At 46.6% G+C, this 69809-nt stretch overlaps 5 protein-coding genes across 5 annotated transcripts; 1 reads left to right on the top strand and 4 right to left on the bottom strand.

Annotated features, from left to right (window-relative positions):
- Positions 1–3780: 3780 nt before the first annotated feature.
- On the bottom strand, positions 3781–7976 carry LOC134497409 (perforin-1-like). Its single transcript, XM_063303066.1, has 2 exons — positions 7400–7976; positions 3781–5120 (listed from the first exon to the last, which is right to left on the bottom strand). Exons 1-2 carry the CDS (start codon positions 7954–7956, stop codon positions 3998–4000), a joined length of 1680 nt encoding a protein of 559 aa, XP_063159136.1. The 5' UTR covers positions 7957–7976; the 3' UTR covers positions 3781–3997.
- Positions 7977–15984: 8008 nt separating this feature from the next.
- LOC134497408 (perforin-1-like) lies at positions 15985–19103 on the bottom strand. The gene is made up of 2 exons (XM_063303065.1): positions 18481–19103; positions 15985–17214 (listed from the first exon to the last, which is right to left on the bottom strand). The coding sequence occupies exons 1-2, from the start codon at positions 19074–19076 to the stop codon at positions 16050–16052; spliced, it is 1761 nt and encodes a 586-aa protein (XP_063159135.1). The 5' UTR covers positions 19077–19103; the 3' UTR covers positions 15985–16049.
- A 6093-nt stretch (positions 19104–25196) lies between these two features.
- ZNF668 (zinc finger protein 668) lies at positions 25197–33189 on the bottom strand. Its single transcript, XM_063301425.1, has 2 exons — positions 32725–33189; positions 25197–27273 (listed from the first exon to the last, which is right to left on the bottom strand). Exons 1-2 carry the CDS (start codon positions 32770–32772, stop codon positions 25483–25485), a joined length of 1839 nt encoding a protein of 612 aa, XP_063157495.1. The 5' UTR covers positions 32773–33189; the 3' UTR covers positions 25197–25482.
- A 777-nt stretch (positions 33190–33966) lies between these two features.
- Positions 33967–44662, top strand: ZNF646 (zinc finger protein 646). The gene is made up of 2 exons (XM_063301404.1): positions 33967–35214; positions 38991–44662. The coding sequence occupies exon 2, from the start codon at positions 39119–39121 to the stop codon at positions 44009–44011; it is 4893 nt and encodes a 1630-aa protein (XP_063157474.1). The 5' UTR covers positions 33967–35214; positions 38991–39118; the 3' UTR covers positions 44012–44662.
- Positions 44663–50206: 5544 nt separating this feature from the next.
- Positions 50207–69589, bottom strand: LOC134496790 (serine protease 53-like). Its single transcript, XM_063302501.1, has 9 exons — positions 69580–69589; positions 62526–62694; positions 61436–61716; positions 60702–60868; positions 59423–59639; positions 58342–58474; positions 57656–57915; positions 56105–56268; positions 50207–50879 (listed from the first exon to the last, which is right to left on the bottom strand). Exons 1-9 carry the CDS (start codon positions 69587–69589, stop codon positions 50661–50663), a joined length of 1620 nt encoding a protein of 539 aa, XP_063158571.1. The 3' UTR covers positions 50207–50660.
- Positions 69590–69809: the final 220 nt, after the last annotated feature.

The following is a 69809-nucleotide window of genomic DNA, read 5'->3' as shown; positions in this document are numbered from 1 at the left end:
CTGTTCCAGCCTCGCCGCTGCATAGCAACCTCCCCGCCTGAGCTGCTAGAGGCCATTGCTGGGCTGGCAGTGGAGTTCCCCGGACGTACAGTCCTGGGGACTTCAACCTGCTTCTCTAGGAGTGGGTCAGAGGCAGCTCAGCAGTTCATGGCCACCATGACAGCCGTGCATTTCTGACAACTGGCCAGAGATGATGCCAGGAGCTACAGAAGAAGTCTTGGGATTGTGCACAGCACTGCACCCATAAATGATTTTTTTAAATTGGTTTAACAAGCTTCCTCTTCCTCCTTTCACTTACCAAGAATCACAACTGCAAGATTTGTTCTACAATTTTCTGTAAAGTTGATGTGGCATTCAACATAATTCAACACTGTGATGATCAGTGTACATATTTTTACCCCCGTTTTCCCATGATGGTTAGAGATGAACAGAGCTGCCTTCTTAAATATCCATCAGCCTGCAAAATGGCATTTTGGTACAATATGGGAAAAAGCAGTAACAAGCTCCTCTTAAAATTAACATCTAGCTTTTTCCTCTGCTGGATCTACAGTAGTAGAGTAGCAATTGGATTAAGCTGGAGATGAGAAACAGGCTTTTGTCAAATACGTTTTCTTCCGCACTTTAAGGTGAAAAACAGTTCTGCCACCAGTGGGTCTAATGTGTCACATTTACATTTCTTTCCACTTCCTGACTTGGTCTCATACAGGATATACAGGGCAGTGAAATAAACTGTGATGTGGGCTTTTTGGTTTTCATCTGATGCTTGTAAGAGAAGCTCTGATAACAGTAATTTCAAATAAATCGTAATTTACCTTGGTTTTAATTCAATGTTCCCTCATGCTTAGCTTCCTGAATGTGTGTAATCATCCTGCAACTGTGGTGGTGTTCTAGAGGTCTTGACTGTTGTCATCCAAGCCAGTTGTGTGAAATGGTTAGTCTGGTTTATTAATGGAGACTTACGTCAAACAAAGAAGCAGATTGCTAGAGAATCACCATCTTCTTGTCATTTGTCTGACTCCCACCACCGGACCAATTTTGTGCAGGAAACTTTGAGTAAGTTCAGCTCAATATTAACAGTTTTGTTTTTCTGACTTTCAGCCTGGCTGTATTAATGTTAAATTCTGACGTGCGAAAAGTGGGTTGCTACAAATTTTCCTTCCCCATTCACAAAAGCCAAATGATTTGATACGATGATTCATGTTCTCATTTTGCACAATCTCTTTCTTCGTATAAACAGCAAGTCATTACATTCCTGGCTATATTTGGTCTTTAGTTAGCTTATTGTGAGCCATGCTTTTAAAAGTAATGGGGGAAGCCAGGGGGAAAAAAATCTAAATTTGATTATAATTAAATTTCATTAAAATTGAATACAGTTACTCTGATTATTTAACAATTCTCATTTTTCTGTCATATTAAAAACAGCAGTTGGGTAACAACATTTAGAGGGGTCTTGGGACCACACCTAAATGTCTGTAAAAAGACAAGAAATAGAAGTTTAAGACCCTCTGAGCTAGACTAACATAGCCTTAAGTGCTGTATTTAGTACACTGCATAACCGCTCTGCTGAAGCAGAATTGTAGGAATCAACAAAGGCCCGAGGATTTTTAAAATAAACTTTATTAAAATTCTACACATAAAATAAACATTAAAAAAAAACATAATGCAGAAACATATCCTGAAATATAAACCTGCAAATACAAAATTAAACATCTAACATATATAGTCCACTTCCACTTTTCACTTTCCTCATGGATCCATTAACCATCTCTTATTCTTTTATACCACTGTAATCACTATTAAATTCTTCTGTATTCTCCCCTTATTTAATCTATAAAAGCCATTTGTCATCAAGCTGTTTTTCTTTACTTTTGTGATACAATCCATAAACAGACCCCAGTCTTTAATGAAGGCTTCTGTAGATTTCTCTCTTATTAGACATGTCAGTTTTGCTATCTCTGCCAAGTCCATAACTTTAAATATCCAATCTTCAATATCTGGAGCTTCTTTATTTTTCCTTTTCTGCACATATAATAATCCTGCCTCAGTGATCATATACAACAATAAGACGCTGTGCTTTTTACTCAGTTCTTCTTCCATAAACCTTAATAAGTACAGCTCTGGTTTCATCAGAAAAGAGATTACTATTATTTTCATCAGCGTCCTGTGGATCACCGTTCAAAATTTTTCGGCCACTTCACAAGTCGACTACATGTGGTAATAGATTCCATCCTCTTTTCCACATTTCCAACATTTACTTGAAATGTTCTTACACATTTGTTAGAGTTTCACAGGTGTCAAATGCCATCTATACATTTTATTAAAAAATTCTCTTAAATTATTGCACAGGGTAAATATATTTTAGGCCACATTTTCCCCCAAATAACCATGCCAATACTTTGCCCAGAATTTAGCTTCCATCTAATATTGCATTCTTTAACTTGTTCAGCTTCTGTATTATATTTTAAAAGCAATTTATAAATACTTGCGATTACATGTTTCTCATCTTTGCATAATTCTATTTCAAATTCATTCTTACTCCCTCCTATACCTCCTTGTTTCACATCTTTTTCAAATCGTGTCAAAAAAGGACAAAGGTTTTGATGGAAAATAAATTAGAACTTTTTTTCTCTTCTCTCGGCTGTATCTAAGGCAGTGTTTCTTAACCATGGCAATTTTAAGATGCGCAGACTTCAACTCCTAGAATTCCCCAGCCAGCATGGCTGGCTGGAGAATTCTGGCAATTGAAGTCCGGGCATCTTAAAATTGCCAAGGTTGAGAAACACTGATCTAAGGTTTTTAAAACTTCATGTTTTGCTGTAATACATCCTTGATGTGGCATTTTTTGAAAATTCTTAAACTATATTTGCAGGGATTTAATGCATTATTTTGGAGGTTCACTTGGGAAAACCATTTCCCTTGGCCTTCTTTTTTTTAATTGCAGAAGCTGCAATTGTTTGTTAGGTGATTTTAATTTTCCAGGTTTCTGACATAAAGTGAATCAAATACAAGTATTGCCTGCTGAAAATTAGTTTTCGTGGGCTATCTTGGAATCAATGTATGTTCCATCCTTTATAAGTTGTAGAATGCGAGGGTCCGAATACATTGGGAAGTGTGAATTTTCCCCTCCTGCAATGGGAGCTTTAGAAAGGGCTGGATGCAACTCCAAACTGGTCTTTATGATCATGCTGAATTAACATCAGGGGAGGATCTAAGCTTGAAATGAGCAAGGCAGCATTTTGGCTGCAAACCTGGGTAGAGTATATTTTCTAGATGGGTTAATTGGATCAAGTTACAAATTATTTTTGTTTGAGGACTTGCAATCCAAGTAGTATTTTGTTTCCCCAAAAGTACAAGGACACAGTAAAAATACCTTTTAACATCTAGTTATGTGCAGCCTGTGCATATTCTCTTTATCAATAAAATATCAAATATACGTATAATAGTTACACAGATGTCTGAGAGGATAGGGAGACAACAGATGTCGAATTTGAGTGTCTGGTACCTGAACGTCAGTGGAAGGCCATCGTTAAAAAAGAAATTGGTAGGTTCAGCTAACTGCTGGTGAAATGGTGCTACGAGCACAGAAAATATCCATTCTCCATCATTTATACAGGACAATCTGAAAGCTAACCTCTCTTTCTATATATGAAAAATCATTCTATACTATATATCTAGGATGGGTTTTGTTTGGTACGTAAGCAATGTGTTCTCTTTTGGGTTCTCTTTCAGCTTTTCTAGATAGATTTACCGTAACTAAAGAAGAGCTTATAGCAATGTTTCTCAACCTTGGCAACTTTAAGATGTGTGGACTTGCTGGCTGTGGTATTCTGGGAGTTGAAGTCCACATATCTTAAAGTTGCCAAGGTTGAGAAACACTGGCTTACAGGAAGAAACCCAGGGCATGCTTTAAAAATAAGCAGTACCATGAATATCCAAAAGCTTGTTTGAACAAACCCTGTATTTTATCCCCTCAGGCAGCCTGTTTATATCATGGATTTCACTTTGCACCACGCTGTAACAAGGCACCCTCGTTGGGCTGCTGAGGGACATAATCCAAGCAGTAGGGGCCCCCCAGGAAGGGGCCACATTCCAAATGATACTGAAAATCAAGGCGCCCGTGATCAAAGTAGCAGACCTCGCTATGAGGTTTCCCAGACCTGGGAGTTCGGTCACATGACCCCAGAAGATCATCATCATAACGGTTGTCTTCATCCCAGACTTGAATTCGGAGCTGGCTGGTCTCTCCCAAGCCCTGGATGTGCCCCAGATCCAAGTGGGTCATCCATACTGGGTTGTTATTATTCCACACCGTGGATGTCTGGCTCTTAATCTCTTGGAAAGACACCGTGACGTAGGCATCCGTCTGTGTGGAATAGTCTCCCCAGAGATCATAGGCACGTTGTATCGTCACCGTCAGCTTGCTCTGGCCTCGCTCCCGGGAGCAGCACATGGTGTTAGTGGTGCTGTCGCTGGGGCACACGCAGGAGCAGGGGTCCCGAGCACTGCGTTGAGTGCCAGGAGGACACGGCTGGGTGCAGTTCCTCCAAAGGGCCCTTTCTCTGATGTACTCGCTCACTGCCTGCCGCAACCCTTCCCGCTTTGGGTCGCCCTTGGGCACCAAGGTGTGGATGGGCTGCAGGGAGTAAGAGAGGAGGGCTGGCATAGACCTGAGGCCTTCCAACCACTCCCTGTAAGCTTCGGTGTTCTGATCGTTGGAAAAAAGCAAGTCGGTGTGTTTGTCCCCTCCCACAACCTCAGTGTAACGCTCATTGTAGGTCTGGTGGAAGCTCCCTTTAAAAGTCTTTTTCTTCTTCAGCTCTTCACATGCACTGTAGGCTGCACTGAGACTTCCTCTGCCACCTCCAATGTTGGCTGTGGCCTCAAGGCTTAGACAGTCCTTGACTTCATCCGCTGTCACCCCATCCAACACTGTCTCACAGACCCGCAGTGCTGTCACGTCCCTCATGCGTCCCCCCAAGCGAAGATGGTTGATGAAATGGGTCCCATAGATTCCGATGAGCTGGCGATATTCCAGCTGGGACTCGGGTTGGTACTTGGCAGGGAGACGCTTCAGGGCATGCTTGAAATGCTTGGTGAGTATATGTTGGCTGATACGGAAGCTACAAAGGAAGCAGAAGACCACAAGGATAGTGTGACAGAACTAGGCAGGCTTCTAAACAAATTATAAAGGACTTTGATTCTGGATAAGCCCATAAGGGCAGCAATCTTGCAGGATTGGTGACTAGTTAGCTACTGAGATGTTCCCATAACTGTCACCAAGAGTTAAACTGCCCAGAAAGAAGGTGGTTCCATTCCTAGGGAATTTTTCTAACAACCAGAGAAGGATAAGTCCTCCATGAGTTCGCCAAGTCCTTAAAAGAATTGACGTTCACTTCTTCTACCTTTCAATTCCATACATCAGCTCTGCTCAGCCTGAGCAGGCAAATATTTTCTGTTTGTGTTTAATCATAGATTACTCAGATAGATTACTCAGATAGATGAATCATTTATTACACCTTCACATGATCCATCGTTCATTGATCCTTTGTGATGTATCTCTTCTGGGGTTTTGATTGGTTTGGGATCACCTAAGAAAATTGATTCCAGTTGGGCAGAATTAGAATTGGTTGGCAAGCTGGCACAGAAGGGATAGTGTAGTGGTGAAGGTGTTGGACTAGCAGCAGGAAGACCCATGTTCTAATCCAACTTCAGCCATGGAAGCTCACTGGATGACCTTGAACCAGTCCCCCTCTCTCAGCCCTACCAACTGCACAGGGTTGCTGTTGTGGGGGGAGGGAAATAGGTCTTGTGCCATCTTAAATATCAGCACATATCAAATAAAAATACCAGTGCTAACTGCTACCAGGGGATAGTGAGAGATCTGAACTCAGATGGATCTCAAACAAGATCCTTCAAGAAACCTATTTTAACCAATGCATGAGTTTGCCTTTCTTCTGCTTCATTTTATAGCCTTTTCACCTTTTGTACTGAAGGTGTATTACTAACTTTTTAAAGCTGTTCTGTGAATCTATGCTGTACAAAGAGCGGCATAAAAATGATTTCAGTAAATAAATGGAATCCAGCACTACAGTGGCATTCCGCAGTGGAGAGAAAGGAAAATACTGTTGACTCAGTTTTACACTTCGGATGGAAATTATGACTCATCTCATTTGACTACTGGTAGGGCAAATTATGATATTAATCGTTACTAATTACTATCCAGGCCTTAGCAGGTGGAAACATTTAGCTGAGTCAAGCTTAGTCAATATTTGGATAGGAATTCCAGAGCTGCTGGTTAGATTAAGGCAGGGTTTCTCAACCAGGGTCCCACGGGAGATCACAATTTATTTTAAAAATTATTTCAAATTCGGGCAACTTCACATTAAGAGAGGTAAGTTCCATTCTTCATTTTTAGTTTAAGAACACCGTTAGTGCATTATACAGGCTTACCTATGAAACAATTATAATAATTTTTTAACTTCTGGCTTATATTTGAGCCTGAATGTGCAGGGGTCGCCCAAGGCCTGAAAAATACTTCGACGGTTCCTGCAGGGCCAAAAAGTTGAGAAAGGCTGGACTAAGGAGTTGAAAAACCATCTTGGGAGGCAGCAGTGACAAAATGGAAATACTGCCCCCCAAAATTGCATGGATGCAGTCACCAGGCGTCAGTCTTGACTCAGAGATATTTTTAGCTTTACCAACTATCATCCCCCTCATTGTCATCTTCCTACTCCACACGTTGCATCTGTATTACATGAATTCGGTTTCCAACACTTCTCTAAGGAAGGGTGCTGTCGTTATTAATCATATCTCATCAGTGAGGCATGCCTGAATCTGAGTGAGCACTGGATACCTGTCAGGCAAGAAATCTGGACTTGGACACTCATTCCTTTGCCCTTCCCCACAAGATGCCCTCAAAGCAACTACCACGCGAAAGGACGATTGTACTAAAGCCCCATAGGATTTCCCGGCCCTTATACAGGTAGTCCTCGCTTAACAACCATTCGTTTAGTGACAGTTCGGACTTGCGATGGTGCTGGGAAAAATGACTTGTGACCAGTCCTCACACGACCGTTGCAGCATCCCCACAGTCACCTGATCTCAATTTGGGCACTTGGCAACCGCGTTGCATTTATGACCATTTTGCAGCGTCCTGTGGTCACGTGATTGCCACTTTCGACCTTCCTGGCTGGCTTCTAGCAAGCAAAATCAACAGGGGACTGGCTGATTCACTTAACAAACACGTCGTTTGCTCAATGCCCTCAGTGATTCACTTAACAACCGCGGCAAAAAAGGTTGGGTCACATTCACTTAATGGCCACTTCACTTAGCAACTGAAATTCTGGTCCCAGTTGTCATTAAGCGAGGACTACCTGTACCTCCCCCATGCCTCCCTCACCTGTAGTAAGAGCAGGAGACCTCGTGGCTTGCAAAACTGTACTTGTCTTGGTTACTCTTCTCCATGGTGAAGTCAGCCATCTTTGAGTGGGATCCCGCCAGAGACACTTGGACCCGATTCCCAGGTTTCGCCTCTACGTCCAGTCCAGCCTTCCAGTCATTACGCACATCAGATGCTGCTCCCTGAACCACTCCGATGTCGGAGCTCTGTAGGGAAGTGTGGACGTTCTTCTGACACATAACTTTAGCTGCCCAGTCAGTGGCCGCCAAGGGAAGTCTCTGGAGAGGCCTCCCCTCCAGAAGAGGGTTCCGGCACAGGGTGCAGGTGCCATCCGCCCTCTGCCACCGATTCAGATCCAACACCTTGGCCTCCTTCTTCTCCAGCGTGGTGATGTCAAAGCCTTCCCCGGCCAAGCCGTAACCAGGCACAAAGTCATTTTTCTCCTCGCATTCATCGGCTGTGCTGATCTGGCACTGGGGAGCGACTCCGGTCAAGAAAAGGAGGAGGAAGGGGAGCTGAAGGGTGGAGGCGGCAAAGATGGGCCTTGCCCCTAGCATGGCTGACCCTGCAGGGGAAAGAAAAAGGAACTGTGAATTCCAAAGGAGAAGCTGCATTAAAAACTAGGTTTCAAAGAGGTGCACCTGGGTGGAAAAGACACAATATAATTAGTTTAAGGATTTTTTTCCCCATGCATGATGTGGGAATGGCCATTCTTTTTGAAAGGGGTCAGAGAAATTCTTAATAATTACAGTATTAGGTGTCTAAAGCACCTATGTTCAACCAACAGCAACCAAAACAAGGTGTCCAAGTTCAGTCTAGATGTACAAAGTCAAGAGATCTATCCTGATACCCTTGTTAAGTGTCAAATGAATCTCTGGCTGTCTTCCATAAGTTGCTGTTATCCAGATAACTTGGGATCTCAATTTCTAGTAAGCTGAAGATAGCTGGGAATTCCAAGGCTTGAATTTCCAGCCCATCTGGATGACACCAGGTTGGTAAAGGCTGATCTGCCACTTCTCTTGTAAAGACACTACATTTTTGAGAAGGAACAGAAGCAGCAAAAGACAGCATGGCTTTGCTCACAGTTTCCTGGTACGTCACTGTTACGAATTTACAGAGATGTGCTTCTTCACTACCACTTTTCAAACCACCCACACAAAATAGTCTTAAATCTGAATTCTCCACATTTGAAAGCATAGGCTTCAGTATGGGGCTTAAGAACATTTATAAACAATTCTAGGTTCCCCCCTCCTCCTTGCCTTTTTTTAATCAAACTGAGACCTGCCACTCTGCAGTAGTTAAGATGTTGGATAAGGAAGTGGGTTCTAGTCCAGCCTCAACCATGGAGCCTTAACCTGGGTGATAAGGTGCCAGTCATTCTCTCTCAGCCCAACGTACCTCGCAGGGCTGTTGTGGAGAAAAATAGGAGGAGGAAGCCCTACACATGCCACAGAGAACTCAGAGAAAGACAGGAAGTACATTAAATTAATCAGTATGTAAAGATCAGTTGGTATTCCAAAGCCACAATCATCAATCCTTCTCAGTCTGGCCAGGAAAGAAAGCCTCTTTTACATGCAGAAATCAGCAGATGAAAATGCTTCTTCACATCAGGAACTCCAAGGAATCACCCCATAATTGTCCCAGATCAATCTGCCGTTCAAGGCAAAGCTAGAAGAATCTAACAAAACAGTTCAGTCTGACAGCGGAGAGAGGATGCTTGTTAAAATTGATCAGGATTTCCAGACTGGTTTCTGCCCATCCCGATTACAGCAAAAATAGAATAACTGAACCATTCTTCTCACTGCAATTTTACTTCCTTATTTCTTCTCCCCCCAACACCCTGGGTCTAAACAGAGACCCACAGATATCCTTCCACAAATACATACCTTTAGTGGTAGCAGGAGAAATGCATGTGCGCACACCCGCTGAAGTCTATCTGCTGGCAACAGGATGTCACAGTCAAGAAAAGTGAAAAAGAAACTCAGCTCATCTACAGGATGACACAGTCCTTGATCAAAAGGTGAAAAGCAGAGGGGGGATATGACTCTGTGGTTTGCTCACAACATAACATGGGCGAGAAGATAAAAATCCACACCTCATATTTTGCTCACTGATTGACTTGTTTATTCCCTTTTCCTTCAAACAAATGAGGTTATGCATTTTCCACTCCCAAGTTTGTATCTTCACGACAACAAAGCAAGTTGGGCAGGCTGAGAAAAGGGGTTGGGATTATGGCCTGGGAATTTAGGCTTGGTTTGTTTTTTTGAAGCCTGGTCTGAGGATATTTTAATTTTGTTTCTCACTGTCACTAAAGCTTGGCCTGAGCCATGTTATACAAACCTGTTTTGAAAACATAACCTAAACTGCACGTGAAATGCTGAATGCAGAGATGGTCACAGGAGATGGGCAAAAAATTCAAGGTGGCAGCCATCATGCTGTGATTGAAATTCCACCTATTTTTGCACATAAAAAGTAGGTGGAGTTTTGATCACACTGTTGTGGCCACTATCTTGCTTTTTTTGACCGTACCTGGTGGACACCACTGGCCTTCCAGATTCCAGAAACACTGCTGCCATCTCATCTGGGGCAATTTCCACTCTCTAGCAAAAGGAAGAGTAGGCTTATAGTTAATGCCAGATGCTTGGTTAGGGAAATGCTGTAAATACACTGTATTTGCTCAGAGGCATCTTAGTTTTTTATCGGCTTCCTCGGTTTCACACCAGAAGTCAGCAATTGAAAACAGATCTAGTGAATAGCCTAGCCTTACATAAAAGTTTATTTCTCCACCCAAAACTGTGTCATAGCCAGTTCCAACTTTAGAGGTTACGCATTTAGGTGAGGCCCTAAGCCGGTGTTTCTCAACCTTGGCAACTTTAAGGTGTGTGGACTTCAACTCCCAGAATTTCCCAGCCAGCAAGGTCCCCTTTGACATTGGCTGTCAATTCCCCTTGCTGGCTAGGGAATCCTGGGAGTTGAAGTCCACACATCCTGAAGTTGCCAAGGTTGAGAAACACCGGCCTAGAGGAATCTTCCCTAAGAAGCTGCTTTCTAACTTTTTGACAAGTTGCCATTATTTGCCGTGGTGGGTAAGACTGATCCAAGTTGTATTCACAGCATCTGGAAGCTACTGGGATGGTGAAACCTGGTTTAGTGTGCAGCTAAGTCTGGGGGCCACAAATCCCATCCAGAAGTTGTTGCCTTTCCAACAGAGAACAGCTGTCTGTCTTTAAGATTACGCACTAAGGAAAAATTCAAAATGGAACCCTATTCCTGTATAGGGGACAGCCTAGAAGATTCAGCATATAAATCCTGTGTGTTATGAACAGATTCAGTCTCAGGGAAAATCCTTCCTTCCTTCCTCCCTCCCTCCCTCCCTTCCTTTGCAGGACCAACGGAAAAAAACTAGAATGGGATTGTGAAATCTGTGGTCCACTAGATGTTGCTGGACTAGAACTTCCATCTGCCTTTGCCAACATCCACCATAGCTGGGAACTGTAGTTTGACACTATCAGGAGAGCCACAGGTATACACCCCATGACCTAGTTGAGCCAATGTTCTGCTGCTACCTGGCAGCTTTACCTGTTGAATTTCTGCCAGTTTTATGCCTCTAGGACCACCTTCTTCAACCCAACGCCTTCCCTAAGGGTCACAAACCAGCACAGCCATTGGATGTGGGGTCTGATATGTTAAGAGAGCACAGCAGTTTGAAAAAGGATGTTTGAGGATGAAAATAGACTCTTCCAAGTTCATCCCTGGTCACCATGGCTGCCCAGGGAGATGCTTGGCATGGCAGACTGCTCTCATGGCTCCAGTGGTGGAATTTCAGGAACGGCAGTGGACCATGGGTTCTTTCGTTGCCTCAGCACAGGTGTAATGGTTTGTGGGAAAGACCTTGGAAGACGGTGGGGCAAAGAGATGTTGATGTTTTCCTACTAACGATTAAGACTGCTATTGTACCTAATAATTTTGCCAGGTGAAGAGGTTGTATTTGATTGTCTCCCTTCACGTGCTTGATGCAAATTGCCTGGGGGGAGGAACCTGCCCGGACTTGTTTCTTACTTCCTCTTTTTCTCTGTGCCGATATGTAGCCAAGCTAGGTAGCTCTCAATGAGAGCTAAGTCCTTTAAATATGTTTTGCTTTCGTTTTGCTTTTTGTAAATAAATTATTTTTATAGAAATGCCTCGTGTGTGACTTTTCTGATCTCTCCTGGGCTAAAGGCTTTCCCAGCAATCTGCCAACAAGAGATGCTGCCCAGGGAACGGTCAGATAAGAGACAGCATAGCTCAAAGCTGGATAATGGGCAGGGCGAGGGGCTCAGAAGGGACCCTCCCAAGTTTCTTGGGCCGTAAAGGAGACAGCAGGAGATCTGCACTTTCAGACTTGAAAGATTCTGTTAATGTAGCTTTACAATAAGGTAGAATTAGCTCATCTGGTCGTGTTTCCTGTCTGGTCTGCCTGATAAGGTGAAAGGAGCACCCATCTGCTCTAGTAGGATTGGGGAAAAGCACCATAATGCCCAGAGCAATGAGCAGATTCAATGAGCAGAGATTGGCTGGAGGGTTTCAGCAGAGGGGAAGCAAAAGTTCACAACAAAAGGCATCTGGACTGGGGGGGCAAAAAAGTCAAGATGGTGGCCGTGACTGAAGCCCTGCAATTTTTATGTGCATTGCACTTTTTAACATGCATTTTACATGCATATAAAAAAGAGGTGGGCTTTGATCACACAGTTGTGGCTGCCATCTTAACATTTTTGACCCCCACCAACACCCCAAGCAGATGCCCCTGCCCCAAAAAGATCATCTGTGCAGGCCCAAGGGGAGGAAGGGCTGCTAATGTCTCTCTTTGCACAGGCCCAGTTTGGCACAGTTACGTACATCCCTCAGGAATGCCAAGCAACCTCCTCGCCAAATCCCACCACTGCAGGCCGCATGGGGCACTTCCCAGGGAGAAACAGGAGAGACTGGGATGCCCTTCTGCCACCAGGCAGTCTGGGACACCAGTTCCCAGTTTGTCCCAGTACCTGGGATTTCTGGGAAGGCACCTAGTTGTGGAAAGATGGATGAGGACTAGACACCTGCTGCTCCAGAATTGGTTGGCTTCTTTCAGAGTCATCAAGGATATACTGTCTGCTGCCCTGCTTGTACCAATGTGCACGAGTCAAAGGAATCAAAGGAAATTATGGGTAAATCATAAATCAGAGTTGTTGAGAGTTGGGTGGCATACAAGTTTAATAAAGTATTATTATAATTAAATCATATGAATATTGCACCCATTTCACTGTGGCTACTCCTCTTTCCTCCAGCCATCCATTTGCCCAGTGTTTGAAGGCGCTCTTAGCCTGAAAAACAAGACTAAATGTGGCCCTTGGACCAAAGCCAACTTGCAAGGTGGTGGTTAGGGCCAAATGCAAGGGGAAACACCTGTGCTCTGCTCCAAGCTTTTTGGGGATAGAGAGTGATTAGCAAACATTACAAAATAAGAAAATAAAATGATAAAATTAGCAGAGCATAATCTAGAATCTGCAACATTTTTAAAGCAGGAATGAGATCTTACGATCTCCCAAATGTAAGATCACCATGTAGCTGGCATTGTGTGCATCAGGGGCTCAGGACCCCTTTCAAGCCTGAAAGGAAACTGAGGCATCAAACAGCATCTGGTAGGATGAGCTGGCAGCACTTTTGGCATATATTTAGGCTGGGTTTATAATACCCCCCAGATTAGACTAAAATGCAGCTGGATTTAAGCCACTCCCTTAGTGGGTTGTGTGAACCAGGTAATCACCACGTGTGCTATAATCTGGTTCTTCAGTTTGGACACAGCAAATTATGGAACAGATGACCCAGAGAAGTGGTGGGCTCTCCTTCCTGGTGTGTTCAGGCAGCCATCTGTCAGGGCTGCTTTAATTCCTGCCCCGAACAAGAGGTTGGAATCCTCAGTTTAAATGGTTTCTAGGATTCTAAATTAAACAAACACAAAGTAATTGCATTTTGTGGACCCATCCCCTCCGTGTGGGAGGTCAAGGACTCAAGCAGAAAACAGAGTTAGCAACTCCCTGTTAAAAATAACTTTGCTGGACTGAAATAAAAGAAAACTGCTCATCCAACTTTATGGCACTGTGTTCTGATTCGTATTTCTTCGGGGAATCATTTAGGATTTCTGAGCCACAGTTGACCTGAGCAGATGGCCACAACTAGCCAAGTTTGGCAGAGCTCAAAAAACTAAGTTTGTTCTCACCTGGTTAATACTTGGATGGGAGACCACTAGGAAATCCCCCAGCTGTAGGCCAGGCTGGGAAGTTGGAAAAACACCTGAAAGAAGGCAGTGTGGAACCACTTCTATATTGCTGCCAAGAAAACGACACAGATGTGTTCATGAGATCATCGGGAAGAATGGTGTCTTTTTGACAGCAAAACGAAGTCATGGCTAGAACGTACCAAGAGCACAATCCTCAGCTTCTGTGACAGAAGTGCCATTTTCTCCTCCTTCCCATGTTTTACATTCATTTCTTCCACCTGGGGATCCTAAACTTCTCCACATCATGTTTCTCACCATTTTGTGCTTTGGTCTGTTTTACAGGAAATGCTGCGGGTGGGTTGAGCTCTGATGTGGTCAGCATGGGCTGTGTGTGATGCTTGGGGGGATTTAGAAGGGAGGCTTTGAATCAGTGACAGTGACACACTTCTCTTTGAACTGAGCATCTCCTCTTGCACTTACCATTGGGGTGCTATGCATGTAAAAAGCAAGCAGAGCTTCAAATGCATCACAGCAGCTGCCATCTTGACTCTTTGGACCACGATCTGCTGGCATCCCTGCGTTCAGAACCAACTTGCATCAGTGATTTGCTTCCAGAGATCCTGGATGTTGTTTCACATCTGTTCATCATCCAGCCCGCTTGTGTGAAATGGCTGAGCGTGCAAAACCCAATGGAGGCTTATACCAAACAAAGAAATGGATCACTGGAGCATCACCATCATAAGTGGCCCGATCCCTGGCCACCAAGCAGGTTTCACGAGGGAACCTCAGAGTGGCTTCAGTTCCACCAAATGTTATGGGGTTAAATATACATATTTTCTCTCTTATCCTTGCTTCATATCATAGACCCTGCAATATAGGATTATGGGATTTGTAGTCTCACACACCTGGAGGGCACCATGATGAAAGCAGCCTGATTTAAGGTCACAGCAAATAGGAGCTTTACTCCTCTGTCTCTCTCTCTCTGTGTATAATTTGTATCCTGCCCCAAGGAACATGCATAGCATTCCTTCCTCTTATTTGTCCCCATAACAGCAACCCTGCAAGGTAGGTTGGGATGAGAAAGAGGGACTGGCAGGGGATGGATCTGAACCTCCCAGTCCAGCACTTCCACCATTCCCCCACACTGGCTGTCAAATAAAGTTCTATATACTAATTCTCTTATATGCAACAGCTTTATAACTTGGCAGATCTGTGGACTTTCAATTAAAATTAATTCCAGCAGCTTCTTCCAGTAACCTCATGCTTTCTAAGCTAGTTCTACTTGTTAAAATGCTGACTGTGACTCTGGCCAGTGAGCTTAAAATAAATTAAAAACAAATTTCCATCATAAATGCAGAAAATAGATTTTTGTGAATGAGTTGTCTCGCAAGGTAAGTTGCCTGGGACATCCAACTAATGTGTCCATCCTTTTCTTCCGGAGATTGTGACAATGGCCCTATGGATGAGAAGGGGGATACTGTGGGGAAGTTGTGCCCCACAAGACCCCAGTCGTGGAATCTGCTAATTCAGTAGTCTGCAGCCCAAGGTGTCCTTGTTGACACACAATGTGCAAGATGATGGGTGTGGGCACCACAGTAGAAGCTTCACTCCTGTTGCAAATGCCAAAAGGAGATCGGAAAAGATGTGCAGCTGAAGGATGAGAGGTGGATTTGGATTCTGGGGTAATCCCAATTATCTGGAGCTCCATCAGGAAATTGATGGTAAACAGTACTGAACACTGAACACTACCTGGTATTTTCTTTAGCATCCCAAATCTTCGAGTACCCACCCTGTAGATATTTAGGAAGGAAGAAAAGAACCATCTGAGTTATTCTGCTGCTGCTCTGCAACATGCAGTTTGCCATTAGCCCCCAACAAATTTGAGGTGCAATCCTAGCTTAAATTAAGCCTGGATAGAATGAGGGAAAAAGCTTTGTTTCAACGTGGCTTTGAATATCTGCACCACTCAAGTGCAAAAATGGAATTGTGCCTTGGGGTTTTGCCCCTAAAGGATCACCTATTTAATACATGACAAAAAGAGTTTACGATTGTAAAGATTCCTTGATCTGGTAAAACATTCCTGCAGGTGGAGGCTTTGCATTGCCCGAAGTGGGAAGACCCAACGTTTGCTTTTTCCTGAAACAAACTCAAACAAATCAACTGAGCTTGTGAAAATCCACTTTATTATGTAAGCATTCTTAATATCAAACCTCTTTAGTAAGGAGAATTGTATTTTTGTTCTTTAAGTAGGAACTACAGACTGATTAGCCAAAAGCAACCGAGAGTTACGCACACTTTAAAAGACTTGCAAAGCTACTAGTAGCAGCTTTTCCATGAACACCCACTCCAACTTTCTTGTGTTGGGCTAAGTAACCCAGAACTTTTCTGCTTGTACAGATCCAGGAGGCCAAGCCTTCAGGGAACCTGCATATTCAAGGCATTTGCTTTGCTCTTTCGCTGCAGCAAATCCCCCATGTATCTGGGGACCGCAGGAATGTAATCTAAACAGTAGCGTCCCCCCAGGTGGGGACCACAGACCAGGTGGTATTGGAAATCCAGGCGTCCATGGGTGAGGTAGCAGACTTTATTTTGTGGCTTCCCTGACTGTAGAGCCTCGCTGCAGGAACCCAGATTGTCATAATGCCGGAAGAATATGTACTTATCTTCATCTAGGACTTGAATATGGATCTGGGTGTTTTCCCCATGGACCGTGATGTCTCCCACATCAAACTGCACGTTCCACACCGGATTGTTGTTGTTGGACACAATGGGTGTGGAGAAGTATTTATTTTTTAAAGTAACCTTGACAAAAGCATCTGTTTGGGAGAATACGTCCCCCCGCAAACCATATGCCCGTTGAATGGTCACTGTGAGTCTGGCTAAGCCTCGCTCCCGGGAGCAGCACATGCTATCGGTGTTGCTGTTGCTGGGGCACATGCAGGAGCAGGGGTCCCGAGCGCTGCGTTGAGTGCCAGGAGGACACGGCTGGGTGCAGTTCCTCCAAAGGGCCCTTTCTCTGATGTACTCGCTCACTGCCTGCCTCAACCCTTCCCGCTTTGGGTCGCCCTTGGGCACCAAGGTGTGGATGGGCTGCAGGGAGTAAGAGAGGAGGGCTGGCATAGACTTGAGGCCTTCCAACCACTCCCTATAAGCTTCGGTGTTCTGATTGTTGGAAAAAAGCAAGTCGGTGTGTTTGTCCCCTCCCACAACCTCAGTGTGACGCTCATTGTAGGTCTGGTGGAAGCTCCCTTTAAAAGTCTTTTTCTTCTTCAGCTCTTCACATGTGCTGTAGGCTGCACCTGGACTTATTTTGCCCCCACCAATGCTGATCAAGGCCTCGATGTTTAGACAGTCCTTGACTTCATCCGCTGTCACCCCATCCAGCACTGTCTTGCAGACCCGCAAGGCGGTCACGTCCCTCACGCGTCCCCCCAAGCGAAGATGGTTGATGAAATGGGTCCCGTAGGTTCCAATGAGCTGGCGATATTCCAGCTGGGACTCGGGTTGGTACTTGGCAGGGAGACTGTTCAGGGCATGCTTGAAATGGTCAGTGAATTGTTCCTGGGGATTTATACCAAAACTGCAAAACGGGGGGGTGGGGTGGGGTGGGGGTGGGGGACACCATTAATAATATATAGATAATGCATGATTTCAATAATAAAAATAATTAATAATTTAAAAATGCCCTTGATTCAGGCTTAATTCCAGGTGTCTTCATGGACGTGGAAATACCATTTTCTTGGTAACAATACAGAAGTGGTTTTCTTCCAGGTGCCTAGTCCACTGCCTTGGAATTCCCTAATTTCCCATCCAACGGCTAGCCAGGCCCAACCCTGTTGGGCTTCCTAGCCCCAAAATATTGACTGGAGGCACCACCCACTGAGTTGATGGCTAAAATGCTATGATTTTGATCCTCCATTGGACAGAGTTCCTCTGTTTAATCCAGTAAACTAAGTGGCCAGCTGAATGTGTTCCTCTGAGAAGATCCCAAGCACCACTCATGATCTAAGAATGCCCCCTTTCATTCCAAAGGAACTACTGAGGCTATATCTACCATGAGTTTGGAAGTCCCTTTAAAAAATGGGAGACACTTTAAGTTGGGGGCCACTTCTACCAGTTACGTGTACAATTCCTCCTCATGGGAATATACAACTATTTCTATTTGATTATTGTTTAGATCATCATCATCTTCATCTTCATCACCATCATCTCTTACTACTAGTATTATCTCTTACTATTACTATTACCATATTTCTCCTAATTAATGTGTTTTAGACATATAGCTATCTTGTCAAACAACCCTGAGGATTATTTGATCTTAGTTTTATTCCTTTTAGTAAATCAATCATGATTATGAGTTTGATGCTGAGAAATAGCATTATGCCTGATGAAAAATCATGGCCGGTGGGAGATCCAGATGATGGGCTTACAGGCTCATCTTTCCGGATCCGCCCCCCCACCCCCCGATTATATTTTAAAAAAAACAACATACTACACACAAAGGATTTCTAATGACTGTGTCAGTGGGGAATTTGGAGTTTATGTCTCCTGCATCTGAAGGAAGTCAGGGTGGGACAGAATTGTACAGATTTCCTTTGGATATACAGCAGTGTTTTTCAAACTCAGCCACTTTAAGATCTGTGGACTTGATCTTAATCTGTGGTTGAAGTCCACAGATCTTAAAGTGGCCGAGTTTGAAAAACATTGGTATAGAGGGTTACATGACTGATTTCCCATTGCTGTAATTTCATTCCCACCTTGACTGGCAGGAATGCCAGCCCTTATGAGGAAAGCAAGTTAGTTAAATCCCAGCTCCCCACAATGATTCTTTCCAGATATTCATTACCTGTAGTAAGAGCAGGAGACCTCGTGGCTTGCAAAAGTATACTTGTCTTGGTTACTCTTCTCCATGGTGAAGTCAGCCATCTTTGAGTGGGATCCAGCCAAAGCCACTTGGCCGTGAATCCCAGGTTTTATCGGTACATCCAGTCCAACCTTCCAGTTGTTTTTCACATCAGATGCTGCTGCCTGAAGCACATTGATGCCAGAGCTCTCTAGGGAAGCATGGACCTTCCTCTGGCACAGGACATTAACTACCCAGTCAGTAGCTGCCAAGGGAAGTCTCTGGAGAGGCTTCCCCTCCAGAAGAGGGTTCTGGCACAGGGTGCAGGTGCCATCCGCCCTCCGCCACCGATTCAGATCCAACACCTTGGCCTCCTTCTTCTCCAGCGTGGTGATGTCAAAGCCTTCCCCGGCCAAGCCGTAACCAGGCACAAAGTTTTTGTTCTTCTGGCATTCATCGGCTGTGCTGATCTGGCACTGGGGAGAGACCCTGGTCAAGAAAAGGAGGAGGAAGGGGAGCTGAAGGGTGGAGGCGGCAAAGATGGGCCTTGCCCCCAGCATGGTTGACCCTATGTGGGAAAGAAAAAGGAGAAGATGCATTGCAAATTAGATCACAAAATGCAGCTGGTTTCCTCAGTCATAAAGTTGTGTGAAGAAGACCTCGTATTCATGTAGGTTGTTTAGGGGATTTTTCCAATGCAAGTTAGAGGAATGGACACATTTTTTTAGGGGTGGCCAGAGGGATACCTGCAATGGTTCTGTGGCATTTTCAAGTATCAGAGGCTATATTCTCCTGAGTAGGGATTCCCCTTGAACAGAAGCAGGAGAGATCTTCCTCATTAGTGTTCTCATGCTCCATCTTCTGTGGAGTTAGAAGCAGGGGACCAACACAAACGTGGTCCCCACCTAGGGTCTCCCTTCTCAATTTCTTAGAAAAGCCCACCAAGATAATGTCTTGCCTATGACAGCTAAATTAAAGCTTCCTATTCAGAGCTAAGAGGTTTCCCTCAACATGCCAGAGAGTTTTCCACCCTGTTTATTGCAGTGTATCCTAGCTGGTGCTGGCTGGGGATACTGAGATTTGAAGTCCCAACACCTTAAAAAGGCACCAGCTTGGGGAATACTACTACACTGCTCAACTAACAAAAGTTAATCTGATGTGCGGCTCCCAGGTATGTTCAATATTCACACTCGCATGCAATCCCAAACCAAATTTTGAGTCTGAATTTATTTCTGCGTCATGAAATGGTCTTAAATTTGAGATTTTCACATTTGAAATGTTAGGTTTCCCCAACAGAGCATGGGAGGTGACTTGCAAACTGTTCTCTGCCCCCTTCTTTTCCTCCTCTTGAACCTTTGTTGTATTCCCCAAACATGCTTTCTACGAATACATTGCTAAAATGAAAAACGACCGATAATTAGCAGGGGAGAAGCCACTGCTTTTCAAAATTTCAACCAGTTAAAAAAAAAAAGGGGGGGCGGCTTTCTGGAAAATGCTACACTCAGGTTGATTATGCCATTCTGAGAATCGTAACCATTGTTTTAAAACGAATTAAGTTTACGGTCTCTCAGGTTGTGTTAATAGAGTTTGAAAGTGCAAAGAGGATGCTTCAGCAGGAGAACTGAAGGCTGCACAAGGTTCTCAGGAGAGGCTGGGATCTCTTCCCTGCATAGTTTTCCCCCCTTCATTCTTAAGCTGCGCAGAAGCAGAAAAAACTATATTTTAGGCATGTTATCAGGCTCAGTTCCCCTCCCGATCTTTCCTCCCAACCCCTCTGCTCAGAGAGGCATCAGATAGACATACCCTGCAGATATACCTTCAGCTGTAGATGGACTGAGGAGAGTTCTGTGTGTGTTCTTGTTTCCCCCTCTAGTTGTGCAGGTTTTGTATATAAACCTGAACATATCCTTGTGCATTTTTAAATCAATTTCCCAGTGACGGGATGACTCAGCTATTGATCTGAAGGATAAAACATGGTCAGTAGGTGTGATTCTGAGGTTCATACTCTTACCAAACATCACACAATATTGAGGCTCTTGTTACCGTAAACACCTGTGGGGAGAATAGCAGAATTCACACTTCCACCCACATTAAAGTAGCCTTATTGGGTTATCTTAATTTTCTTCAGGATACATCCTTCTTGTTCCCTATTCTGAATCTTCACAATAACCTTGTAAGTAGGCTAAGCTGAGAGGGGGCAGACTAGCCCTGATCATGCAGTGATCACGATCATGGCTGTTTGGCAAGATGGACTTTGATTTCCAGACCTCATATATTTTAACATCTGCTCTGATCTCAGTGCAGCCAAGACGTTGCCTAAGCCAGCCTTCCTCAACCTTCTGACCCTGGAGGAACCCTTGAAATATTTTCCAGGCCTTGGGGAACCCCTGCACATTCAGGCTCAAATGTAGCCCGCATGTTACAAAATTATTCTATTTGTTTCATGTGTGGGCCTGTATATATGCACTAATAGTGCTCTTAAACTAAAAATAAAGAATGAATCTTAACTCTTTAATGTGAAGTTGCCTGAATTTGAAATAATGTTTTAAATAAATCGAGATCTCCCAAGAAACCCTTAGTGACCTCTCACGGGACCCTTGCGTTCCATGGAACCCTGGTTGAGAAACCCTGGCCTAAGCTTTTAATCAAAAGTGGCTTGTGAAGATGCAGAGAATTCATTTGTCCTGTCTTTGTCCACTGGACTACTCTACTAAATATCAGGCTAGGTTTGAAGGGCACGACAAGAGAACATTCATATTCCATAAAGATCTCCACTTTCCCTCAAAGATGTCCCTCCTGATCATCTGCTGGTGATGAGTGCTTGTTGTGTATTTGGGTAACTGAACAGGGTATGGTCCATCCTGCTGAACTTTCCAGTATGATCTTAAGCACAGCATACATCAGTGTTTCTCAATCATGGCAACTGAAGAGGGGTGGACTTCAACTCCCAGAATTCTCCAGCCAGCCTTGTAGGCTGGGGAATTCTGAGAGTTGAAGTCCACCTCTCCTAAAGTTGTCGTGGTTGAGAAACACTGCTGTAAATAATTTTAGGCTTCTCATCCTGGTGGGATTCAGTGTCCATGCAGTTACCCAGTCAAGGAGTCCTTAGGATTTCAGGTTCACCATGACAACAGTAGAACTATCCCTCCTGGCATTTGACTGCACCCACACAGTATAGTACATACCTGATTCAGGATTCTGCTTGGGTTGAGCTGGGAATTCTGGCTACATCATTATGAACAAATTACTCTCTGATCAGTTTTGGACTATCACCTAATACAAACCTGCGCAGGAAGGGAAAACTGGATAGAATAATCTGATCCAGGCACTTGATGGACGCAGTTGGTTTTCTCTGAGCACTCTGAGTTTCCCATGACACTCTTGACGCCCTGGCTGATTTGTAGCATAGAGACAGCCCAGGTGATGGACACTGGGTGTGTTCACACAACACATTGAGACACAAGTTAGCCAGTCATGGTTTAGAAAAGCATGTGGCAGTATCCTGGCCAGTAAGATTATTTTATGGATTGAATAAAATGTTGAATGAACCTGGAAAATAGGGTTAATTCAGTTCTATGGTTAACTATGGTTAATCATGTTGCGCTACTACAATTGCTATCATCCCTCTTACTAAGTCAAATAAACTCCTTGACCCAATGGGGTCTGGGAGACAGAAGAAGCAGTTAAGGTAACATCTGGAGCTGAAACAGGAATATGAATCTTGGAATGAGGCAGACGGAGCATTCTTTGGCACTCATTAAGGGACCACTGGGTATCATGGAGGCAGCAGAGGGCACACTCCTCCATCATGCCCACAGTCCTATGGCAATGTTTTTCTGCCCTGTGTACCTCCACCTTTATCAAGATGGTGGGGAGACGAACCAGAACCATTGGTACTTGAGGTGAGCAAATTTCATCACTCTTGTGAGTAATGTTGACTGGATCTACCTCAACTTGGATCAGACAACATCGGCTCAGATCATCTTGGAAAGTCTGGCCGTACTATTTTGTATTCTTTTCAGCATGTACGTCTTGCGAAAGTGGAAAGCTGAGGGCTGCCATCTCCTTATTCTACCTTTCCTTTCAGCTTGGTCACTCTTACCCAGCATGGCGATTGGACAGGCTAACCTAAGTTTGTCTTCAGTCTCAGAAAAGGTTGCTTCCTTTTTACCAGAGTTTTAAGTGTTCTCTAGGATCACTCATAATGATCCTTTGGCTGTGTTTTCACAACACACTTAGGACAAAAGCTCTCTTAAGGAGTATTCCCATGCCTTCCTTTTACCCAACCGCCCTGCCCAACTACACAGCTCCTTTAATCCAGTTTAGTGGCTTCTTGGATCATCCAAATCTGAAATAGCCCCATTTGTGTTTTCAGAAGCAGGCTTTGGATCCAAGGTTCATGTAGGTTATGACATCTGGATTTGGGCATTGAAAGATAGCAGCCAATTTAAGTGTGGATTGTGGTCGCAGTTACAGAGCCCTGTGTAATGGAATAAAATGGTGGTGTGCGTGTTTATTGACCAAGCTTTTTCACAAAGTCTCTTCTGCAGTTTTTTTGTGGCTTTGTTTCTATACCACCAGCCACTGAGTTTCAAAAAAGGTGACTGTGGGCTTTATTCTCACATTTTTATTTAATCACAGAAGGGAGACCAAGGTGAATCATGCAAACCACTGAGTAAGAAGTTATCATGGTTCACACAGTTTGAGCACAGGGGGAAAAAAAACTGTAAGTCAGAACAACTTTTAAAGCCAACATCCACAAAAGGAGAGCTTCCCTCTTGGTCAGTTTTCCTACCATGCCTGATGTGGCTACCTTACAAATGTGATGTTTTGCCTCTGGATCTTGAGAGAAAGCAGAAGCAGCTAGGGTACTCTTCCCCAATAGGATGCCCTCTGGATATGTGAAGTTCAACACCCAGAAACCTCCAGCCAGTATGACCATTGCTGAGAATTCTGGGAGTTGAAGTCCACCCAACTGAAAGTCACCCTATTTGGAGATGCCTATGCAAACTGGTGCCCTTTAAATGGCAAGACTGTAGGAGGATTTGTACCAAGTTGCTGAAGGCAGGGCCCCCTGTGCCACAGAAATGTCCAAGAGTGTACCCCATCTTCCCTAAGCCATCCCCTTGGGCACTGCCAGATCATAATGTTGCAATAACAGATGACACCAAAACAGGATGTCCCAGTTACAATTACTGAAACTCTGTATCTGATACCCACCCATTCCTTCCTGCCTGCCAATAGTACAGAATCCAACAGAAGAGAATATCTGTAGCTTAGGGTTGAACTGTGGAGTCCTTGGTGCTCTCTGAGCTTGGTTGTTTACTTGCAGACATTTCATTACCCAAGTAGACAACATCATTGGTGCTCATCCATTCTGTTTCTGGGCTCCACACGTGCCCTTTGCCTGACTTTCTCCTTGGTTCCTCCTTCCGTCAACCACCTGCTGATTCTCACATTTTATACTGCACTTCCTATTCCATCTTCTACTGCTCATTTCCCCAACACATCTCAACAGTTGGACAAACACCTTATAGATGGGAGCGCATCACCCGGAGACCCTCCAACGGCTCTTCTGATCGGAGTTGAAATCAAAGGTATCTTTGAAGAACCCCTTTTTGAGGAAGATTGTCTTTTCAGGAAAGATTTTCTTCTGGGCCAACAAGGGGATTTGTCTCTCCCTTTCTCTTTTTTTCTGGCCCTTCTTAGCCACAACTAGCATGGCTGCAGGTGAGAGATGATAGAAGCCATAGTTCAACAATACCTGGAAAGTCAGGGCTACTCACTGCCCCCTGCCCTCTTGCTTCCACCATTACGTTAATTTCTCTGCTTCTCAGAATCAATTCTCAAGAATCCTATGGGTGGTTTAAACCCCATTCACAGTAATAAATATACCTTCCCTCAGAAAAGATGTTGGCAGGCTGCTCTGCTTCCTGAGCAAGTGAACCTTCCATAACATCACAGCAGGCCAGCCAAGCTTCACAAAGTCTCTTCTGCAGCTTTTTTGTGGCTTTATTGTTTCTACACCACCAGCCACTCAGTGTTAAGAGACCTCACGGCCGCAAATGGATGGTATAAGGACCAAGACTGCGAGGTTCTTTGGAAGTGTAGTGGGAAAAGGACAGGAAAACAGGAAGATTCCCAGACCTTCTCCTCAGCAGTCAAAGAGCCTTTATTGCCAAGAGGCTTTTGATTGCAATGGTATAGAAATCTAATAAATACAGAAATAAAATAAAACCTAAAATGAAGTAAATAGCAGTAGGTGAGATAAGGAGAATAAAAGATAAGGATTCTGTTCCACAAGCCAAAAATTTGCACCTCAAACATGCAATCCAGGGCAATTTTCCCCTTTTTTAAAAAAAGCAAGCCATTTATTTTAATCTTTTCTTACAAGCAGGGAAACCCTCAGATAATTTGTAAAACTCTCCTGGAAGGAAAGATAGTTGTTCTTTGCTTCCGCCCTTGATTTTCTCAGTTTAATTCTTCTTGCCCTTAAAAGGACCTGGATGTTTTTCTTCTTCAAAATTTTTTTAAAAACCCAGCAGATCACAACAGTTGCAGAAACACCCTAGAGGTGAATGTGAATCACCCTGCCAACGGCAGAAGCACACCTCCACACACGCACACATGTGCAGTCTCACAAGATACAGGCCCCTTTTGCTGACCCAAGTTTCAAAAGCATGAGTTTGGATTCTGGCCACACTCACCCCAACCCCAGGCACATTTAATTCCCCACCGGGCAGGCAAGTGAATGTCTGGCGTGGGTGAAAATGGAGGGCAGGAGAAAGGGCAACCACACACACTGACTGATGAAGCACACCTGGCCCTGTTTGGAAAGAAGTGCCAGAGAGCCATGCTGGATGGGAGGCCCTGAAAGAGTGTGGTTCACACATTACATCAACAAGGCAAGACTGTGCATTCATCAAAGTATGCAAAGGGCTTTCAGGCAGCCAAGCCAGCTCCTTTTCGCCCAATCACAGGCAGGGCCAGGGAGGGAGGCGGAGCTTAAGAAGGTTCCGTGAGGGGGTCAGGCAGGCAGTCCGAGGGAGAATCCTTGTCAGTCTCCGTCCCGTCGTCATGGGGATGGAGATGAGCAGGAAGGAGGGACTCGTAGGTGGTGATGGTGGCGGTCATCACGGTTTCGTCAGAGCTCCTGTTCTCCAGGGCCACGTGGGTCTTGAGGTGCTTGCGCAGGTCTGAGGCACCCAAGAAGGCTTTAGAGCAGTGGGGACAGGCATGGGGGCGGACCCCCGAGTGGATCCGCTCGTGCTTACGCAGGCCAGCCCGGTCCGAGAAGCCTTTGCCGCATTCTGGGCACGGAAACGGGCGCAGGCCGGGGTGCAGCAGGCGTTCGTGGCGGCGCAGCTCTTGGGTGGAGGCAAAGGCCTCCCCGCACTCCCCACAGGCAGGCACCACGGTGGCGACCACGATGGCTGACGGGTCGCTAGGGGGCGGGTCATGATTGCCCAGGGGGACGGCCTTGTCATCGCTGTTCTCGTTGCCATGGGTGCGCTCGTGCTTCCGAAGGCTGGATGACACCACAAAGGCCTTGCCGCAGCGCCCGCACTTGAACGGCCGCTCGCCCGAGTGCACGCGGTAGTGTTTGGTGAGGCTGGCCCGTTCGGCAAAGCTCTTGCCGCACTCCCCGCACTGGTGAGGGCGCTGCCCCGAGTGCACCAGCAGGTGGCGCTTGAGGTCCCACGAAGCCACAAAGCTCTTGTCGCACTGGGAGCACTTGTGGGGCCTCTCACCCGTGTGGATGCGCTGATGCATGGCCAGGTCGGCTGGCTGGCGGAAGGCCTTCCCACACTTGTCACAGGCATAGGGCTTGAGGCCCTGGTGGGCTCGCTGATGCCGGCGGAAGCTAGAGGGGTCGCTGAACATGCGCCCGCACTGCGGGCAGAGAAAGGGCTTCTCCCCGGAGTGAGTCCGCTGGTGGCTCTGGAAGGAGGACAGCTGGGTGAAACCTTTGCCACAGAGGTTGCAGCGGTACGGCTTGTGGGCTGCGTGGATGCGCTGGTGGCAGGCCAGTGACGAGGAGCGGGAAAAGGCCTTTCCGCAGTCCTGGCACAAGAAGGGACGCTCGCCGGTGTGGGAGCGCTCGTGGTTCTTGAGATCCTTCAGCTCTGCGTATGTCTTGTGGCAAACCTCACACTGATAGGGGCGGAGGCCGGCGTGGGTACGGCGGTGCTTCCGGAACACCGAGGGATCCGCGAAGCGCTTGCCGCATTCGCCGCAGGAATACGGCTTCTCACCTGTGTGGGAGCGCTGGTGGATCTTCAGCTTGGAAAGAGTGCCGTACCCCTTGTGGCACTGCTGGCAGCGGAAGGGCAGGTCTCCAGTGTGCCGGGCCATGTGGACCCGCAGGCAAACCGGCTGCATGAAGGCCTTGCCGCATTCATGGCAAACGAAGGGCTTTTCACCGCTGTGGCTGCGCCCGTGGTTACGCAGCTCAGGGGCGGTTTTGTAAGCCTTGGCACAAAGCTGGCATTGGTACGGGCGCTCGGTCTGGTGGCTGAGCTGGTGTTTGCGGAGTTGGGCCCGGTCAGGAAACTCCTTCCTGCAATTAGGACAAGCGAGTTTGGCAGCTATGCTGTCCACAGTACCAGCCACATGGGACTTTAGATGACGCAACACCCGTGGCACGCTAGGAAAGGTCTTGCTGCAGGTCAGGCACCTGTAGCGCCGCCCGGACTGGATGTAGCCAGCCTCTCCGTCTTCATCCTCCTCCTCCAGCTTCACTTCCACACCCATTTCTCCTCCTTCTCCTTCAGCCATCTTTCCAGAGGGTGCTGCCTGAAACACACAGGGGCACTGCATTTACAGACTTGTCTCATTATGCGGCTTATAGACAGAGGCGAGAGATGGACGTGTGTGGGTGGCATGCAGCCTCCCAGTTAATTTGTGTGGCCTTTGCAGAGCCCTTGAAGGTTTGTCACTGAGCTCTGCTGCTTTCCTTCAGTGAGAAAACACCCAGATCATGCCTAAAAAGGGGGAAATTATAGTACAAAAACGGCAGCTACACTATCCAGTTGTCCACAGGACTATTTTCATCTCCCTCCAACTAGCCCCACCGCTATTACCACATGGCCCCTGGCCAGAAAAATACGGCCAAATCCTGCCCACCTTCTGGGCCAAGCACTGACCTCAGTTCAAACCCTCCTGAACTGCGAGGTTCACCTTGGACTACTCACAAGCTCTTCATCAAAGCTTCCTCTTTGGATTGCGAAAAGGGGGAAAAGTGAAAAAACCTCGTGCTTCCCTGCATTTCTTAGAGGACAGACGGGATCCAAACAGGCTTTTTTTTTTTTTAAAGGAGGCTTCTTCTAAAATTTGCAACCACTTACAAACAATGGTGAGATTTTGAGCAAGTGGCGAAGCGATCCAGTACGAATAAGCGGGGGAAACTCCTTTATGCCTGTGTGCAGTCAAGCTCAAGGCAAGAGCAGCACCAAACATCCAGAGTTATGATTACAGTATTTAGCACTACAGAACCCTGAGAAAGTCAGGCATGTTAAAAAAATGAGTTAGTTTTCTCTCAGCTGAATTCCAGTCCCCAGTTTCCTGCTTCAGGGTCAGAGTAAGAACACCAAAAACCGGAACAGGGGGTCAACTGTTCACAACTCAGAAACTTGTCAACAGATGCTCCTCTTTCTTATCTGGGTCTTATCTTCAGGCAGCAGCTGAATGGCAAAGTATTCCTGCCCATTTGGGCATTTCCTTTTCTCCAGTCTGAAAAGGCCTGTCCATTTATTGGAGCCAGCTTCTTCTCCCTCCCAAACCTCCAGTTCAAAACCAGCCAGCACACAATGGGGCTGAGCTGAAGAAATCTAGGTGCCAGACAGAGCCAAGCAATTCAACCTCCTCCAGGTGATGGGCCTTCCAACCCCAAAGACATTCCAGAAGGCAACAGAGAAATTCCCTTCTCTTTTAATCTCGCAGAGGCATCTGCTCTTTAAACCTGAATACACGAGCGAAGCAGAGCCATATGCTGTGGGTGTCTCTGTGTGGGAACAGAGAGCGGTAAAGGAGAGCCAGCAGTGCAGAGGAGTAGGGGAGGAAGTTGGCAGCTTGATCAAATCATTATTGGCAGAGCTGAGAAAATCCTTACTGAGCTTCACTGTTAGGTGGGGGTGAGGGAATTCCTTGTTCTAATGGGGCTAGCAACTTCCCAAGGACTGGGGACCCTAACTCACACCCTGAGCAACCTGGAGGATGACAGGTGGAAAGATGGTGATGTCACCGGAAGGCTGTAACCATTTTGGCCTATTTGGACGCCTGGAGGTTGTACGGGTAGGGATGGGCTGGTAATCTTTTAGGAAGCTAACTGCTCCCATTTCCACTCTTAAAAGGCCTTGGAATTTGGGGGCCAAATGACAGCATTTTGTCAGTGGAATATTGGGAGCTTGTGGGGCAGAGAAAGTATTTAGGGGTGGAAATTGGAACGACTGAGAGATCTGGTGTTCCTGTTTTTGCCTCCACTTTTGAGAACTACCATGCCACCAAAACTGGGGATGTTACTGGCCATATGTGTGGCATCAGGACTGTCCCCTCCTGAGTTAGGATCTATCTCTAGCCTACACCTTTCGGCGGGAAGCAACTTTGAAAGAGAAACAGAGTTAAGCCACAGGAACAGACAAAACCAAGAAGCGGATGGCTCATTCGTACAGCTCAACCTCCCCACAACCTGGTGGCTTTCACAGGCTGTGTGGAATGAGTATGCTGGGGGCCGTCATCCAACATATCTGCAAGGTGCAAGATTGGGAAAGCTGGCATCGCTTCTGAAGGGTCCAAGTGGGAGTGACAGCTGTTCCGTACAGTTTATATGCAGATTATTCAGGGAGTGCCTACAGCATCAGAACATTTATGAGATGCAAGACATGATGTGAAATTTAGTTTGCAAGGAGTGGGTAACTGACCAAAAATAAAGCAGAAGGAAAGGAGAACAGATCTACTTTGGATTCCAGAAATCAGATGTAAAAAAAAAAGGAGTGTGTAGTTTAAGAGGTCAGCATCCACAATTGGGGGGTGGGGGGAAGCAGGTGGAACAGGCTGTTTGTTCCTGTACTGTGCAAGAACAGATGGTGGGGAATTTGCCTGCTCTTTCCAAGATGGTTGGTTTGGGGATCTGGAGAGAAGGGGAGGGGGAGGATAGGAAGGCCATCAGGTGCAGACATAGCTAGAATGGGAGGGAGAAGATTTTAGAGGAAGATAAATTAAATCACAAGTCTCTCGCAAGTGGAGTTCCTGGAATTCACCAAGCAGAACTGCAATTATTCATAAGGTTCCTTTCATTTGGCTTTGAAGAACCGAAAACCTGGGGCTGTGGAGGAGCTCCCAAGAGGAAGATGGCAGCACGGCAGAACCGTTTCCTACCAGGAGGAAAGAGGAAGATGTGCTGCTGGATATTAGCAAGAGCCTGCAAAAGAAAGGGTGGCCCAGGGTTTAAACCGCCCGCCCCCACAGTGCGTGTCTGGGGATGGTACACATAGGAGCATGCATGGGTGCCTCTGAACACAGCTGGAGTGGTAGCAGACGGAGAAGAGAGAGAGCTGAGGGGAGTTCGGCAGTGATGCCACAACACTGGAAGGATGGGTCTTTCTTGTTTCTTTTAGAAAGGTGAAATAGGAGACAAACCTACAGGAGTTATTTTCACTTTTTATTCTAGAAGGAGAAATGAACAGCTCAACACTTACTTCAGTCTTCTGCTGCCAAATTTCATCTTCATGGATGGCCAGGGAGTGCTCTGGGGGGCTGAAAAAATAGGGCTGGGCAGGAGAGCTCGGGGGCCAAGGTCTGCCCAGCCCTGCTGTGGGGTCCTGGCCAATGAGCACAGTGGCACAATTCGAGCAGCTAAATTTACAGACATTCCCTGCAGGCCGGCTCAGGCCTCTCCCCACTCAGAAGAATTCAACTCAGCTTGCCCCAAAATCATGTCCCAACCCCAGAGCTGGAAGGGAAGGGAAGGGAAGGGAAGGGATGGGGAGGGATGGGGAGGGGAGGGAAGATATGGAACAACAGTGTGAGATGGAATATATAAGGCTGCACAATCAGATCTAGAATGACAACCACATCATTTGGAGGAAGGAACTGAGGGGAAGAAGAAGAGAAGGAGGGTGAAACTGTAGGAATCTATGATAATCACATCTGGGGGTCTTCAAGCTCAGGGCTTCTTGCATTAAGATGTTCTAGGCCAGCCTTTTCCACTGCCCCAGATGCATGGACTACAACTTCCATCATCCCACAGCTGCACGACATCACTGCTTCCCAGTCTACAACAGCCTTTAACAATCTGGTGCCCTTCAGTCAGGTTGGACTATGACTTCCATCATGCCCAGACTGCTCAGCCTTGTAAGGTCTAAATAGGTCCCCACTGTCTATTTAACAGGAACAATTCCTGTTTCACTTTTTTAACTTCTGAGCCCAATTCAGCACATCTGAGGGAGAAGCACTCAGGCTGATTTGGGGGGGAAACTGGAGATTTCCCTGAATGAAAATGTATGTATAATGAGTTCCATTTCATAACATTTTCTATGGCTACTCAACATTTTATATAATATTCTGTGAGATTATAGACAGGTTTTTTTTTTAAAAAAACTGTAGCATTATTCTTCAGCAGATGGAAAGCAGAGGGTGGATGAAATATCAATCCTAGAATAATGGGCAATTTAGAATCAAGGGCAGCCTTTTTTGAAAAAAAAAAAAAAACCCTTCTCTTGATCAGCAGAGGCCTGAAAAGCTTTTCTGTAATTTCCCTATTTCCTTTATTATTTTATTTTCCGTGTTTCCTTTATTTCTATACCATCCTTTCTCTCAGAGAAGCCCAGAGCACTTTATGAAGGAGTAATAAAAGCAAAATTAAATAAAACAAAACACTTGATATAAACCAACAATTCCTAAAGCAATCAATGCAAAAATTAAAACGAAGTTCACTTTTTGGACAAGAGCCACTAAAAAGGCAATCTGGTCCTGGAGCAGCCTTTTCTGATTGTCTAAGGCAGTGTTTCTCAACCTCAGCAACTTTAAGATGTGTGGACTTCAACGCCCAGAATTCCCTGGCCAGCATGACTGGGCGTTGAAGTCCACACATCTTAAAGTTGCTGAGGTTGAGAAACAAGGGTCTAAAGAGAAAGCATGGTGGACAGTCATACTTCCCTTGGGAGAGCATTCCATGCCAGGGGTGCCACCACCACAAAGGCCCTGCTCCTGGCCATGACTTGACAAACCAGGGTGGGGGAGGCACGAGCTGGGCATCCCCAGATGATCCTAGTGCAGGGATTGGATGGCACGGGGGACACAATCATGTAAGTGGGCTGGGTAGATCTGCTGTTAAAAACATCCCCAGAAGACGACGTTATGCGCTGTCTTTTACCGGGGGAGAGGAGAAACAAACATTGCTTCTTTTTCCTTAAACGGAAGGGACAAAGGAAAGGCGGATCGATGGCTTGCACCGTTTGTGTCAGCGTGTTTAGAACCGCCTTCCCCACCAGGGTTCTCCCGATGCGTCCGTGCGCTATAATTCCCAGCCCGCAGGGACAAAGTCTGGTAATTGCAAGACCCGAAATCCAACTGGGGAAGGCTGTTTCTTTACAGCCAACATAGTTTCCAAAAGGGTAACTAACTAACTAACTAACTAGCTAGCTAGCTAGCTAGCTAGCTCTGCCAGCCAGCCAGCCAAAGCCAAAGCCATAACGCGCTTTAAGGCCGACACGTGTCCTGATCTCGCCGGCTTTCGCGGCCAGGATCGAGCGGCCTCCAACGCTGATGCCCGCCAACCGCGCCCGCAACTGCGGCACCGGAGAGATGCTCGGGCGCCCCGGCCAGGGCGCAAAGGTTTCCGGCCGGCGGAGACCGTTCTGCAAAATGGCTGTCTCTAGGACCGAGGGACCCCGAAGGGAGACGGAAGGCCGGCAGCCCGCACCCTCTTGGCTTTCTGCCCCCGCCGCCGCCGCCTCCCAGCAGGCGGTGGGCAAAGGCGACGATGCCAGCAGCGGCGGCGGCAGCAGCAGCTCTTTGCACCCAAGCGGAGAGGCGTCTCTGGCGACGCCTGGCAAAATGGCTGTCTTTAGGACCAGGGGACAGCGACCTGCGAGGCGGGGAGAGGGTGCACCAGGGCTTCGCATCAGGACCAGCCTGTGGGTTCTCGGGGCGCTTGTCCTTCCAGCGGGAGAGAAGCAGAGCTGCAGCCCCTGCGGGGCAAAGGCGCGCCCGGGCGGCGTGTCCCCCTCGCCCCGGCCCCCGCCTTACCTGCTCTCTCCTTTGTCTATGGGCTTTCCCCTTTCGCTGCGGCTCCATGTGGCGGAGCGCTAGGACCGCGGAGGAAGCAGAGGAAATGGAGGCGCGGCCGGGGCGGGGGGGGGGTCCACCAGCAATTAGCTGGAACGGCAGGGATCCCCTCCTCCTCCTCCTCCTCTCACTCCGGCTGGAAAAGCAGCGGCTGCATTTGAGACGGAGGGAGGAGACCTCGATTCCCGTCTCGTTCGATTAGAAGGAGGGGGGGGCGAGGGGAGTACAGTAAGGGGAGGCGAAGGACTGGCAGGAAGTGTGGCATGTCCGGGAACAGATAGAGGGAAGCGGGCAGGCGTTGCACAAAGCGGAAGTGTGGCGAAGTCATTCCGGGGAACGATTTGGCGGGTGCACCAGCGGTGGGTGTGGCATTTCCAAAATGGATTGGTTTTGCTTCATGGCGGAATGAACTGCCTTGGCTCCAGCTCGCTCCTGATGACTCCATGGACGCGTCCCTATGGTTTTTCTGGGCTGCAACACGGAAGTGGCTCGCCCCTGTCTTCTTCCCAGGGTGTTTTTTTTTTCCCGACTTCCCAGTGGAGTCCATCGCTCCGGGATTTCCGTGTGGTCTCCCATCCAGATGCTAACTTGGCCTTGACCATCTGCTGTGACCAAAATGTGTGGTGTGGACAGAAACCCCAGAGACATGAGTGAGAATTACGGCCAGTTCCGACAGGGTAGAGCAGAATGCAAAAGCGGATCTCTTCTGCAATAAACCAGCTGCTTTCACAAGCTTCGCTTCGCTTCGCTTCGCTCGTGTTTGCTTTTGCTGTTGCTGTACCTTTCGCTGTAACAAGAAGGGGGCAGCTTCCCCCGATGACCCCCGGGGGGTTCCTGGGATACATTTCTGCTCGAGAGCTCCCGGGTAGCGAGCAGTTCTGTGGTCGAGGCTCTCCTTTCGCTAAGGAGAGCGAACGGGGATGTGGGTCGCGGAACTATAGACGCTGTCCAGTCCATCCCATGGTTTCTATTGCACGGTCCTATATCTTTGTGATACCCCACAAGAGGCGATTAAAAAAAAAAATCAGAAAAAGAGAAACACGATCAAGCGGAACTTCTGGAAAGGCGCTTCCATTGTCCAGTATTCTCTTTAGGCGCAGATTTTCAGCGCCGCTCTATCCTTTGGAATCTCTATGGCGAAACCGCTACACATCGTTGAGGGAATGGCAAAGCCGTTCCATCTTAGACCGGAAATGCAAGAGAAGGGCGGTCCACATAGAGATAGAAACTTTTAGAACCCACCATGCTCGTTTCGGCACTTCCGGTCAAACTGAACGGCTCTATCCGCTAACTACCCGCGCGACGGTTTTCCTCGTAGGCCTCCCGAGATGAGATGCTCACCGGAAGTACGCGTTTGAATTTTTTGTTTAATTTTACGACTTTGGGGCAGGAGGACGGCTTTGGAAAGGACGCTTTCACCTACCATAGAGAAAAAGCGGCACAGGAAGTCTAGTCCCGTTTCACCTGGCGGGGGAACGCTTTGAGGAGTGCACATTTCCTGTTTCCTAGCAACAAAAGGAAGTATTTGTTGTTGCCCTCTCCTCCGAGACTCCTGCCAGTGGACCCCGGGGTCTCGAGGCAGGAGGCGTTGCGGGGGCCCTCAGCCCGGCGTGCGGGACCCGGCAGGGAGCGGCGGGGCGTCCGAGGGGCCCGGAGGACTTGGGCTGCCCGGCTTGCCTCCCCCGTTTTGTTCCCCTCGGGCCGTTCCGTCCGTTGCTCGCTGAGCAGGAGGCGAAGGGCTCGGCGGGTCTCTTCCCGGGAAACGGAGGGGCGTCGTGGGGCCTCTTTTCTACCTCAGGGCGGGATCCCGCGCGGACTCTGAATCCCGCCCGTCCACCTCGACCCTCCCGGGAACGGGGGTCGTGGACGGGGCGCCTCGGTCGCGCTCCTGAATCCGAATCTCAGGGTTTTCGGCCCCGCTCGTAGCTGCTGGTCGCGGCCTCCTCCGACGCCCGAACGCCGCCTCTCCTGTGGATGCCTTAGAAACCCTGGAATTCCTGCGGGCTGCTGCTCCCCTACTTGAACTGGATGCTTCCCGGTGGGATGTCCTGAAATGCACTGGAGTCTGTCCTTGGAGGTCCAGCTCCCAGCCTCTCTCAGCACTCAGGGTCCTCATGTCTTCTCCAGCCTCTGGGGCTGAGGCTTCTTCCGTGATACCTCCTGCTCCGAAGATGGGGCTCTGAAGGCCTGCCTTGATCCTGAAGAATGTCGCCTTTGAATGCCTTTGCCCTTGGGAAATTCAGGGGGCCTACTTTGTAGCTTGAACTCTGCCCCAGACCAGAAAAGTCAACTTCCACAACTCATCCGCAGCTTGTTTGTGCGTGTTTTAATGTACGTTAATATGTCTGGGTCTTGGCCGTATTCCCTGCTTTTGGGAGAAGGAAATTTGTGTCAGTGGCTCCTGATAAATAATTTTTATGCTCATCTGGAAAATTCAGAATGATCTGAGAGGTAAGGCAATAACATTTGTGTGTGCGTGCAGTTGCATTCAGTGCATAATTTTTCCAGTCTGGTAGCATCCAAATGTTTTTAACTGCAATTCCCATTAGCTGCAATTTTGCATGGTCAGTTTCAGAGCTGATCGGCATTACAGGCCAAACCATCTGGAGGTTAAAGTTTGGGGAAAGCCTGGGTCCAGAGTAATTTAATAAAACTTTGTGCTCTGTATGTCTGTTTATATAAAACCCATGCTCTTTTTTGTTGAATGAGGAAAAAAACCTTTTCAGCTTGAAGTTTGTCACTGCTTCCTAGATGTCTCCTTGTGCATTCAGATTAGAATAAAATAGTTGGGCAGAAGAAGAGAGGCAAACAAGAAAGCTTCTGTTATTGAGCAGAACAAAAATAAAAGAATGACACGTGGTGAAATCAAACTCTAATAAAAAGATGGGTCTAAATAATCAAATTATGGACACTGAAATGCCTGGTTTATTAGACCCATCTTTTCTCCGAATTGGGGATAAATTCCAAGGACCTTATTCCTTAGAATGAGGCATGAAACTATTGTTTTGTTCTGCTTCAGAAAATCTAGACTTCTGACCTATCCTATAGTCTCAGAACTAAGTTAGTTCCCTGCCTCTTTCCAAACACAATTCTCAGTCTTTCTCTGAGAACAGGGGAATTATAGTCTATTGTGCTGGAAAGCAGCAAACTGGAGAAGGTTGTTCTACATCTCTGCAGCAAAAGCCTGTTCTTACACACCCAGCCACAAATTGGATATATAACTATTTTCCTTTGATTGTTGAAGATTCATCTTCGTAATCTGAGGTCACTTGATTTATTGTTTGTTAACTGTGCCTCCTGTTCTTAACTGGGTTTAGGTCCCAGAAGCTGAACCTTGCTGATTTAGATTTAGAAAAAAAACAGTATACAGTAGTTTCCTTGGTACATTTGTTCGCTGAACAGCTTTTATTTTAGACTAGCTAGCACATACATATGTGTGTTATAAAAATTCTCTTCCCATCTTGTCAAATTAATGCCTAAAGGAAGCTATCATCAATCATGCAACAAGTGCATAAGAATTGTTTAGGAAGATTAATCCATCGCCCCAATAATTGAGCATTTTGTTTCATACCAGACAAGCAGAGGATGCAGATCTTATTTATTCGTTTATTTGACAAGCAACTGGTTGAGGCCATACTGTTTGGTATGTGAAGAGCTCAATTTAGCCGTTTGTTGTAATGGCTACTGATAATTATATTGTCTGTGATTATATCAAATCTTCTTGTCCTCCCCCGAAATAACCAGAGCAATAGCCACTGCTATATTTTCTGGTAACAACTTTCATAATAAGATGGTGTGTTAAGAATGAATCATCAATATTCTAATACCTACATAACTAGTCAAATATTTCCAGGAAGTCTGCAACTAGGGTGCAGCAACATTTAGCCTTGTGTCCTGACATGACCCTTTTCTAAGAAGCTCGCATTCAGAGGCCATTGTTCCCACTTTTGTGACTGGGTCCTTTTCTGCTTTGCTACTGGCTGGTTCCTGGAGGAAGACCTTGCAAGAGAGCGAGATTGGAAAACTAGAGCATGTGCACAGAGCAGTCTTCTTCAAAGAGGCACCCTCCTGACATGAGGGGGAGAATAGTACCAGAATTCATGGTCAAGAGTCACATAGTCCCAACATATTAAGCCAGCATGTGGTTTGCAACTTTGTGCTTTAGTTTATCGTATGAACTGAACCACTATGGCTTGTAAACTGGATTGTGGCTTACTGTGCTGGGTGAAATCAGCCAGTGTTGGTTTATTCAGTAAATCCTGCTTGGCACGGCTAGCCAAAGAAAACAGGCACAGGGACAGCCGCCCCATCAATGCCAGGAGGCTGAGCTTTTCCCACTTGTGAGGACCCAAACGACTGCTGAGAGCTTGAAGTTAAAGGATGGGAAGACTGAAAGCACTGTTTTGGGCAAACAAATCTTTATTAAAAGACATGAACTTCCATGAGCTGCATATCACTTTGTCAGATGCATGGAATGGCTAGACTGAGATAGGATTTAAATTGGGATGAGGAAGGGAGGAGAAAACAGGTTGGTTTTGCAGATGCCTCTTACATGAGAGAGAAATTACAAGCACCTTATCAATGATTGTGATGAGTTAAAAACCCATTATGTATGTTGAGACCTTTTGAGATTGGCTGAAACATTTTGATTTATGTGAGTTCAGCATCCCCTCACTCAATAGTGCTATTAGACTCCTCCTGTTTTTCCAAAACAGTCACTTGGAGGTCTGCTGTAGAGTATCCAGGGAGATTAGGGTGCAGCTCACAAAAACTGATGCCTTTTAATATTAGCCCATCATGGACAAGTCCTCCAACCAGACCAAGCGATCATTGTGTTTCTCCTGTTATCTTACTGTTATTTCCCCCGCTTTGGGGGGTGGGGCATTTTGGTGCACACCTCATAAAAGGTTTGTCAGACTATAGATCTTGAGGTGGGCTGATGTGGTGCTTTAAGGCACCCAGCTAGAAACCAGGAGACGGTGCGTTCTAGTCCTGCCTTGGACATTAAGCCAACTGAGTGACTTCCTCTCAGCCCTAGGAAGAAGGCAGTGGGAAGCCACTTCTGAAAACATTGCCAAGAAAACTGCAGGGATGCCCAAGCAGTCGCCAGGAGTCAAGACTGACTCAAAGGCACAATTTTCCATTAATGAAGCAGGGGGGAAAAAAGAGCTATCTCTTACTGTTGGCTTTTCTTAATGGTGCCTTTTGGTGAGGCTGCCTTCTTGTTTCTAAAGGCTTCTTTGAGACTTCAAGAACAAGCAACGTGGGTTGCATTCTTGCATGCAGTTATGCTTCTGGGTGATACCAATGTGGTTTAGACCTTTCAGATTGTGAAAAGGAGAGGACTAAGGGAAAGGATTTTAAAAAGGTAATGAAGTTGCAAAACTGTATAAATTGCGGGGGGGATCAGAAAAATCTTACTGAGAAACTGCCTATGAAGGAGTCCATAGCTAAATAAAAAGCTGTCCAGAATTAACCTCTTCTGCATTTGGCAGAGCCCTCAGTTAAAGGGATGTAGCAGGTGGGCACTATGCTGGCCTGCAATAAATAGGGCAAGGTGGTGGGCAGTGGGAGAAACAGAAGCTAGAGATAAAAATGGGGGGAAATCTGAAATGAGCAGAACAAGAAAAGGGGTGAGGAAAGACTCCCACAATTACCCCACAAATCTGTAGAACAGTGTTTTTCAGCCTTGGCAACCTGAAGATGCATGAACTTCAACTCCCAGAATTCCCCAGCCAACATGCTTGCTCAGGAATTCTGGGAGTTGAAGTCCACGCATCTTCAAGTTGCCAGGGTTGAGAAACACTGCTCTAGAAAGTCTTAATCTCTATCAGCCAGTACAATTAGGAGTGAGACAAGCTTGGCTCTGGCCAAGCCCATCCCTTGCCGGTTCCCCCCAGAAATTCAGGCATCCATTTGGGGAAAAAAAGTCTCCCATATCTGTTAAATAGGATTCTAACCCAGATATCCAGGTTTCCTCACTTCTTCTCACTGCCATCCATGTGCTTTCCTGTTATCATACCGTGGCCTATTTTTTTAAAGTCATACTCCAAGTTTGGCATAATAGAAAGCTTGAACTCAAATTCTGTACAGAGAAAAGAAAAATCTCTCTATCCCAACTCTACACAAAGATGTATTTGACCATTTCTTCCATATTCAAGTTCCAATAATGCTTAGTCTGATTGTGGGGGTGCCTCCTCATTACTGTCCCTCCCTTCTCTCTGCAGGTCTTGGAATGGTTGGAGAGAAGAGGGGACCAGAGGCTGTGCGCTGGGACCAAGGGGTGCTCCCAAATGCCCGTGGCTCCCTCTTTAAAGAGAGCCAGAATAATCCAGGAGGATACTGGATGTGAGCAATGGCTGAGGGGGATGCCGCCCTGACCTGCGAGCCGCCCGTGGTGCAGGAGGAGCGGCCCTACAAATGCCAGCAGTGCCCGCGGAGCTACCGCCATGCTGGCAGCCTGGTGAATCACCGCCGGACCCATGAGGTGGGCCTTTTCTGCTGCCTGCTGTGCCACAAAGATTTCTCCAACCCTATGTCTCTGAAGAGCCACCTGCGCACTCATACGGACGAGAAGCGTCACAGGTGCCCAGACTGCGGGAGAAGCGTCCGAGCTTCCTCCCAGCTTCCTGGCCACCACTGCCTGGCTCGGGCCAACCAGGAGCAGGAGGAGGAGGAAGAAGGCAAGAGCAGTGGGAGTTGCAGCTTCCAAAGGAGCCGGGACCCATCTTCCTCTGGTGTGGACCCTGGTTCTGGGCTGGAAGGCAGTGGCGGGAGCCTGCTGACCAACCTGGAGAAGTACATTGCTGAGTCAGTGGTGCCCGCTGACTTTTCTCAGCAGGAGTTTCTGACCAAGGCGGAAGGGGAGAAGCAGGAGCTGCTCCCAGGGCCCGGGGAGGAGGGGGAAGAGCCTGGGCTCCTGGCAGCCACGGAGGATGAGCGCCGCTACAAGTGCAACCAGTGCGACAAGGCCTACAAGCATGCCGGCAGCCTGACCAACCACAAGCAGAGCCACGCACTGGGGACCTATCAGTGTGCCATGTGCCACAAGGAGTTCTCCAACCTCATGGCCCTCCGGAGCCACGCTCGCCTCCACTCCGAGTACCGGCCCTACAAGTGCCGGTTCTGCCACAAGGCCTTCCGGCTGCCTTCGGAGCTGCTGAGCCACCAGAAGGCCCACGGCCAGGAGGAGAGCAGATCCGCAGACCGGCCGGCCTGGGAGGATTCGGAGCACGACCTTTGGGAGGAGGACTCCATAGAAACCTTGGCAAAGCTGGATATCTATCAGCCGCCCCCGGTGGGCACAGGCTTTGGGGACAGGGCCCCCTGTAGCCTCAAAGACACCTCCAAGGCTGGTGGTGGAGAACGCTGCAACCCCGATGGGGAGCTGTGTGTCCGCTGCGGTGGGACCTTCACAGATGAGGAGGAGCTGAAGGAACACAGCTGCCTTTACCCAGAGGAGGCCGACGAAGAAGAGGCGGAAGGCAGCAGCCCTTTGCAAGCAGGGCCCAGCACCAATGGGGCTTGGGAAGCGCGTTTGAAGGGCGAGGACGGCTATCCTGTGTCTGAAGAGCGTCCCTTCCGCTGCGGGGACTGTGGCCGGACATACCGCCACGCAGGGAGCCTTATTAACCACAAGAAGAGCCACCAGATTGGGGTGTACAGTTGTACCGTCTGTTCAAAACAGTTGTACAATCTGGCCGCCTTGAAGAACCATTTGCGGGTCCACCTCAGGTCCAAGCTCAACTCCTCAGCCCCGGAAGAGGCCTCCCAGCACCCGTCTGGGATTTTGGACCCCCAGAAAGCACAGGATTGCCCCGACGACTGCCCGACGCAGCCCTTGGACCCCTGGAGGGGAGCCACCTGTCCAAAAGAAGAGGAGGAAAGGGCTGCTGGGGAAGAAGAGCGACCCTACCGTTGCGAAGATTGCGGACGGAGTTACCGGCACCGTGGCAGTCTTGTGAACCATCGCCACACTCATCAGACGGGAATCTTCCAGTGCTCCATCTGCCCCAAGCAATACTCCAATCTCATGGCACTCCGGAATCACGTCCGCGTACATTTGCGGGCCGCGCGCATGTGGGGCAGAGAACTAGGGGACGGCTTGACCTGCAGTAATTGTGGAGAGAGTTTTGAGGAAGAGGCTGAATTCCAACTTCATCAGCTGCGCCACCTGCCCTGCGCAGAGGACATAGAGGCGGTGGAGGCCCCGCGGCTTGGCGTCTTTCACTCTCAGGAAGCAGATCTCCTTCAGACCATCAAGCAGGATGTAGAAGCCCTGGAGAACGGAGCAGCTGTGGCTGAGGACATCCTTCCGGCCGCGGAGGCGTCTCATGTTTGTCACCAGTGTGGGTTGGCCTTTTCCACCCTGGCTGGGCTGCAGAATCATGCCGTGCAACACAGCAGTGGAGGGGAGCATTTGGAAGGGGGGGCCGAGGGAACCGACCCCCCTGTTTCTATCCAGCGCCTCTATGAGTGCGACCTGTGTGGCAAATCATACCGGCATTCGGGAAGCCTCATCAATCACAAGCAGACGCACCAGACTGGGGACTTCAGCTGTTCCCTTTGCAGCAAACACTTCCAAAATGTCGCCTCCCTTAAGAGCCACTTGCGTGGCCATCAGAGGCCCAGAAGAGGACCGTCTGAGGCACTGGTGACCCTGAACGAGGAGACGGAAACTGAAGCCAGCACTGCCGTGCCCGTGACGTTGTCTTTGGTGGAGGACCTGGGAGATAGAGGCAGCATTCTGGAAGAAGATGTGACAGTGAATGGCTGGCAGTCACAGGTGTCTTCACCGTTGCCTGGCGATCCTGAAGGGCTTCCCTACCTGTGCGAGCAGTGTGGGCTGGGCTTTGACCAGGCCAAGAACTTGATTGACCACAGGCAGATCCATCAAACTGGCATCTACCAGTGTTCCCTCTGCCCCAAAGAATATCCCACACTTCTGGCTCTAAAAAACCACTTCCACGCACATGCCAAGTCCACCGCATCCAACCAGGACAACTCTGTGGGTGAAGGCCTCACTGAGGAGCAGCCCTTTCTCTGTAGCCTCTGCGGCATGATCTTCCCCAGCGAGGAGAGCCTCCAGCATCACCACAGCCTTTTGCACGAGGAGGGCGAAACACCGAGCGACAGCCAGGATGTGCTGAAAAGGGAAACAGAGGAACAGCTGGATGGCGCAGGGGCTCAAGAAGAGGACCAGCTCCTCTCCCACATCTGTGGCTATTGTGGGCAGACGTTTGACGATATGGCCAGCTTGGAAGAGCACAGCAGCGGGCATCTGGAAGAGAAAGCTGCAGCCTTAGCTGATACATCTATCCAGCTCCGGCGAGCTCCACGCATAGAGGATGACCCGCCCCCTCCGCCCCCAACTCTGGTGGAAGCACTGGCTGCTGCTGAAGTGCCCCTGGACAGCCGGCCTTATGCCTGCGGTCAGTGTGGCAAGACCTACCGGCATGGGGGCAGCTTAGTCAATCACAAAAAGATCCACCTGATTGGAGATTACCAGTGCAGCATCTGCTGTCGGCAGTACCGTAATCTGTCTGCCTATCGGAATCACCTTCGAAACCATCCAAGATGCAAAACGAGCGGCGGCGTCCCGCAGCTCCGGCAACCAATCCCTGCTGCAGAAGGGGGGCTGCAGTGTGCTTATGAGAGGCTGAAGGACAAGCCTTGTGATGGTTCCCAAAATGGAGAGGCTCCTCCGAGCAATTCTTTCCTTGCCTCTCCTGTTGGAAAAGAAAGATTGGAACAAGGAGAAGAGTTGAACTCAAGCCTGTCTGAGAGCAGAGGGGCCCAGGAGCATGATGTTTCTGGAGGGAGGGATGAGAAAAAGGCCCCCCAGGCACTACAGGGAACAGAGGTGACTAAGAAGGAGGAAGAAGGAGCAGGAGAGGAGAAGGGTCCTCAGGCGGAAGAGGAAGGCTCTCCCTTGGAACGCCCCTTCCAGTGCAATGTTTGTGGGCGCAGCTACAAGCATGCAGGCAGTCTGATCAACCACAAACAGACACACAAGACTGGCCTCTTTCACTGCAGCATTTGCCAGAAGCAGTTCTACAACCTCATGGCCCTCAAAAACCACAACCGCACCCACTTTGAAACCAAACGCTATCGATGTTCTGAGTGCCCCAAGGCGTTTCGGCTCCAGAAGCAGTTGGCCAGCCACCAGCGTGTGCATCGGGACCGGAAACTGGAGCCTTCTTTCCACTCTGTCCCGAGGCCCTTTCGGGTCAAGCGAGCAGGCAAGGCGCCGTCTGTAACGCTCCTTCCAACCACCACTAAGCATCCTCCGGATCCTGAAGATCGTCCTTACAGGTGTGGGCAGTGTGGGCGCTCGTACCGCCACGCAGGCAGCTTGCTCAACCATCAGAAGAGCCACAAGGTTGGGCACTTCACCTGTGCCTTGTGCAGTAAGGCTTACCCCAACCTCATGTCCCTGAAGAACCACCAGCGTATCCACTACGAAGTGAAACGCCACCAGTGTCCTGATTGTGGCAAAGCCTTCAAGTGGCAACGGCAACTGCAGAGGCACCAGCGCCAACCTCATCCTTGCGGAAAGGTCATGCCAGGGCCAGAACCTGAGAGAATTAAAGCAGATTCTGCAAGAGAGCAGGGGAGCAACCAGGGAGAGGTGTCCGTTGGCACTTTGCAGGGTCAGCTGCGCCCCAAACGCTTTCTCAGCCGCACTTCCCAGAAGAACCACAGTCGCATGCGTGCAAAGAAACGTTTGGAGTGCTCAGATTGCGGCAAGGCTTACCGGGCCTCCAGGGATCTGATGCACCACCTAAGAAGGCATCAAGCTGAGGAAGCAGGGGACAGTACTAAGGGCTTAGTGGCAGCCAGCAAGCTGCTGGAGGACCAGCCTTACGAGTGTCATAGTTGTGAGCGGACGTACCGCCATCCTGGTAGTCTGCTTAATCACAAGAAGGCCCATGCGACTGGCCTCTACCACTGCCCCACGTGCCAGAAGGATTTCTACAATCTTCTGGCTCTCAAGAACCACCTTCACATCCACACGGACAAGAGACGCCACCGATGCCCCCACTGTGGCAAAGCCTTCCGGACGGCCAAGCGGTTGGCCACCCACACCAAGGTCCACAGTAGGTCTAAGGAAGAAGAGACCTTCTCTTGCACCATCTGCTCAAAGAGGTTCTTCCAGCAACTTACCTTCCAGCAGCATCAGTTGTTACATGCCAAGGATGATGGGCATCATGCCCTCGAGGGCAGTATCACAGGGGGAGGGAGCTGAGGGTTGTTAGCACATGTGTGCAGGTGCACCAAGGATTGTATGGCAGGGAGATCCAATTACAGGGAAATGATCAAGGTTGGGTGGGAAGCTGTCTGCATGGGAACAATTGTCCGTGCGTTGAAAAAAGGGAAAGATGATACTTGGTCACAGATGGGGGCATCGGGCTGCATCAATGGGAGAAAATACAAGGAAAATTGGATCCATGATTCCCCAGTGTTTTTAGAACATAGATCAGGAAAATTAAGCTGGGATGGGATGGAATAGAGCAGGCAGGGTGGGATGGTGGTGAATTTTCTCCTGTAATGGAATGTTACGTTGAGCACATAACACATCTCCATTGTGTCTCTTGGAAATATGTCCCTATGACAAGTCTTATCTTTTCCATCTGGGATCCTATTTGGGGACCTGAATTTTAGCACCCTTGGGAACTTCAGAAGATTGTGCTTAAACATTCTACTATTTGAGTTCTTGAGCTGTTTTCTATACTTTTAAATCCTTTTGGGAAGTCAGATGAGTAGCTAACTCCATGTTTAAGCTGCATATGGTATTTAAATTACTGTTGTTTTTTTAATGGCAAAAGTACTGTCTTATGGGGTAAACAAAAATACTGGGGGCGGGTCTCAGTTTTGTTACTGAACAGAGACTTAAAGAAGAAGACAATAATCCTTGGTGTGGAGTAATTTTTTAAAAAAATTTCTACCTCCTTCACTAAAAAATGTACACGTTTCCTTGGTATGAAAGGAAGCATTAAAAAAACTATAAAATACATCCGTTTTGATCTCTTTCAAAACGTATTCTGAAACAAAAGTTCAGTAAAAGGTACTTGGGATTATTTGGAATGATTTCTAAAGAAACTTGACTGAAAATTTTAGGTTTATGTGGGTAAGCAAGTTCTCCTTAGCAGATCTGGTGTGTGTGATCTATCAGAATATCCTTGTACAAAATACTCGGGGATTTTGTGAGTGAGTCATCAAGAAAAAAAATTCACCTTCCCAAACTGATTGGACATGTTCTAGGCCTGTCTCTCGGGAGGAGGAATCAATTTTCTTTGGCGCCCTTTCTCCACTTGGCATCCTCCGGTTGTGTGGGCCCAACCCCTCATCATCCCCACCACCATGTTGGCTGAGAACGATGGGAGTTGCTGTCTAACACATCCGGAAGAAGCAAGCTCTGGGGAAGCTTCTTGGCTAGAGCTACCCTCACCAACTTTTTGGCACAGAAACCAGGAGATCTCTCTGGTTAGTGGCAGTCAGCTGCCCACCTTTTTGGAAGAAGACATTGGGTGCACAGTTGAAGGGGAAGGGAGCCACGGTGATGCATACACGTCACTTTATGATCTAAACTCTCTTTTAGGGTGATTTTGAAGGCCAGACTAGACCTCACATTCTTCATTTCTCTTTAAGCCAAACTGGTTTAGGTTTGGAGAGGGGGGTGCAATTGGTCAGGGGCCCCTCCGCCTGCTGTTTGCAATGACCAAAAGCATCTGGTGCACCTCTTATTTAAAGAAAACTATGGAGTGCTAGACTTTCTGAGCTATGTTACATCAAGGTTGGGCCTGGTTCTGCCATTATTTTGAGACAGTGTGGAAGGCACTTAACAATTTCTCTTTTATTTCCCTTAAGTTGCTCTTTTGCCTTTAAGATGCAGGGTTTTTTTTTTTCTTCAATGTAAATAATATCACTAGCACAAGCCTAATAATTGGGATCCTAGCTGGTGTGGAAGGCTGATTAATCTTGTTCATAGTGGGATTTGCCCAGGGCTTGGCTCAAATGGTATTAGGCCTCCTTTCTTCACCTGATGCTAAGTTTGTGGGTGGTTTTTTTTTAAGAAGAACCCACCCCAAATGTTAAAGGCAAAGGCATATTTATTCTCCCATCCAGTCTGGCCCTGAGTTTCCCCTCAGGAAGAGTTACTATGCTTAAAGGGTCCTGGACAAGAAATTACAAACAATGCCCTTTATTTATTCCCATTTCAATTCTTCTCAACAAGCGAGACTAACAATGCTAAGGAGCAGCGAGGTGGCTCAGGAGAATAGGACTGGTGGTCCAACACTGGGACGGCAACAGAGCAGGGAAGGGAAGATTTCTTTGTTTCAGCTGTCATGAGAAAAAGATCAGTTAGACAACGATTGGAGTACTTTCAGGGGTTTCATAATTGGAGTACTTTCAGAATTTCATAATTCTATTTTGCCCAGAATACTTGGATCCCTTTAGGGCTCAGTGTTGATCTGGGTGTAGATCAGATTGCAGAGAAGGGATTCTACCTCCTGGGAAACTTTCCCTGCATCTCAAAAAACAGAGCATCAAGGAGGCCAAGTTAGATGCTTTCCTTGATGTGCTTGTTTTCCAAACACCCTGAGATTGTTTTAAAAGAGCAGCCACAATGGGGATGCATCCAGATGAAGCATCCCTAGATGCTTTCCTCCTTCCACAGGGCACAGCCAGAGGTTACTCTAAATCAGTTTTTCTCAACCTTGGTAACTTTAAGGTGTGTGGACTTCAACTCCCAGAATTCCTCAGCCAATTTTGCTGGCTGGGGAATTCTGGGAGTTGAAGTCCACACATCTTAAAGTCGCCAGGGTTGAGAAACACTGCTCTAAATACATCAAAGAGCTGTCACCCTCATAATCTCTAGAGTTTGTAAATGGTTTATAGTGATCAGCTTTTAGACTGTGGGGGTGGGGTGGGTGGGGTTAGGAAATCATTTAAAATAATATTTTAATCTTTTTGAAACAAGAGGACTAGAAACTTGACCATCACCAGGCTATCTTCTTCTGTTTGGGGTTGGCATGGGTAAATGTTTCGCTACTGCTCTGAGGCCAGCCCCCAATTTTGTTCTCATTCAGGTAGAATTTGGTTCAGTGAAAGAATAAATGTTTTTAAGTAAGTAAGAACTCTCATTTGTGATTAAAGTTTTATAGAATTTCTAACATAGGTGGGTAATATTTTTAATAGGGGGCGGGAGGGACACGTATTGGTTTATTTTGCCAGCTGAAATCTGTGGTTCTGCCTTCAGTGTTTATCCTTATGATGCCCAATACTCCAGAATGTTGACGATCAAGTCCTGTTTTATGCTGCTGTTTTGGATAACTGACATTTTAGCTCTGGTTCAGCAAAAAAACCTCACAAAAGGAAAATAAATTTTGCATTTCCTATGTTTTCAAATGCTTCCCCTCCTCCTTAAACACAGGTGAGGAAATATGATTCAACATGTTCTTCAGTGTAATTGGGTTTGAAAGTTTCTTGGGGGGGAAAGGTGGAGTAAGTGGAGAAGAATTGTTTCAAGCCTTTGAATTTTGCTTTCCTGACTTGCTCTCAAACCACTAGCTGCCACTGCTCTCGCAGAGATGGGGAGACAACTAATATTCTGCTCCCAGCCTTCCCAAGTTGATACCCTTTGGATGTGCTAGACTACAGTTCCCATCATCCCCAGCAAGCATGCTGTCTGGCGGTAGCTGATGCTCTGGTCCAGCCCCTTCAGCGGATACCAAGCAGAGAAAAGCTGTCCTCCCTGATTAGAGGAAGGCTTTGCCCAAGTATGTTAGCATGATGGAAATTTCTTTCCAAAGGTATTTGGTGCCCCCTGGTGCCCAGGCCTGAACTGTGAAACACCCCAATGGCAAATAAATTGTTCTTGATTTTTAAAATAAAATGCTTTCTCTGGTGTTTTGGATTTGGGGAGGGAGGCTGAGTTATTTTTATTTTTAAGCTAGCTGAGTTCTTTAGCGAAGCAGTAGACAAGCCTGTTAGTTGGAGCTGTATGAGGCACAAGCTCTGGTAAGATCAAGAAAAGTCTACCATTGGGTGAATCCAAGCCCTGCCTAAGCTGCTTATGGCCACATTCTGGCACTGGACTTTCATTTTGTCATCTGTGCCAGCTCAAGTCCACAGAGTCACATTCTGTGGGACTTCCCATTTTGGGGTTTCTTTTCCAACACCTGGGTATCCATCTGAGTAACGTGTTTACTAAGCCTTGTGAATTCAGTGGGATCCATTTCTAAGAGCATCCGTGCAGCTTTGGCACTCTGATAGCATTCTGTAACACTCTAATACCCTGAATATCAACAGTTTTGCATTTATTTATTAATATATCCCATTAGTGGATCCAGATGGCATGTATGCGTTCTGATAAAATGAAATTATTGCAACCCACTCAAAGAAATGCTCTAGTAATATAGCAAACCCAAAATAAATGTTTTGAGCCCTGGGCTATTTTGCAACAAGGGATAGAGGCTCAGTTCCAGTGCCAAATAGTTTCGTAGTTTAGACCTGGCCAGGGATCTATTAAAAGCCTATCTGTTAAATGACTTGCAAATGGCACCCCATTGAAGACCCAAGGGCCTGTGGTGGGCTGTGTGGATAGTCAAGCTGCACCCAAGCTGTGGTGGCCTTTTCTTCACAGGAACGGGAGCAGGGGTGTCTACAAAATGGGGGTCAAGAAGATTAAGATGGCATCACAACCAGGCAGACAAGATCCCCACCCCCATCTCTTACTATGGGCAGGGCAGGGCTTTGATCTCATGGCAGGGCTTTGATCTCATGGTTGTGGTCTCCATTTTAACTTTTCTTATGCACACACGCATACACAGCCTGGACCCCCTGAACAGGGTGGTTGTATAGGGGTAATTCCAAAGCTTGGCAGCAACAACAGCACTATGATTTCTAGAGTTCCTCAAAAATGCTTCTTTAACAGCAATCTTTAAGGACTTCTTTAACCCGAGCAATCACTTTTCAGTGCTTGTTTTCAAAGGGGTCCTAGACCTACTTTTCAGAGTAAGAGCAAAATCTCTTGTCTGTTCAAATTTTGGCAGACTGAACTTTGCACCAAAGTGGTTGATTAAGAAGATGACGTCACTGACTTGATAGATAAGCAAATCTGCTCTTTTGTTATCCTAAGAATTGGTTGTAATAATAGCAGGCCTTCCATAATTTATGGCTTACTTTGAAGGATCCATAAATAGGGAAATCAAACTGAGATAGCTGTCTTTCTGATCTATTTATTATGGATTATTGTTAGTGTGGCACAAATAATGGTAATGATTGCCTTACTTATTTTTATTGTTTTTATATCCCATTTTTCCAAACAATTTTTCACAGTAACTTAATAGAAAAACAAAAGATAATAAATACATGTTATCAAATATAAATATATATACACACAAACACACAGAAAAGCACAGCATATTATAAACCAGGATGGGGGAGAGACATTTTAAAGTGACAAAAGATCAATCATCAAATGCTTTCTGGAGTAAAAGATTGTTTTCTGCATCTAAAAAACTCTTGGATCCCAACAACTAAAGCCTATACAATCAGCAATATTAGCATGTACAAATAAATAGATGCTGGCTTGAGAGATGTTTAAATAATTTACTTCATTAAATGGAACACTGAAAATAAAAACACATACAAATCTATGTCAGTTTTATCATCCTGGAAAAAAAAATAATCAAAATTAGCTTGGATGCATTTAATTCACAAGAGAAAGCCAAGATTCCACCCACATCTTGCTTTCAGAACTAAGGCTAATTAGTAGTGAACTAAGGCTAATTAGTAGTGAACTAAGGCTAATTAGTAGTGAAGTGCTGAGGCTCAAAGTAAGCAATAGTAGCGTAAGAAACTTAGATTCCTGGCTTGGCTACAAATGCCAAGAAAACTAGGCTGAGCTCACATATGGTACGGATCTAAGATGTATATATAACTGTGGCACATACAACAAACCACCATTCGAGTTTGTACAAAAGATTAAGCCATAAACCACGGCTGTTAAGTTTACAGAATACCTAAAGGTGAAGGAAACAAGCCATATCATGGTTTAATGCATTGTGTGAAGTAGGTGAGAGACAGACAGTCGCTCAATCCACCTGTCCTAATGGTTTTATTGAAATACTAGAGTGTGTTTCTCAACCTCAGTGGACTTCAGCTCCACATGCTGGATGGGGAATTCTGGGAGTTGAAGTCCACACATCTTAAAGTAACTGAGGTTGAGAAACACAGAACTAGAGTATCAAACATAACTCATCACAGGAATAAAAGTGAATGTATATTGCACCGAATGTGACAGCAAACATTGGGGCTGCCTGTAACAAATGGTCCAGAGTCTTTCTATTTAAGCTGGAAAGCTCAGTTTTAGCACACAGGGCGCTTGGTACGTATGGCCTATTTAAAAAAAAAATGGTAGAAGAAGATCCCAAGAGACCAAAGAGCAAGACACCTTGACTACTCAAGCTCCACAGCCTTTGGAAGTGGATTTTCAGGAGTGGTGAAAACTGGGCAAACCAATTTTGGTCAGTTTAGCCTCAGGAGTATTTGGGGGGAGGGAGGGAGAAAAAAATATTTGCCCTCCTGATATTTCAGGATCAGGGAAGGAGAACCCCAGATGAATGAATAAATAAAGGGATGAGAAATGCAAGTGCACGAACAGGGAGTTCTCTGTCTAAAAGAACGCAACCCTGGCTGGAGAGCTTCGTAGGAGGTGACGGGGGGTGTAGATGTGAACCGCTTCCATGGTTTGTTGAATTACACCCAAGAATCAAGCTGCTTCAGGACAGAGGTATGTACAGATTCGAAGATGGAGCAGAAGTTTGCTATTCAATCCTTCACCGCGAGGGAATCCCTGGTTCGTGGGCTTGCTGGTCGTTACAAGGAAGCTACAGGCAAGTATCTTCATCTGTGGCATTTGGAGCGGGAGGCTTCTGCACATTGTAGTAAGCGGACCAGGCCGTCTGCATGATCCACTCGTCATAGTTCTTGACGGATGTGAAAACCCCTGGACGGATCACAGTTCCACACCCACTTCCAAAGCTGGAAATGCCTGCCAAGAACCACATCCCGTGGTGGTTGCAAGCCAAGGGGTCTCCGATGCTCACCTGGGGATTCAAGAATAGGAAGATTACCCTCCCAGGCCAACAAGAACCCAAATGGAAGGCTGTGCTGCTTCCAAAACCAGGTGCAACATTTCCAAAATTGGATCATGAGGAAGCAGAAATAATGCAGGCAGAAAAAAGCAACTGTATTTGGGCTATCTGGACATTGATTGGAGAAAATATTTAATGCCAACAGTTGCAATTCATAATTCAGTTGTCCTTGATTATTAGCCTCAAAGATAGGCTCCACTTATAATGCTGAAGAATTCTATGTCTGTATAAAATAAGAGTTGGGAGATGGTTTCCCACTGCTTTATTCTGTGATATTTTTTCAGCTTTCCACTCTAGCTTACAGTCCTGGTATTCCCTGGAGGTCTCCCACCCAAATACTAACCAGGCCCAATCCTGCTTAGCTTCCAAGCCTAGACAAGGTCAGCGAGATGCTATTTTGATTAAAAGAGCATCCATTAATGGTACTATGAACAACAGTAGCTCTGGCAGGAAAAGCAGTGTCTTTTGGATATGACAAAATGGGCGAGAATTCCTATGTCCTAAGTTGCATTCTGAGTTCCACTGGCTTAAAGGAGGGAAAGATCTGAGACAGAACTTCTGGGTTTCATCTCCAGTCAACAAAGAGAGCTGTCTATTGGATTAAAGCTGGGAAACAACCAAAGAAATAACCTGACTATGATAGCTTACTGCCACTTTGGATTGTAGGGTGTTGAGCAGGCGATGTTTGAAGCTGTGAGTAGGAGAGTTAGAGAAAGGATAGGCAGGAGTACTTGTCAAATATCAGAAAACATTGGGTGCGTCCAAATGTGAAGCTGGTCACAGCCTTAAAACGATCGTGTATTGAGCGTTTCAGCACCACGCCACGGATGGACAGCTCCACTGCTCTGACAATGGTGTTTTTGGCCTGATAATAGCTTTATCTCCGGACGGGATGGGTGGGGGAAAGACAGTGCTTCGTGGGTTATTTAACTATTCAATGTTTAGGCTCCTTCCTGTCCATTGCCTGTTTTACTGTGGTGATGAATTGTTATTTCCCTGGAGTTAGGAAACAGTCTACCCCAAACAGGTCAATCTGCATTAAAAAGTTCCCACAAATGTTTAAGTGCACCATTGTTGTTGTTGTTGTTTATTCGTTTAGTCGCTTCCGACTCTTCGTGACTTCATGGACCAGCCCACGCCAGAGCTTCCTGTCGGTCGTCAACACCCCCAGCTCCCTCAGGGACGAGTCCGTCACCTCTAGAATATCATCCATCCACCTTGCCCTTGGTCGGCCCCTCTTCCTTTTGCCCTCCACTCTCCCGAGCATCAGCATCTTCTCCAGGGTGTCCTGTCTTCTCATTATGTGGCCAAAGTATTTCAGTTTTGCCTTTAATATCATTCCCTCAAGTGAGCAGTCTGGCTTTATTTCCTGGAGGATGGACTGGTTTGATCTTCGTGCAGTCCAAGGCACTCTCAGAATTTTCCTCCAACACCACAGTTCAAAAGCATCGATCTTCCTTCGCTCAGCCTTCCTTATGGTCCAGCTCTCGCAGCCATATGTTACTACGGGGAACACCATTGCTTTAACTATGCGGGCCTTTGTTGTCAGCGTGATGTCTCTGCTCTTAACTATTTTATCGAGATTTGTCATTGCTCTTCTTCCAAGGATTAAGCGTCTTCTGATTTCCTGACTGCAGTCAGCATCTGCAGTAATCTTTGCACCTAGGAATACAAAGTCTTTCACTGCTTCTACATTTTCTCCCTCTATTTGCCAGTTATCAATCAAGCTGGTTGCCATAATCTTGGTTTTTTTGAGGTTTAGCTGCAAACCAGCTTTTGCACTTTCTTCTTTCACCTTCATCATAAGGCTCCTCAGTTCCTCTTCGCTTTCAGCCATCAAAGTGGTATCATCTGCATATCTGAGATTGTTAATGTTTCTTCCAGAGATTTTAACTCCAGCCTTGGATTCCTCAAGGCCAGCTTGTCGCATGATGTGTTCTGCATACAAGTTGAATAGGTAGGGTGAGAGGATACAGCCCTGCCGTACTCCTTTCCCAATCGTAAACCAGTCTGTTGTTCCGTGATCTGTTCTTACTGTTGCTACTTGGTCGTTATACAGATTCTTCAGGAGGCAGACAAGATGACTTGGTATCCCCATACCACTAAGAACTTGCCACAATTTGTTATGGTCCACACAGTCAAAGGCTTTAGAATAGTCAATAAAACAGAAATAGATGTTTTTCTGAAACTCCCTGGCTTTTTCCATTATCCAGCGGATATTGGCAATTTGGTCTCTAGTTCCTCTGCCTTTTCTAAACCCAGCTTGTACATCTGGCAATTCTCGCTCCATGAATTGCTGAAGTCTACCTTGCAGGATCTTGAGCATTACCTTACTGGCATGTGAAATGAGTGCCACTGTTCGATAGTTTGAACATTCTTTAGTGTTTCCCTTTTTTGGTATGGGGATATAAGTTGATTTTTTCCAGTCTGATGGCCATTCTTGTGTTTTCCAAATTTGCTGGCATATAGCATGCATTACCTTGACAGCATCATCTTGAACAGATTTTGAACAGTTCAGCTGGGATGCCATCGTCTCCTGTTGCCTTGTTATTAGCAATGCTTCTTAAGGCCCACTCAACCTCACTCTTCAGGATGTCTGGCTCTAGCTCACTGACCACACCGTCAAAGCTATCCCCGATATTGTTATCCTTCCTATACAGGTCTTCTGTATATTCTTGCCACCTTTTCTTGATCTCTTCTTCTTCTGTTAGGTCCTTGCCATCTTTGTTTTTGATCATACCCATTTTTGCCTGGAATTTACCTCCAATGTTTCTAATTTTCTGGAAGAGGTCTCTTGTCCTTCCTATTCTATTGTCTTCTTCCACTTCCGCGCATTGCTTGTTTAAAAATAATTCCTTATCTCTTCTGGCTAACCTCTGGAATTTTGCATTTAATTGGGCATATCTCCCCCTATCACTGTTGCCTTTTGCTTTCCTTCTTTCTTGGGCTACTTCTAGTGTCTCAGCAGACAGCCATTTTGCCTTCTTGGTTTTCTCTTTCTTTGGGATGTATTTTGTTGCTGCCTCCTGGACAATGCTGCCAACTTCTGTCCAGAGTTCTTCCGGGACCCTATCTACTAAGTCCAGTCCCTTAAATCTATTCTTCACCTCCACTGCATATTCCTTAGGAATATTAGTGAGCTCATATCTAGCTGATCTGTGGGTCTTCCCTAATCTCTTGAGTCTGATCCTAAATTGTGCAAGAAGAAGTTCGTGATCTGAACTACAGTCAGCTCCAGGCCTTGTTTTTACCGACTGTACAGATGTCCGCCACCTTTGGCTGCAAAGGATGTAATCAATCTGATTTCGGTGTTGTCCATCTGGTGAAGTCCATGTATAAAGCCGTCTCTTAGGTTGTTGGAAGAGAGTGTTTGTTATGCAGAGTGAATTGTCTTGGCAAAATTCTATCAGCCTATGTCCTGCTTCATTTTGTTTTCCCAGGCCATACTTACCTGTAATTCGAGGTGTCATTTGACTGCCCACCTTAGCATTCCAGTCTCCTGTGATGAAAATAACATCTCTTTTAGGCGTGTTGTCCAGTAGGTGCTGCAGATCCTCATAGAACTGCTCTACTTCAGCTTCTTCAGCATCTGTGGTTGGGGCGTATATTTGGATCACTGTGATGTTAGATGGCTTGCCCTGAATTCGAATTGAGATCATTCTGTCGTTTTTTGGGTTGTATCCAAGCACTGCTTTAGCCACTTTACTATTAATTATGAAGGCTACTCCATTTCTTCTGTGGTCCTCTTGTCCACAGTAGTAGATCTGGTGGTCATTTGATGTGAAGTGGCCCATTCCAGTCCATTTCAGTTCACTGACGCCCAGAATGTCTATCTTTAATCTTGACATCTCACCAATAACCACATCCAATTTGCCCTGGCTCATAGATCTTACATTCCAGGTTCCAATGGTGTGTTGATCCTTAGAACATCGGATTCACCGTTCACCACCAGCACCGTCGGCCGCTAGCCGTCCTTTCGGCTTTGAGCTAGCTGCGTCATCACGTCTGGGGCTAGTTGAGCTCATCCTCTGTTCCTCCCCAGTAGCATTTTGACCATCTTCCGACCTGGGGGTCTCACCTTCCGATGGTATACCGACATATCTCTGGTTGTACTGATCCATTTAGTTTTCACGGCAAGAATACTGGGGTGGGTTGCCATTACCTTCCCCAGGGATCGCATTTAGTCTGACCTCTCTGTCACGACCTTCCCGTCTTGGGTGGCCCTTCACGGTTTAGCTCATGGCATCATTGAGGTGCTCAAGCTCCAGCACCACGACAAGGTAACGATCCTTTGCTGAAGAAGTGCACCATTACTTTTCAGTATAATTTGTCTCTGAAACAGCTAATGAAACAGGCCACATTTAAATCACACTTTGAAAAAATATGAGAAGTCCAAGTCAAATATATTTGCTCCTTCATTTTTTCAGGGAGAACACAGAAATCTCAAGTCCCCAAAAAGAAAGAGCCGTGTGTTTGCGTAAATTTAGTTTTCTGGTATTATACTGCTCAAAACAATTGTTTGTGGGGATGGTCATGGTGAAGTCACTCACATCCCATTGATCCTAAGCCACAGCACATGGTGAAGACTTCATTCTGGTGGTGGTGATGGTGTCTTTCCATAGTACACATTGCAGCTGCTGTCTCGCTGGCTAAACCAGAACACTCCTGAATTCACCTGAGTGGGAGAAAACCAGGTTTCACCCAGAGGGAGAATTCAGAATTTGGAATTCAAGGGATTCCTTGTACTGGAAAGTTGTACTGAAACAAACACTGTGTGGATTCTTGTGCAACCTGTTCCCCATTCAATGGAATCCATGCAGGAGAATGAGGAAACAGTAAAAACCATCTGTGTCTAGTAAAAAAAAAAATGTTCTTTTTTACAAATGGGGGTGCAGTCCCTTCTGAAAGTAAGAAACAACTTGGCTGGGGGCCCTCACTCTCATTTTCAAGAAGATGAGTTCATGTATAGGTGTGTATGTTACCAAATCTGTCATGAAGTACCACTGCTGGGAAATGTGAAAAGACCCAAAGAATTTTTGGGTGCATTAAATTTCGTACTAGTGAATGGAGTCATAGACCAGAAAAAAAAAAACCTGGACAATTCAGTTTTAGAGATATTACCCAGCCCCCATTTCTTCATTTGTATCATTTATACTTGACTGTGAAATGCTCCTTACCTCACAATGCATGGTTGTTTTATATGGTGCTGCACATATCATCTCAGACTTGATGGAAATTTTACTCCCAGGATTGCTGGACATGTTATAGAGGCAGTTACAATTATTTGGGCCAAGGATTTTTACCTCCACACTTTGCAGAGGGCTTGCCTTCCCATGGTCATCTGGATAAAGAGAGAACAATATCATTGAGTAAGAGGGAGTTATTCTAAATCAGTGTTTCTCAACCTTGGCAACTTTAAAATGTGTGGACTGCAACTCCCAGAATTCCTCAGCCAGCTTTGCTGGCTGAAGAATTCTGGGAGTTGAAGTCCATACATCTTAAAGTCATCAAGGTTGAGAAACACTGTTCTAAATCTTTGTTCACCTTCTCTTTCTCTTTGCCTCTTTCCCCTGCAAAGCACCACAGATGTTTTCACCAGTAGGCAGCATGCTGAGTGCTGAGCAATGCTAGGCTCATAAAAAAATGCGCATATTATCATAGCTGAGGGGTGGGGGGAATTTTTCATCCCAGATAAAGCTATCTAGTGACCCTGAAGAAAGGAGAAAGGGAAAGCATTCAACATGTCTGGAATTCGTGGCTTAGTTCATTCCCTTCTGAGCTGAAGCTGTTTGCTTTCCAGAGCATTTGTTCTCTGCTAAGGCAAGGCCATATGGAAGGACTTGAAGCACTCTTCTTATGGCAGGCTGCACGTTGTCATTCATCGTGGACTGCTTCCAGCCTATGGCTTTCTGGGGAAATCATGTATTCCTATTAATAACAACTATTGCCTCGGAACATTCTGAGCTCCACTGCATTCCTAAGACTGGGAATGAAAATGGGAGATTCCTGGGCAAAGGTATCATCCTGGAAGGCTGTTCTCTCTCTCTTATCTCAATTATTATTTTAGAAACAAGAGAAGTAGAGAGGGAAAACTTTGGCTCTAACAGCAAGGACTTGCTGAGAGTTGGCCTCCTGAAGAGGAGGAGGAGGAGGAGGAGGAGGAGGAGGAGGAGGAGGAGGAAGAACATGAAGAAGGGGTTTCCCTTTCTGTCGAAGGATACTCAACCTAGTTCCCTCTCAAAGCAACCCCAGAGTAATAAAGGCCTAATTCGCTTACTGAAAAGACCTGATACAAGTTTGGATCTAGAACTGATGAGTCACAAGTTACTCCATTCCCTGATCCAGCCTTGCTGAACAAAAGCAAGTGCATCCTAGAATAGAGGTGGGCAGAAATCTTGGGATCTATTTGTCAATCAATGGAGTATACATGCAGGCACCAGCAAATATTTCTAGGATCCTAATTATTTAGCACCTACAAATTGGCTCCTATTTCTTCTTTCCAATGAGGCCATTGCAAACCCTGATTTATAGCAACTCAGATCTGTAGGCAAATGTTGCCCCCCTCCCAGCTGCAATGTTGCGGTTCAGCCCACCATTCTTCTCTCCACATCTTGGGTCTGCTTGAGTTGGTGGACCACAAGTTCTATTAAACAACCATTCCTGTCAGGGTAAAGCTTGTCCTGGATGAAAAATCCATCACTCTCCTATCATGCTGATCCACAACTTACCAATTCTCCGTCCACGGGTCCAGCAGGTAGAGCCAAAAGGGAACTGGTGGGCAGCGTATGGGGCACAAATGGCCCGGATGCTGTCTCTGAACACCACAGGACTTGCCAGCGTGGCTATTGCGATGTCGTAACCTTCCAACATGTTAACGTAGGCACCGTGTAGATCAATGCTTTGGAGAGTTCTGTTCTCCTGCCATGTTTGCTTCCCTCCTTCTAGCTGCTCTCCCAGAAATACCTCCCAGCCCTTGGTTTCCTGACGCCTGGGAAACATGATGCAGAAGGAAAAAGAATGATGCCAAAGGGGGGAAAAAAAAGGAACTCTGTGCATTTGGGCTTCGCTTGAATCATGTATTTGGACTGCAGATTTGGGGGGTTGACTTAATATAAAGAGGGAGGTTTTCCAGATGTCCTGATTTTGGCAAGCCAGGCCAAGAATGCTGGGAGATGGGATTTTACCACAGTCACACCCAGGACCATGATTTAAATTTGGTGCCAGATTCATTCATGTTTGAGATGCTCTGAAATGAATGGGTCAGGTTAGCCTGATCTCAAGATCATCCAAAGGACAGCATTAGTTGAAAAGAGGTTCTCAGATCTAATCCAAGGTCAGTGACATGACTGTGGATATTGGCCAACGTGGGGTCTTCCCCACTCAGAGGCTGCCCCACCCCCCATCTTCCACTCACCCAATGAAGCACTGGGCAGCAGACAGAATCCGGTCTTCCGCAATCAAAGTGCCTCCGCAGACATGCTGTCCCTGATACCGCAGGCTCACATACCAAGGCATGAGTCCGTTCTCTTGTTTCAGGACCCCACAGCCTGGAGATCAATAAAGAATATACATAGGGTGTCACCTCATACTATGTCCCCAAAGACAACAGGTACATATACTTCACAACACGTACCAGCACCCCTTTCAAATTCTGGGGACGTGCAAATCATGAGCTGCATGCATGGCCCCCAAAAGACCCCCAAACTATGCAGCATGGTGTCTGTCAATATCTTCACAGTGCACTGAAGAGATCAAAAAAATAAGAAGCAGAAGAGGCCCATTTGGATCACTGTGAGAGTGAACGCATTTTTCTAGCTCTCTGAAACCCACAAATATCCAAAATGTTTCAACTCCACACCTAAGGAATCATTGCACACCCTCCCTGGATGTGGCCTTTGGATGCCTACATGAAAAAATAAACCACGTAATCCCCACCACAAGAAAGTGGCCCACCCCTGGTGAGAGCAAATGCCCATCAAGCTTTAAACCACAATACGCCAGATAAGAAACTAATGTTGAGATGGGGATCCTGGGGCCCTCCAAATGTGATTGTATTCCAATTCCCATCATCCCAGGCAGCGTGGTCAGTAGTTGTGTGTACTGGGGTTTGTTTGCAGTTCAGTGTAGGGAGGGCCATAGATCCCTCTTCCCTCTGGTTCACTAAATGGCTCTTAAATTATGATTACAGTGTAGACTAATCTGCAGCTAAGCACCACTGATTCTGTTTTCAGCTGATTGCTGCTACTTGTTGCAAACATAAGCTTGCAACCGTTTTGCTTGAACACTGGCAGTGCAAACAGACTTCTTAAGAGCTTATGTGGCCTCCATGCCTGACTCAAATGAAGACCCTTCCTGTTCTGAAAATGAAGAGGTTGAACTGAAAGCTGGATCCGAAGGCAAGGAGGGAGTGGTATGGAATGTAACAAAAGTCCTGAAGCAAGGCTTTGGACAGGTAAATGCAAGTATTCCCGGTAATGAGAAGTGAAAAATCCCACCTGTGCACATGTAACTGTCCGTGGTATTCGGTATGGGCTCAATCTGATTGGCAAAGGAGGCCCCTTCGACATGGCGCTGGATCCAGCTGGCATAGGCTCTTGTATCCGTCAAGAGGGTGGGTCCATAGAATTGGGTACAACCCATGGAGAAACTCATGATCCCTGCCTGGAACCATCGGCCGTTCTCCAGGCAAACCAGCGGGCCTCCTGAGTCACCCTGGAGTGGAAAGAGGGATTCTCTGCATTCTCTCTGCACACACTGTGTCATCTGCCACCATCTCCTCCTTTGCTAGCAGGTTTTGTTACTGTAGGATCCACCACTGGGAGCTAATGGCAAGGAGATGTCTCACGCTGCTAAATTAGAAATCTTCCCCAGCCTCTGATGGGCAACAACATTAAGCTAAGGCAGTGTCTCTTAACCCTGGCAACTTTAAGGTGTGTGGACTTCAACTCCCAGAATTCCCCAGCCAATTTTGCTGGCTGGGGAATTCTGGGAGTTGAAGTCCACACACCTTAAAGTTGCCAAGGTTGAAAAATGCTGAGCTAAGTGAATGGAGCAGATGCAGGAAAGAAACTAGAGATGGAAGCCGAGAAAAAGACTGAGAATCGTGAATTCATTGATGGTAAAGCAGATTAGCAAGACTGGGAAATTTGTCACAGGGCAAAGTGGCTGCTGCCTTGTAGAAAAATCTGGTTCCTTCCCCTTAGGGCCTTTGGGTAGATTTGTAAATAAACCTAATGTTGCAGAAGTTGAGATCCATCTCCCCTGTTCTGTATTCTCAAAGAACTTCCGATCTGGAGAAGCGGGAGGCCAAAGTGACAGCAGAAGAAGGGAACACATGGACACATTCTAAGTCGAGAAAATAGTGTCTTGGAAGCAACCTAAATCAAAATTAGGGGCTGCAGTTTTCTACGTGTGTGCCTGTAAGGCAGCCTTATTATGTTGGGCTAGACCTAATTATGCCGAGTTATAGATTGCACTGTTGTATTCCTTCTCTTGACCACTTTGCATTCCATCTGTGCCAGCTAGGAAAAGATGGAGGGGAAAGAATGGGACTGTACAACATCCTGAAACCTTTTCTAGCCTCTGGATTCTAAGATTTCCTCAGGCATTGCTGCAAACTCCCAAGCTCACATCTACATCCATGAGGGCTAGAAACATGATTAACCTTCTTGCTTTAAAAACAACAACCAATTCTTCTTCATCAAGGTAGGGTCCACAGAACCAGCAGTCAAACCTGTCCTTCTGTGGAAGTTGGGGGTGTATTGTTCAACTAACCTTACAAGGTCCTCTCTTGCGGTCAGGAGTCATGGCACAGACCATGCCAGGCAAGGCAGGGTTGACGATCCGCCTGTTCCGCAGATTGCTGTAAATGCAGTTACAGGTGTCAACGGTCAAGAGGTCCATGGTCATTTCTTGAAGGGTCTTGGGGTCTGGCAGGTGGACTGGAAGACAAGAGGGAGTGAGATTAAACCTGAGGAAACGATGGCCCTAAACTCTTAAAGCATTTTGCATTTGAACACCTGCGCACCCATGCCCCAGACACACTCAAGCATGCACACACAACTACTAGCATGCTTGCCCATACACACTCACTCATGCTCTTGTCTCAAACTTCTAGTAGCCTCTCCAGTGAGCCACCGTCCTGTTCCACCTTCACTTAACTTCAGCTTGGCTTCAGCCCCAGTTTCCCCCCAGTCCTTGACAGGCTGCCTCCATTGCCACTAACCCTGCTGCTTCTATGGATCCTGGCTGCCAGTCAGGTCGTGATGGCTCTTCCCTCCAGAGGGAGGGAGGGAGGGAGGGAAAGAAGTAACCAGCACGAGGCCTGGCCAGGGATAGTTTGACCCACCCTTAACATGTCCAGTGCCTGCCTAAAGCCTTTCCTTATATAGGAGGAACTCCAGGCCCTTGATTTTTTAAAAAATCTCATCGGTGTCCTTTACAAACTCCCGAAACCAGATCTGAAGCGCCCCTGTGTCCCCACCGCCACTCTAACCCCTCCTGTTCACCATTGGCAGCAATGTCTCCCCAGCCGCTCAGCCAGCACTGGGTCCCGAAGGCGAAGCGGTGCTCAGCAAAGGGCAGGCAGATGGGCGCGATGTCCCTGGTGTAGTTCACAGGCCTGGCCAGGCGCACCAGGGCGATGTCGTGGCCCGCCTCGTAGTTGGTGTAGTTTTCGTAGGGGATGACTGTGGAGATGTTCCGTTCTACTCCGGTCGCCCTCCTCCCTGTCAGCCTCAGGCGCCCCAACACCACTTTCCAGTCGGCAGGGGAGATTTTTTTCCCAACCCTGGAATAAAACAACATCCGTATGAGTGGGCTGTAATTCCCTCCAACCTTCCTCAATCTGGTGCCACTTTGACAGACCAGAACACAGCTCCCATCATTCACAGCCAGCATAAGTGGCTGAGGATGATGGAAGAAGGGGCTCCAACGTGAGGCACCAGGTTGAAGAAGGACTGCCTTAAGGTACCAATCTTGGCTTTGCAATTAATTGATACAAAGAAGTTGATTGTTTGGGTACAAATATCAGGAACTGTCCTCTAATACCTAATCAGTTACTAAGAAGGCTGCCTTGGATTCAGTGACATCTCCGCATTCCAGTTTTCTTTTTGATTTGCTGCTGAAGGTTTTCAAAGGCAAAAATGGGAGTGAATTATAGGAGAAATATTCTTTTCATTCAGGGAAACCTAAGCTACTAATCAGGGCTGCAACTGGGGGGGACAAGTGGGGCACGTGCCCCGGGCGCCGCATGGGGGGGGGTGCCAAAAGGAGCTCGTGGGGGGGCGCCAAAATGGGTGTGGGATCCATGTCTGCCCCAGGTGACACAGACCCTAGTTGCGGGCCTGCTACTAGTCCCTGGCATCTCTGGGTAGAATTGTGCATCTGTCTGTCTCCCTGGAGAACCGGTGCCAGACTAGCCAATCCAGTGATTTGGTTTGGTGTTCTGCAGCTACCCATGCCCAGCAAAATCAAAACAGTCCTCAGTGGGGTGATGGTGGTGGAAATAGGCTGAGATGCACCAGGAGATACACCTGGCCAAAGGAACCTTGTCAAGCCAAGAGGCATTCCCAGGAAGGGATATCAGTCTTCACTTACTCATAAAAGCAGTGGGCAGCAGTGAGAACCCATTGATCACCAATGAGGCTTCCTCCGCAGAAATGCTGGTCGCGATATTGGAGACTGACTTGCCACGGCCATTCCCCACGCTGGGCATTCACACCACCCGCTATCCGTATAACAGGCCATTGACGTCCACAAGCTAATGCTGGATGGGGAACAGGAAGATTAAAAGCATCTTGTAGAGATGTTTTTTGTTTTGTTTTGTTTTTTTGTGCCTTTGAGTCAGTGCTGGCTCCTGGCAACTGCCTAGACAAGTCCCTGCAGTTTCCTTGGCAAGATTTTTGGAAGTGGTTTGCCCTTACCTGCTTCCTAGGGCTGGAGAGGGAGACTGGCCCAAGGTCACCCAGCTGGCTTTGTGCCTAGGGTGGGACTAGAACTTGCGGTGTCCCAGTTTCCAGCCTGGTGCCTTAATCACTACCCCAAACTGGCTCTCGCCTTACAGAGCAGTGTTTCTCAACTTTGGCAACTTTAAGATGGGTGAACTTCAACTCCCAGAATTCCCTGGCCAGCCATGCTGGGGTATGGCATTCTAGGTGTTGAAGTCCACCCATCTTAAAGTTGCCAAGGTTGAGAAACACTGTTACAGAGAGTAGGAACTTCTGTATGATAGGCTTATGGTGCAAATATATGTACAGATTGTATTCAGAAGTCCCTCAGGAAGTCCCAAGTGCAGGTTTCCCTGACCAGGTGCCCCGCCAGATATACTGAAACCCCAATTCCTAGCAGGATGGCCAATATGGAAGACACCTGATTATGAAAGGCTACCCCGGTGAGCCCAAAGGTGATCTGATTAGGGCTAGCAGATCTGAGTTGTCTGAATCTAGATGGCCATCAGCTGGCAGGGAAGCGTTAGAGTTTCCTGTCTTTCAGTTCTTTATGCCATCTAGTACTATCTGTTACCCTTAGATTTGACAGTTATTCCTTCTTCCCTGAAAATATTGTTTATGCAAAGGAGTCAGAGTTTTCTAAAAATCAACTCCTCTCTGAATCTCAGGAAGACAAGGTACCTGAAACTGATTCAGGTTCGCACTTGCCTTGATTTATAATCAGGAGTCTGGTAGCGCCTTTTCTGACCATCAAATTTTATTAAAAGGCATACACTTTTGTGCAGATTCCTTCTGATTTTTAGCTACCGTAGACTAACATAGCTTTCCTCCCACAATGTCTACAGTGGGGATATAAAGCCTCTAGTACATGTACAAATTGCTTATATTTTCCTCTTTAAAATTATCAAAACCGTAATCATTAGCCATATGGGATTCATAGTGGTATCCTTTTGTTCTCCTTCTCTTAGTGACTGGTGAAATTTACAGCTTCACAGCAGGTATCTGGGTTTTTGGATCATGCTTTGTTTTATGAAATAGCCCTGATCACGTCAATATGATGCAAGACCAATTCTGAAATATTTTCTGATTTAAACCCAGGAGTCAACATTTTAGGCCCACCCAAACATTGTTTGCAGCTACCTTTCAAACCTAGGATAGAAGCTCCTGCACTAATGCATTTTCAGCACAACCTTTATATTTTATTATTCTAGTTTAATTAGGAAGAGTTGGGGAAAAAAGGAGAAATATAGCACATTTATAGTACATACCTGGAGTTGATGATCCTCTATGAAGGCCTGGTGAAAAAAACATGGTTGAGAGTTTTAAAATCCCTTCCAAAAGATCCAGTTTCTGAACAGTTTATTAAAGGCATGTATAAAGTTATATACAGCTAAGATAAAGTATCAACAGTTACAAGTGCATCCACAACACACTGTGCTTTGCTGGATTCTCAAGACTAGCTGTCTAGATCAATTTATTTGATAGAGAAGAATTGCATTTGGGACGAAATGGACAACTTTGTTCTGGGTTATCTCTGCAGTTGCGTGACTTCAGACATATTAGTCATATGCCATTCAGTTCAAAGGGGCTACTCATCTGGAGAAGCAATTTCCAGCCACTTGCAACAGTTAACAAATAGAAGCATCTCCCTGATGTGTTCTTTTAGGGATTTTTCCATCATTTCCAAACAATGAAGTGATGGGAAGTTTTGGCCACAAATATTTGAACTGGCTTCTTTGTAGCAGTGTGTCATGAACAGCTCCATTTGATCGGCAGCAGTTCGTAAGCAGTAACATTGATCATTCCCATATGGGAAATGTAAGTTGCTAATTCCTGAAAATTACTGTTAAGAATAAATGGTAGCCCCTGACTGATCTTGTCCGTGTTGGAAGTTAAGTAGGATCAACTCTGGGTAGTACTTGGAAGGGAGACTGCCAGGAAATCCATGTCAGATCTAGACCAATCTGCTCCACCATTGTATGCATCATAGTGACCAACCAGATGTTCCACAAACAGGAGCTGAAAGCAAAACGTCTGGGGAATACTTTGCTCTCCAATTTGGCAAATTTAGGTTCAACCATTCTCAGTTGTGTTTACCTAGGCTCAACTCTGCCTCAAAAAATCTATTCTCCTTGCAGCTTTCTATCCTAATGAGATCGTCTGTTCAGCCAGTGTTGAAGGTTGATGTTCATGCTTGATGATCAGGAGCCATCAAGGCAGGCTGAGATCCAGATGGATCATGCCCAAATTTCAGCCACAGCCTTGGGTGAAGCCCCCAAAAGTGGCAGTCAAATTAGAAATGTGAATGGAAGGGGAGGCAATATGATTCCCTGGGGAATAATCATGTGACCTGTACAGGAATTACATGCACCAATTCAAGGAATTGTAGTCCAACATAAGACACCAGACAGGAGGAAGCTTCTCAAGCCTTCAACAATTTTCTAGGGTAGGGTTGGGATTCACAATGTCAAACTAGTTAGTTTGTTGAAAGCCACATCAACCAATTGCAATGCAACTGCACCCCTCAACAGTACGTTGTGATGTTGCACATGTGTCCAAAATGGATGGAGGTTGTAGCACAACAGGACAATGCTTTTTTTGCCATTTGGACAAAAGCAGCTAGAGCTGTAGATGTCCGCAGCTGGATGCACTCACATAAGGCTATGACTGTGCAGGCATCTTGCCTGAGGCAGAGAATTTGATCCAAAAATGGACAGAGAGCCAGAATTTCCCACTATTTTTCCCCACCGCTTCCTCCGCCATTTTTATTCCCAGTGAACTCCATCAAGGAGGAAACGATTGGAAGGACTAGGAAACATCCCTCAGCTTCCACAGTACCATCATACCTGTTTCCAGCCTTTGCAACAGCAGGGGAAGCCCAACAAACCAGTGGCAAACTCTCAGCATTTGACCCAGGAGTGTCTGCAGAGTATGGTCAAAAAAGTCAAGATGGTGGCCACAAAGGTGCAGTCAAAGCAGATCTTGACTTCCTGGACTACATCCTGCGGAGAACCCTGTTTTGATCTTTAGCTGGACTTCAGAAACACCAACAATGCAGGCCGGTGTGGCTTTGTTTGTCAAAGGAGAATTCTCCCCCGCCCCCCGCCATCAACACGGGGCACTCTGACCCGCCTTCACTAAAAGCTTCAGCACAAGCAAAGATAAGCTCCTGGTAAGCACAGTGCTTGTAAACAGTGACTCAGTGCGCCTACCTGGAGGCCAGCTGCCTGAAGCAAGATTTTACCAGGGCAAGATAACTCCCTGAAAGAAGAAACGGGCATAGCTCTTTGTTCAGAATACGCTGCAATGCCTTGGCACCCGTTGTGCCCACAGGGTCCACATCTTCCTTCCGTTTCATTTTTCGTGGCCCCGTTCTTTGAATCCAGTCCAGTTTACATACTGAGTGAAATCAGCAGGTATGCAATTCTAAGCTGGCTGTGTAGATTACAGTTGTTAGCTCTTTGTGAGAGGGTGTGGGTGTGCCTGGGTGATCTTTTTGAAACCACACACCCTGAGGGAAACAGCTTTTTCTTAAACCCAGCCTACTGTATATTGGCTAGGTTTCTTTAGTATTTTTAAAAATGGTTTAAAAATATGATTCTTCCCACTGCTAAAAAATCTGAACCTGAAGTGGTGCATATAATTCTCAGGATTTTTCTCTTCCCCTCATTCATCTCATAGGCCAGGTCCTCCTTAAAATTAAACTATGGTTCAAAACTGAGAAGGATGTGGGCCAAAGGCCATATTTTCTGGCGGGCCGTCCAGGATGTCTGCAGGGAGTCAAGATGGCAGCCACAACTATGTGATCAAAGCGCCGCCCTTTTTATGTGCACGTGGTTATGGCCATCTTGACTTTTTGGACCTCTTTCCTAGGGCCTCTAACTTGCCTCCCTTTAAGTTCACCTCCCAGTTAGCAGGAAGGGAAGGACCAGGAATTGCCACTTTAATTTCCCACAGTCCCCCAAACCTCCTTCAATGGCTGCATTCACTAACGGTTGGTGGATTTAAATATTTCTAATTGAGCAACCACAGTAACTGGATATACAGTATGCAGTAATGCACAACACAAGAGAACAAAAAACCCATAAAAGGTGGGAAAGTCACAAAAGGTGAGATAAATCTCCTGTTTCAATGTTTTGTCTGCCCAATATTCTTTACAGAAGTTTACTCTGAGTTGAGAAAGAAAGGAAAACCCCCAGAAAAAACAGCTAACCTGTTTCTTATCACCCATGTGAACAAACTGATAATGTGCCAGCACGTCAAACTTGGCCTTGGTACAGGAGACCCCACAATTGGTGTCCTTTGGCGGTGAATTGGCAAGGGAAGGTCAAAACAGTCAAAATGGCTGCTGTGACCACGTGATCAAAGCCCTGCTCCCTTTTTTTTTTTTTTGCAAACGGGGCCTACAGCTGCTGTTGTGATCCCCCCCCACCCCCATGGATGCTCTGGCCTTCTGCATGCCCATTGCTCATTGCCAACCCCTTCCTTTAAAAAAACATGTTGCAATCACGGAAAGCATCAGATAAAATGTTGAACTTGAGGTCTGAATTCTCAAAAGAATCCCTCCTTGTGTCCCACTGGTGACAAACAATACTGGCCTTTTTAAATTAGCATTTCACAGGTTAGGGGTTGAAGTTCTGGCATTTAAAACAGGTTGGACGGCTCAGTTGTGGGAGCAGCTTTATAACTCCACAACTTTTCCCACCCTTGCGTTCTTGGCGAACAAAACTACAGCTGTTTGGCTTTCCCCCTCCTTCAGATTCCTTCCATGAAAGAGCTTCAGGGGAAAAGTGGGGAACGGCACACCCAGGAAGCTGGGAGTCCACTGGAGGGGGTTCAGGATGGAGGCTGTGATTGCGCAACTGAAGCCCCACAACTTTTTCATGTGACTCGGTGGGACCAGTTTACATTGGCTGGCAGCTCCCTTGGAGAAGGAGGTGGCTGGTTTTTCTGACTGCTTTGGCATCTCCATGACAGGGAGAGATTTCCACGGCATAACATCTCTGCACAAGGAGATTGCACTTGCTGGCTCAATAGATGAGAGAGAGAGAGGCTGAAGTCACAAAGTAGCCTCTGCAGATTTATCAAGAGCCGCATTCAGGGAGAGAAGAATCTTTTTTCTCCCAATTGCAAAATCCAGTTAGTCCCTAGCAGAGGAAGTTTTATACTGGGAGTACATATGTGCTCTCCAGAGCTGAACTGGATTCAGCTTTAGCCACATTTAAGACCCGGCTTGCTGGGGAAGGTGACGACTGGAGAAGGCAACGGCAAACCACCCTGCTCTATAGTCTGCCAAGAAAACGTCGCGAAAGCGGCATCCCCCAAAGGGTCAGACGTGACTCAGTGCTTGCGCAGGGGACCTTCCACTTTTTTTTCAAGACCCACAGAAATGCATGTGAAAAGTAGTCAGGAATAACTGTAATGGTATATGTGGGAATGACCTTGGGGGGTGGGGGGAGATGCTGCCTAGGGAATGATCAGATAAGAGAGGGCATAGCCCACAACTGTGTAATGGGAGGAGGAAGAAACCCAGAAAGGACCGTCCCTGACTTATCCAGCTGTAGAAGAGACAGCAAGAGATTTGTACTTTCAGACTTGCAAGACTGATGTCAGCTTTCCCAGGTAGACCAGACAGGAAACACGACCAGATTAGCTAATTCTACTTTATTGTACGGCTATGCTTACAGAATCTTGCAAGTCTGAAAGTACAGTTGTGGGCTATGCCCTCTCTTATCTGATCGTTCCCTAGGTAGCATCTCTCCCCCTGCCCCCAGTCTCCCAAGGTCATTCCCACATACCATTCCAGTAACTTAAGCTCAGCTGATTACAGTGGGAAATTGAGATTAGATGCACCTAGATCCAATCTGTACACTGCACTGCTATCTAGAGGAGTTAAACTTTAACCCCAGAATTCTCCAATGTCCTCAGACCAGCTTTTCTCATCACTGGGCTTCCTGGCTTGGAAAAAAGTTTTGTTTACTTCCTGTCTGCCGGGTAGATATTGAAGGCACAAAAAGCCTGATCATTCTTAAGGGCAGCCCTGTGTTGCATCAGTGGTGATCGGGTTCATGTGTGAATCAGCTCGCTCCATCACTGCCCCTGCTCTCTTGTGAAACAGCATTCTTCTTTTCCTGTACAAGTTGGATGTGGATGTGGATGTGAATCTACATCCATCCATCCATCCATCCCCTGCTTCTAGGACTAGGACTGGGTTTGCAGAGAGGAACAAATTCTCATGTGCATTGCCACACTGAAGAACACTTTACTGATTTCTGCAGATCAGCCTGGAGCAAGCCAGGATAGCAAACACTGCCTGCCCCGCCTAGTCACCATTCTTTCCCCCTTTTTCCTCTCAGAATGAGAGATGTGGAGGTTTTGAACTAAATGCCTCCACTGGCACCCTTTCCAGACACTGTTAAACCTATTATAAATTGAGATACCAGATTGCAGAATCTAATTCATGCTAAACTGTGTTATCGGTTGTTTCAGTTTGTCCCAAAGAGGATATGGTGTCTCCAGCTGGTCTTTTCTGATGTTGAGCACTCACGTTTTTGTCAGAAGTGGCCAGAATCAAATGAGATTAAACTGAGCAACTTTCCAGATTTACGTTCCAGCCTCCTGCATTTTCTGGTAAAGTACTGATTGCTTTCATTCTGTTGCTGCTTTTCTGCCAATCTGTCTTTCCGCCTGTTCATTAGCCTTACCTCCCTCCATCTCTTACCCACCGTAAAAACAAGTTTACTTAGTGGTCCTCCTTTCTACCCATCATCCAGCCATGCCTATCATATGGCACAGGGCAGAACTGTGTTAATTTATTGCAGAAAAACATTTATTTTAGCCAAAGCAGCTGGATTTGGCTTGCAAATTTGGCTCTGCTTTTTTGTTGCCACAATGCAATGTCTGTTGAGGATGGAGACGCTCCATCTAACCACCC

This window comes from Candoia aspera, chromosome 4 (assembly GCF_035149785.1).
Source record: "Candoia aspera isolate rCanAsp1 chromosome 4, rCanAsp1.hap2, whole genome shotgun sequence".
NCBI classification, from domain to species: Eukaryota; Metazoa; Chordata; class Lepidosauria; order Squamata; family Boidae; genus Candoia; species Candoia aspera.
This window is presented reverse-complemented; position numbering and strand designations above follow the sequence as displayed.

Bases quoted from the DNA above. Each gene is read 5' to 3' on its own strand.
- LOC134497409 (XM_063303066.1), bottom strand. From the start codon at position 7,956: ATGCTAGGGGCAAGGCCCATCTTTGCCGCCTCCACCCTTCAGCTCCCC. The intron at 5,121-7,399 runs GTGAGGGAGGCA...CTTCCTTTGTAG, and splicing joins GTCTCCTGCTCTTACTACAG to CTTCCGTATCAGCCAACATA.
- LOC134497408 (XM_063303065.1), bottom strand. From the start codon at position 19,076: ATGCATCTTCTCCTTTTTCTTTCCCACATAGGGTCAACCATGCTGGGG. The intron at 17,215-18,480 runs GTAATGAATATC...CCCGTTTTGCAG, and splicing joins GTCTCCTGCTCTTACTACAG to TTTTGGTATAAATCCCCAGG.
- ZNF646 (XM_063301404.1), top strand. From the start codon at position 39,119: ATGGCTGAGGGGGATGCCGCCCTGACCTGCGAGCCGCCCGTGGTGCAG.
- ZNF668 (XM_063301425.1), bottom strand. From the start codon at position 32,772: ATGGAGCCGCAGCGAAAGGGGAAAGCCCATAGACAAAGGAGAGAGCAG. The intron at 27,274-32,724 runs GTAAGGCGGGGG...TGTGTGTTTCAG, and splicing joins ATAGACAAAGGAGAGAGCAG to GCAGCACCCTCTGGAAAGAT.
- LOC134496790 (XM_063302501.1), bottom strand. The intron at 61,717-62,525 runs GTAAGTGAAGAC...GTTTTATTCCAG, and splicing joins GCTGCCCACTGCTTTTATGA to GGTTGGGAAAAAAATCTCCC. The intron at 58,475-59,422 runs GTGGGATTTTTC...ATTGATCTCCAG, and splicing joins GGACAGTTACATGTGCACAG to GCTGTGGGGTCCTGAAACAA.